The sequence below is a fragment of the Geotrypetes seraphini genome, chromosome 2, assembly GCF_902459505.1.
Source record: "Geotrypetes seraphini chromosome 2, aGeoSer1.1, whole genome shotgun sequence".
NCBI classification, from domain to species: Eukaryota; Metazoa; Chordata; class Amphibia; order Gymnophiona; family Dermophiidae; genus Geotrypetes; species Geotrypetes seraphini.
Genome location: NC_047085.1, coordinates 506,327,837 through 506,399,706, shown reverse-complemented (window position 1 = coordinate 506,399,706; position 71,870 = coordinate 506,327,837). Strand labels below are relative to the sequence as shown.

The following is a 71,870-nucleotide window of genomic DNA, read 5'->3' as shown; positions in this document are numbered from 1 at the left end:
TTTATAATGAAAGATAAGTTATACAGGACCAGAATTGTCAGTTTCCTATTTGCAAAACATTTTTGAGCATTTATCTTTAGACAGTGCAAGTTTGTGAGCTGTTCCTTGGAAATGGCAGTGAGTAGAGTTAAGGGAGTCAAGGGACGATGGGACAGACAGGTGAGGTCGCTCCAGAGGAATTCTTAAAACATGGATTCTCGAGGGTTCTTGAGTGGGCAGACTTGGGCTATCGGCCCTTTTCTGCAGTCATACTCTATGTTTCTATGTTTATAACGGTGACAAAAATCTGAGTGCTCCAACAGTAATCTACAGCTTTGTAAGTATAGGAATCACCCATAACTCACTCATTCCCCGCCTATTTGCACACCACCCCTTGCACTTATACACAATAGCTCTTAGGTACTTGGATAAGGTATACTACCAGATCGACAAAACTTAAAAGTGACAAATCCCCTGGACCGGATGGAATTCACCCGAGAGTCTTAAAAGAATTGAAGGTTGAAATCGGAGAGTTATTGCAAAAACTTGCCAATTAGAACTGGACAGATACCGGACGACTGGAAGCTAGCGAACGTCACGCCAATTTTCAAAAAAGGATCGAGAGGAGAATCGGGCAACTACAGATCTGTGAGCCTTACGTCTGTCTCTGGAAAGATGGTTGAAGCACTGATTAAAGATAGCATAGTCTGGCATTTAGATACACATGACCCGATGAAAGCAAGTCAACATGGCTTCAGGAAAGGGAAATCATGTTTAACGAATTTACTTCAATTTTTTGAGACCATGAATGAACAAATTAATAGTGGAGAACCGGTGGACATAATATACTTAGACTTCCAGAAAGCGTTCGACAAAGTTTCACACAAAAAGACTTCTCAGGAAACTACAAAGCCATGGAACAGAGGGGGATATACAAAGATGGATAGGCAAATTGCTGGAGAACAGAAAACATAGAGTGGGCATAAATGGGAAGTTCTCCGACTGGGAGAAAGTGACTAGCGGTGTACCCCAGGGCTCTTTACTTGGGTCGATCTTATTTAATATCTATATGAATGTCCTAGAAGAAGGAACATCCAGCGAGATCATCAAGTTCGAAGATGACACAAAGCTATGCCGGGCAATCAGATCGCAAAAGGATAGCGAGGAACTCCAGAGAGATTTGTGTCAGTTAGAGAAATGGGCGGAGAAATGGCAGATGAAGTTTAAAGTGGAGAAATGCAAAGTGATGCATTTAGGCAGTAAGAATAAGGAACACGAGTATAGAATGTCAGGTGCAACTCTGGGTAAGAGCGAACAAGAAAAAGACCTGGGTGTACTGATAGATAGGACCCTGAAACTGTCAGCACATAGAAAGCAAATAGGATGTTGGGCATGATAAAGAAGGGAATCACAAGTAGATCGGAGAAAGTTATAATGCCACTTTATAGAGCAATGGTCAGAGCCCACTTGGAATACTGTGTCCAACATTGGTCTCCCAACCTAAAACTGCTGGAGAGGGTGCAGAGACGAGCAACAAAACTAGTAAAAGATATGGAGAAACTGGAATATGAGGATCGACTTAAGAGACTGGGATTGTTTTCCCTTAAGAAAAGAAGACTACGAGGGGATATGATCGAGACCTTCAAAATACTGAAAGGAATCGACAAAATAGAGCTGAAAAAACTATTTACATTGTCAAATTTGACACAGACAAGAGGACACGGAATGAAGCTAAGGGGGGGCAAGTTCAGGACTAATATCAGGAAGTTCTGCTTCACTCAGAGAGTGGTTGACACCTGGAATGCTCTTCCAGAGGAGATTATTGCGGAATCAACCGTCCTAGGATTCAAAATCAAACTAGATGCACATCTCCTTACGAGAGGCATAGAAGAATATGGGTGTACACCTGACAGGGCCTCCTCGTGTGCGGAACACTGGACTTGATGGACCGAAGGTCTGATCCGGAGATGGCAGTTCTTATGTTCTTATTAAGGACCCATGCCATTGAAGGTTTCATAGGCGGCTTGATATTGTACAGACCCTTTCATTAATCTAGAAATCAGAGGATGTACTGCTACAGGCTTGTGTGTGGAAAACAATTATAGCACCGAGATGAATCCTCATTGAATTAGTCTTTAATACAGAATTAGAGAGGTGTAGGAGATAATCCGGAACAGAACAGGTCACTGGATCCAGATATTTGGCATTACACCACATGGAATAGTGAGTCCACTTGAAATGGTAGTGCTGTATTGATGGCTTTCTGGAGGCTTCAATAATAGCCGACACTGGTGCAGAGAGCAAAAGGGTATCTACTGGTTGGGAGAGAGATACCATGCTGTGAGAGCTAAAGAAAGTAGACTGGGATGCAGTAGAAAGCCCTAGTTCTGTGACAGTGGTGTTGGAAAGACTTGCAGAGTGATTGACTTCTGTTTGCTCATTTGTAGGCCACTGAGGTGCGATGAGTATCATGGTGGCTGTTTCCTGGTAAAATTTGAGAAGTGCTGCCTTGATTAAAGGAATTGAAGGAAATGCATAGAACATTGCCATTTCTAAGGAACAACTCTCAACCTTACACTGCCTAGAGATGAATGCTTAAAAAATGTTTTGCAAATAGGACACTGACAATTCTAAAGTCATCCTCTCCTCATTGAACAGCTCTCTGAAATTGGCATGTACTTCAAAGGAGTTTCTCCACGCACATTCAGAGACTGGTAAATTGCATGGTATAACCCCCTAGTAACTTCACAAAAGCAGTTTTCCCCCTAAGGAGGTCCTGTACTTAAGAACATAAGAAGAGCCTTACTGGCTCAGACCAATGGTCCATCAAGCCCAGTAGCCCGTTCTCACGGTGGCCAATCCAGGTCAGTTGTATCTGGCCAAACCCCATATTCAGTTTTAGATAGCAGTGAGATATCCAGGCATCAATCTCAGATAAGACTTGCTGAGACTAGGATCTGGATTCCTGTAGAAATATCTGGTGTGGAGAGGTAGATCTGGATCTGGGAGTCTTCCCAGTGATAATTCTCTTCTCCTTTGGTATATCATAGCATTCCTATTGCACTGGAAGTAAATTTATCTCTTACCCAGAGAGATCAGCATCTGATAATTATCCTTCATCACCTCCCTGTAGAGCTTCTTCTGCTCTTCATCTAAATACGCCCACTCCTCCTGGGTGAAAGAGACAGTGATGTCCTCAAATGTCACCTGCTTCTAAAATATAAACCAGAATCACACTCAGCATCTTCTGCAGCAACACTTCCATAAAGAAGCCTCCCAGGGTTGGTGCTCATTGGGGAGAAGGAAATTGTACTGGTGTACATAATTTACAATGACATAACACACTACCCAGGGCCAGATTACCCAATGGGCCAAGTAGACAGTTGCTTAGGGCCCAAAATGGTCAGGGGGGCCCACAAAAAGAGACCTCTCAAAAAAAAACATTTTTCAAACAGCGACAGCCCAGCGTCCCCCCCCCAGCAGCAATCGGCAACACCGGGCCCCCCCCCTCGATCGGCAACACTGGGCCCCCCCTCTATTGGCAACACCGGGCCCCCCCCTTGATCGGAAAAACAGAGCCGGCGACTGCTTTCTCTCTTTCTCCCGCTGCTGGCGAAGCCTGTAAACAACTTGAAACACACACTGCAGGGCTCTAACAGTGCTTCCCTCCTCCTCCATCAACCAAATGGGAAGTTATGTCATGAGGGCGGAGGAAGGAAGCCGTCAGCGGCACGCACACTATTAGAGCCCTGCGGCGTGTGTTCAAGTTGTTTACAGTCTTCGGCAGGGGCGGCAGAAAGCAGTACATCAGTGGAAGTCATCAGGCCTGGGAGGGGAAGATGGAAGGGCAGTCGAAATACGGTATGTTGGAGCAGGGGATGAGAGGGAGGGAGAGAAGGGGAAATGTTGGACAACGGCAGGAGGGGCGCTAGATCATATGCTGACGAGGGAGAGAACAGCAGGAAAGAGAGCGGAAGCAATCTTCGACCCTGAGGGGGAGGGAAGAGAGGTGGTGAGATGATTGATTATGGGGAGTGGGACAGGAGGGAAGAGAGATGGGATAGGAAGATAGTGAAGGAAAAAGGACAGGGAGATGTCAGGAGAGGAGATGCTGTGCTACAAGAATGGAGGGAGGGGAATATGCTGGAAATTGTGGGACCGACCAAGGGATGGAGGGTGGCAAGGACTTGAATGAGAGGAAGATAACCTCTAGCCCCTCATTGCTGCTTTCCCGCATGCGCCCGACGCTGACGGCACAAGTTCTTCCCACTTCCATCATCTGCCCTCTTCTCTCCCTCCCTCCACCCCAGGCAATTCACTGAGGGGGGCAGGATAACTGATGGAATTGCCTGAGGTGGAGAGAGAGAGAGAGAGAGAGAGAAGGGGGCAGATGATGGATGTAGAGAGAACTTGTGCCGTCAGCTTCAGGAGCCCTCACCTCATCACCACTGCTGCTGCTTTCCCATATGCTAGATGGAAGAAGATAGTTAGTGAGATAGAGGAGGGATGAAGGAAAGGGGTGGCAAGCTGTGAGTAGACACAGTAAAAAGAAGGAAACTGAGGATTGAATAGTAAGAAAGAATTTAATTTAGACGGAGGCAGGAAATAGAGAAGGAAGAACAGAGAAGGGAAGAGAGAGGAGAATTCCCAGAAACGGGGGAGACAGATATCAGATCTGAGTGGAGTAAATGAGAAGAGAGAGACGCTAAAAACCACAGGGGGAGAGAAGGAGAGATGGAATGAGAGATCCCAGACCATGGGGGGGAACAGAGGGAAGATGATGGATGCTAGACCAATAGGGGGCGCGGGGGAGCAGGAGGAGAGATGGCAGAGGGAGGTAGATATTTTCTGGAAGGAGCAGACACTGGATAGAAAGAAGCGAATGACAAGAAGATGAGGAAAGCAGAAACCACATGACAAAGGTAGAAAAAAAAATCTATTTTATTGCTTTAGGATAAAGTAATATTGTAGCTGTGTTGATAAATGTTTAGAAATAGAAATGGTGATCCTTGTATTGGACTAATTTTAATATATTTTTGGCTAACTTTCAGAGACAAAATTCTCCTTCCTCAGGTCAGGACAGGATACTGACCTAAGGAAAGAGGGTTTGACCTCTGAAAGCTAATTTAAAAACGTATTAGTCCAATAAAATGGTATCTTATTTTCCATTTTTTATTTTATTTTTGTTAATTTGTAACGTGATTTGTTATTTCTCTTTTTTTCAAATTTACATCTGCTATCTTTATATTTTGTTCAGTATTGGGGGATATGCACCATTGTTTCTTCACCCCTAAACTGTACCGTTCCTTCAGTTTATAACACAAGGCAGCATGCTGAATGCTTTGCACTGCTCCGATGGTCATAGAATTCCTATGATTGTCAGAACAGCACAGAACATTCAGCCCGCCAGCCAGCGCTAAAAACCTCTTCCGTGCTTTTGTAAAAAGGGGGTGGGGAGTTTAGTTTGTGATTACTTATTCTATACTGGGTGAGGGTGGTTCTGTGTCCTGTGTGTATGAAAGATATGGTTTTCTGTTAGCGTTGACCAGCCTTGTTTGGCGAAATGCATCAGGCATGGTTCCTGGGAGCACCTTGAATATACCTGATTTGAATCTCTTTATTGGCTGCCGATCTTTTGTTCCACATTGGATTCTTTGGTGGACCGCTTGCCTTGTTTTTTGTTACAAATTAACATACATGGAGTGGAACATACTAGAGGAGTTACCCATATGTACGTATTTTTATACATACATATGGATTACAGTTTGACAAGAGTGAGGCAGTTGAGAGAAGTTGCAAACTTGGTTATTAATATAGACTTATGTTTCAGATAGTATTACTGCTTTACAATGCATTTGAACACTTTTATATATGTATGGAAAGGGTTTAAAGTTAAAGTCCTGGGCAAAAGGGGGGTTTTGTTCAGAGATGTTTGGGGCTTGCATAGAACTAAAACTGTACACTGGTACTGGTATGGTAATCTTTGTTTTGAATTTTATAATAAAAGAAAAAAAGAAATACAAGTGGAAATAAAGAAGTAAATAAGAAAACAGGTAAATAAATGTGGGAGGGGCAGGGTATGGGTAGGATGTGGGTAGGACAGGGCTAGGGGGGCTCTCAATGAATTAATCCTGCCCTGCACTATCCCAGAACAGAGTTATATTTCAGGAGACCTCCCAGTGCTGGGATTCATGAGGTAAAGAGAATTGCTTTTTGGTGTATATCATTCACAACCACATAACACTCAGTCCCAGAGCACTTCTCAGCGCTGGGCTCAGCAGGGCAGAGGGAAAGATTTCTGTGTGTATATAATTTGCAGACACATAATTCACAGTCCCAGAGCAGGACTATAGCAAAAGGAAGCAGTCACATCCCACAATCTCCTCTTGTGAGACTCTGATCTCTCTCCTTCCCCTCAGGAGGGTCCCAAAGTGTCTTTCCTCAGTCCAGGTCTGCTCAGGGTCCTGACTCTGCACTATCCCAGGTCAGAAAGCTGCAGCAGTGTTGTAACAAGAAGGAAGAAGCTGGGGGACTCTCCTACCTGGGCAGAAGCTCCCTCGGGCATTTTCCTCTCTGCTTTTGTACTTTCCAGGATTAGAAATGAATCTGGGGCTCTTTCTCCGGTGAGGGTTTCTCTCCTGTCGTGTGGCAGAAGGAACAAAGAGACAGGAAGTAAGATTTGGAGCTCTAAGGCTCGTTTCCTGTTGGGCACAGGCTGATGACATCACAAAGGGGAGGCGGTGCTTCACACTGATTGAGAGACGCAGACTTGTCTTCTCGGTTCTGCTCCTTTCAGTGCTGATTGGTCAGAAAATTGATCCACTATCACTGAGAGGGAGAGGAGGAGGAGGAGTTTCAGCTCCTACTGGCACTCATTGGTCAGAATGATCCTGGCGCGGGGAGAGAGGGAGGGAAGGAGGAGCAAGGTTGGAAGCAGGCAGGATTATTTGTTTGGTGGGCCCTAGAGACATAAATCCATTGTGCCCCCTGTTCCTGTCCCCCACCTCTATTTATTTATTTATTTCCTTGTTTAGTTACTTCTATTTGATTTCTTTTTTTTTCTCTTTACAGTAAAACTTTGGTTTGGGAGCAAAATTCATTCCGGAAGCATGCTTGTAATCCAAAGCACTCGTATATCAAAGCAAATTTCCCCATAGGAAATAATGTAAACTCACACGATTCGTTCAATTATCCACAAACTTTAATACAAAATACTGTACTGTATAAAATAAAAATATATACAGTAAAGCCAATAACCTGCACTTTAGTTTTGAATAGAATCTTGGCTGGTGTGAGGGAGACGAGAGAGAGGAGAGGGTGAGGGTTATTGTGTAGGACTTTCACTAGAACTAACAGAATCGTTGTTCACTGGAATCTGTTTCTTTCTGTGTGACTTTAACAAGGAACCTTTCCGATGACAGTTGCTTCTGCCTCCTTTTGAGGATTTTGTGGAAATGTGACATTGCATTGTCGTTAAACAGATTCATCACTCACACTGCTACAGCCTTCTTCGGGTGATGTCAGCAGTCGACGAAGCAGTCACAACAAGCATGTTGCAGTTGCTCACGGCGAGCAACTAGAGATATGGGGAAAGGGATAGGGACGTGCAAGTACGGCGTGCGTTTTAACAACTTTGAACAGTTTAGTGTCATCTGCAAATTTAATCACCTCACTCGTCATTCTAATTTCCAGATCATTTAGAAATAAGTTAAAGAGCACCAGTCCCAGTCCAGACCCCTGCAGCACTCCACTGTTTACTCTCCTCCATTGAAAAAAAATTACCATTTAACCAATTCGTAATCAACTGAACCAACTGAACTTTGCCACCTATCCCATGACCCTTTAATTTTCTCATGAGGAACTTTATCAAAAGCGTTCTGAAAATCTAGATATACTATTATCAACCAGCTCACCTTTATCCACATGTCCCCCTGCTTCCCCCTAATCCCCAGTCTTTAGTTTCTGCCCGTTCCCATCGGTCGGATTTTCTACAGCTCTCCATTACAACTTTTCTACTCATCACCTTGAAGATGCCTGAATCATCTAAAGAAACGACTGGGATGCAGGAGAAAGATGAACACACTGGATCCTCATGAATTGTGCGCCCACTGATTGTATCTGGCGCTCGAGGTTTCCGTGTTGCTTGCATTGTGCGTACATGTCATCACGTGCACGCAAGCTAAGGAAGAAGGCACTGAGAGACTTCATGAAGAGAAGTGAGGCCCAAGAATCTTCCTCCAGCAGCCATCCTCATCGGAATGCAGCAGCGGAGGATCCACAAGCTACAGCGGCAAGGAGCCTCCAGAATGCCCTGGCTCAGCTAATCCCCCCGCCTGCACTCGGCCCGGTAGAGAAATATCTCCCGGAGTCACTGCATGTTGCCGCTTACAGCCAGCCTCTGCAGGGCAGCCGATAAGAGTCTCACCAGACCGAGAGATCTCTCCAGGAGTCACTGCATGCTGCCGCGTAAAGCCAGCCTCTGCAGGGAGCCGAATGGGGTTCCCTCTCCAGCCCCAAAGGTAAGTCCTATTTGGTGGACAAGTACCCAAGACAGAGTACTACAAGGCCTGAACTACCAGTACCAGTACTTCACGCAGGCAGTGGCGATTCCAGTCCACAAGAACCTCCTGGACTGCAGAGACAAGATTTGGCTGACTCCCTCTTCAGGGCAACCAACATCAAGGAGACTGGTATTGAAGTACCAGATCTTTCCAGCCCAGAGATTCAACAACCCGCAGCAGCCATACATGGACATTGCAGTAGCCTTGGCGCTTAAGAGAAACAGGGCAGCACGACCCCCCCCCCCTCCAACGCCCCGTCAGGGAAGGACCTGAAAAACCCTGGATTCCACGGGGAAAAAGACCTTCGAGAGCGCAATGCTGAGCGCACTAATTGCTGCGCTCCAGTTCCAGATGCGGCTTTATCAGGAGAGAAAATAAATAAATAAAATAAAATAGGGACTCCAGCTCACTACCGAGCCAGTCCACACTGGCAGCAGTCTGTGCCCCAGCGCTCACAACAGTAACATAACTGCTACGCAAACAAGCACCGCCAAAGGGGCAGGGGCATCCAAGGGCAGCCCTCTCCCCAAGACAAAAACAGAACCTTGACCACCCTCCGGCCCAGCAGGATCAGATTGTCTGCGAAGGCTTGGCCCAGGATCACCATCGACCAGTGGGCCCTCAGCATCATCAAGAAGGGATTCCGAATTCGTCTCCACTCCCGCCCCCCCCCCCCGAGTGGGCGGGGCACCCTCCATCTGAGGACCCAATTTTCCTGCAGCAAAGAGAGGACCTGCTTTGGCAGAGTCAATAGAGGCGGTGACGAACAGAGAAGATCACCAAGGGGTTTCTACTCCAGGAACCCCCACGTCCCCATGGACAAGGACAATGCTCGATCCTGGATCTCTGCAAGCTCAACAGGTGCATACACAAGGTCCAGAGGCACTCTTTGGGTACAGTCTTGGCTCTGTTACAGCCCGAGTATTGGCTAGTATCCCTGGACTTACATGATGCATACACTCGCGTGCCCATGCACCCAGCCCACAGGAGGCATCGTCGCTTCTAAAGCCAAAACAGACGCCTCCAGTACAAGGTCCTACCCTTTGGACTCTCAACGGCTCCAAGAGCGTTCACAAAGTGCGTGGCAGTGGCACATCCCCGCCTTCAAGGGGTTTGCGTCCTATCTTATCTCGACAGCTGGCAGCCCCGACAACCACCATAACCCTCCTCCAAGAACTGGGGTTCCTCATCAACTACATGAAATCCCACCTGATACCCCCCCAGGGGATATCGTTCATCTGGGCAGTCATCGACAGAACACAGACCAAGGCCGTCCTACGGGACTACAAGATCGACGCCATGACATCCCTGGCCCAGTGCATCCCTGCCAGCAGCTCATCGTCAGCACGCTCCCTCCTGTGTCTCAGCTGCGGACTTTGTTGTCCAGCACACCAGACTACACATGAGATCCCTGAAAGGGCACCTCAGACGTCACTGGGACCACTGTACCCAAACTCTTACCACCCAGATACCCATTCGCCAGCCCATACACAAGACGCTTCACTGATGCACTGCCCGAGTTAACTTAGCAAAAGGGAAACCAGACCACCACCTCACCAGCTGGTGGCCACCATGGATTCCTCCAAACATGGAGGGGGGACACACCTTCTCGATCCTCGCACAGGCGTCCTCACTCCATATCTACCTACTGGAGCTCAGGGCCATAGGGAATGCCCTTGAAACCTTCAAACAATGGGTGACAGGCAGGGCAGTCCTCACCCAAACAGAAAACCAGGTGGCCGTGCACTATATCAACAAGCAGGGAGGGACAGGGTCAGCCTCGTTATGCAAGGAAGCTTGCCGCATGTGGGAGTTCACCAACCCCATTCAATGCCCCATCCAGGCAACTTACCTCCCGGGGGAGCAGGACGACCTGGCAGAAAGCCTCAGCCACCAGCTGGATCCCGATGAGTGGTGTCTCAACCCAGCGGCGACGAAGAAGATCTTCAGCACCTGGGGCACACCGAGCATCGACCTGTTTGCAACCGAACTCAAAATACTCGACCTTCTGCGCAGAGATCAACCCATCGCCGTCTCAGCCCCGACGGTCTGTCTGTGAGTTGGAACCACGGACTCTTATACGCCTATCCGCCATACCCTAAGTCCTGCAGAAGATCCTTCAGGACAGAGCAACGGTGATCATGATTGCCTTGTCCGGGCCCCTGCAACCATGGTTCCCGTTCCGGCAAGTGATAGCGGTTCACCCACCTCTCCCCCCTCCCGATCAGTGCAGTTCTCATAACACAACGCGGGAACCTTACCCACCACCACGACCTGCGTTCCTTAGCCCTGACCGCATGGATGATCAGAGGATGAACCTACCACAAGACGTGGAGCACACACTTATGGCAGCCAGAAGACCTTCAACCAGAAAATGCTATGGGATTGAAATGGAGAAGATTCCGCTACCGGTGCACAGACACGCAGCGAGACCCCTACAACTGCCCCATACCGGACATCCTGCAGTACATAATGAGCTTATCTCAGTGGGACCTAAAACCCACTTCCATCAAGGTCCACCTAAGTGCAATCGCAGCATACCACACTGGCCTAGACAACAAACCAGTGTCGAGGCTTTCCTTTTCTGTTTTTTTTTCTTTTGTTCGTTTCCAGGCGGGGAGGCGGAGGAGAGATAAGCCGGGGACACAGAAGGGAAAAGGCAGGCAGGCAAACCGGGGTCGCGGTGAGAGATAGCTCCGCCCACCCCCACCGCGTCACAGGTCACTTCGGCCCGGGCTCCCATTTAAGAGGAAGGGAGCCGGGACACGAGGGAACTGCGGCGGCACTTCGTTTTGGCTTTCCTTTTCTGTTTTTTTTTTCTTTTGTTCGTTTCCAGGCGGGGAGGCGGAGGAGAGATAAGCCGGGGACACAGAAGGGAAAAGGCAGGCAGGCAAACCGGGGTCGCGGCGAGAGATAGCTCCGCCCACCCCCACCGCGTCACAGGTCACTTCGGCCCGGGCTCCCATTTAAGAGGAAGGGAGCCAACGGCGCCCAGCCGTTCGGCGCACGGCGAAGGCGAGCGGCAAAGGCGCTCGCCTTAGCGAGAGCGCCTTTGCGAAGGGCCTCAAGAAGGGCCTCTAAACATAGCCCTACCACTTTGAACCAGATACACTCCACTCTTCCCACACAAAAACAGATACTCCCCTTTATCACACGCAAGCAAGCACACAGGCAAACACACTCTTTCCTTGACTCACATTTGTTTTCTCTTTTCTTTTCCTTGTAGAAATGGCAGGGAGAACAAGGAGCGCCAAGACTACTATCAAGCTCAACAATCCAGCATCTGAAGACACCCGGGGGATGGCCAAGGACTCTACACAGAAGGCAGAGAGTGCCACTGAGCAGGGAACAGATGTCTCAGTGCTGACCGAGGTCACCCCCCTCCCATGGTATGCCTCGATCACTACGCAGACAGACGAGATGAAACAGGTAGAAGCGGACGAGGACGTTATGCAGGAACTGCGGAGCCTCAGGGAGGAGGTGAAACGCCTGAGGTGCATCAGGGAGGATGAGGCCTTCATCGACGAAGCCATCCAGGAATTGTCTCACACCGCAGAACGAAGCCTCGACAAGACCATCCTTGGCACTCCCAAACCTACAGCTCTAAACTCAACGATCGGAATACAGGAAATGATTGGAGATGCCGGTCCCTGGCAGCTGGTAACCTCTTCTACTGGCAAGCAAAGAAATCCCCCCCCCATTCTCACCTTCTTCTTCTTTTTCTCTCAAACAGGGCAGTTCAACACCAACGCCACAACTTTCCCTGAAAAACAGATTTCACGTCCTTCAAGAAGGAACTGACGAGGATGAAGCAGAGGAGGATTCCGAACACAGAACACCGGCTGCGATTCTCGCTGCTCGATCCACCCCCCCTCGGAAGGAGTGTAGAGTGATGGTCATCGGAGACTCCATGCTAAGAGGCACCGAAGGACCAATTTGCAGACCAGATTTGCAGTCGAGGGAGGTCTGCTGTCTCCCTGGAGCCAGGATCCGCGACATCACCACCAGTATAGACAAACTTCTAAAACCTACTGACCATTTCCCTATGTTTCTCATTCATGTAGGTACTAACGATACTGCCAGAAGCACATCAGACAGCATCCCTAAAGACTTCGAGGCCCTGGGAAGGAAGCTAAAGCAGACAGGAGCACAGGTGGTCTTCTCATCAATCCTCCCGGTAAGAGACAAAGGCAGAGACAGGGAAGAGCGCATCCATAGGACCAACGAGTGGCTTCGCGAATGGTGTTTAGAGACGAACTTTGGATTCCTAGACCACGGAGTAGCGCTACAAGGACTACAGGGACCTGATGGACTTCACCTAACAAAGAGAGGCAAGAAAGTTTTTGGACATCGACTAGCACATCTACTTCGGAAGGCTTTAAACTAGGTAAGTTGGGGGAGGGTTCACACATACATACCAGAGCAGTAAGGATCCATCCTGGAGAAGCAAGTAAAACCCACACTTCTGAGCCTAAGGTAAGTACCCATAGTATACACACTTCTGAACCTAAGGCAAGTACACTAACGGGGATAGGCATATCATCACAAATTTGGAGAGCAATGTATGTTAATGCACACAGCTTGGGCAACAAAATCCTGGAACTAGAAACAGAAATAAGTAATGCAGACCTTGACATAGTAGCGATATCCGAGACCTGGTTCACAGACTCGCATGGGTGGGATATGGTTATACCAGGCTACAATCTACTTCGTCGGGACAGAGAAGGCAAATTAGGAGGGGGGGTAGCACTATACACTAAGGATAATATCAAAACTACCAGGATCACAGAGGTTAGATACACAGGGGAATCACTTTGGGTAAACCTGACCAGAGGGAACGAAAAATGCCTTTACCTCGGTGTGGTATACAGGCCTCCGAGACAAAAGGAAGACAAAGACAAAGAATTGATTGAGGACATAGAGAACATCACTTTGCGTGGTGACACAGTACTGTTAGGCGACTTCAACATGCCAGATGCAGACTGGAACACCCTCTCAGCAACTACGAGCGGTAGCAAAAGAATAATAACCTCCATTAAGGGTGCACAACTAAAACAAATGGTATTAGAGCCCACCAGGGAAAAAGCAATACTGGACCTGGTACTCACAAATGGAGACAGTGTCTCGGAAGTATCAGTGGGAGACACGCTGGCCTCCAGTGACCACAACATGGTATGGCTCAACCTCAGGAAAGGCTTCTCTAAATCAAACACAGCAACGAGGGTCCTCAACTTTAGGGAGGCAGATTTCGACCACATGAGAGACTTTGTCCATCAAAAGCTGCAAAACCATGCAGAAACTGACAATCCGGAAACTATGTGGTCAAACCTAAAATCCATCCTGAACGAAGCATCTAGCCGCTACGTAAAAACAGTAAGCAAACGCCGGAGAAACAAAAAACCACAATGGTTCAACAAGGAAATTTCGGACCTCATTAAAATGAAAAAAGAAACATTTATTACCTACAAACATCTTGGGAAAAGGGAGGCAAAAGAAGACTATCTGGCCAGATCTAAGGCTGTCAAAAAGGCAGTCAGGGAAGCCAAACTTCAAACAGAGGAAGATCTAGCACGGAACATTAAAAAAGGGGACAAATCCTTCTTCAGGTACATTAGCGACAGGAAGAGAAACAAAAATGGAATAGAACGCCTTAGGAAATCAGATGGAAACTACGCAGAATCTGATACTACCAAAGCAGAACTGCTAAACGAATACTTCTGCTCAGTATTCACCTGTGAAGCACCGGGAGATGGTCCGCAACTACAAATAAGAAACAGCCAAAATGACCTGTTTCGTGATTACGAGTTTACACCTAGTAATGTCTACCACGAACTTTCAAGACTCAAAGTAGACAAAGCTATGGGGCCAGACAATCTACACCCCAGGGTACTCAGAGAGCTGAGTGAAGTTCTGGCTAAACCACTATCCGTACTCTTCAATCTTTCCATGCGCACGGGAATAGTACCCCTAGACTGGAAAACAGCTAACGTAATTCCACTCCACAAAAAGGGCTGCAGAACGGAGACAGGAAATTACAGACCAGTGAGTCTTACATCCATAGTGTGCAAACTCATGGAAACACTGATCAAACAGGAACTTGACAAAATTCTAGATGAAGAAAATCTACGTGATCCACATCAACACGGATTCACCAGGGGAAGGTCCTGCCAATCTAATCTGATTGACTTCTTTGATTGGGTGACCAGTCATCTGGATGCCGGTGAGTCCCTTGACGTGATATACTTGGACTTCAGCAAAGCTTTTGATAGCGTTCCACACCGCAGGCTGTTGAACAAACTAAAATCGATGGGATTAGGGGATACATTCACAACATGGGTAAGGGATTGGCTAGATGGTAGGCTTCAAAGGGTGATGGTAAACGGTACCCCCTCCAAAACGTCAGCAGTGATGAGTGGAGTACCTCAGGGCTCCGTCTTAGGGCCGATTCTATTCAATTTATTCATAGGAGATTTGACCCAAGGACTTAGAGGAAAAGTATCACTGTTTGCTGATGATGCCAAACTATGCAACATAGTTGGCAAAAGCAGTGTGCCTGACTTTATGACGCAGGACCTAAGACAGCTTGAACAGTGGTCATCAACTTGGCAGCTGGGCTTCAATGCTAAAAAATGTAAAGTAATGCACCTAGGCAAAAAAAATCCACACAGAACTTACACACTAAATGGTGAAACCTTGTCCAGGACCACGGTGGAACGTGACTTAGGAGTGATCATTAGCGACGATATGAAGGCTGCCAATCAAGTAGAGAAGGCATCGTCCAAGGCAAGACAAATGATGGGCTGTATCCGTAGGGGTTTTGTCAGCAGAAAACCTGAAGTCATAATGCCGCTGTACAGATCCATGGTGAGACCTCATCTCGAGTATTGTGTTCAATTCTGGAGACCACACTACCGAAAAGATGTGTTGAGAATTGGTCGGTTCAGCGAATGGCTACCAGGATGGTTTTGGGGCTCAGGGAACTCACGTATGAAGAAAGGTTAAAAAAACTGCGGATGTACTCACTGGAGGAGCGAAGAGAGAGAGGGGACATGATTGAGACCTTTAAGTATATTACTGGGCGTATTGAGGTGAAAGATGATATCTTCAGTCTTACAGGGCCCTCAGTAACCAGAGGACACTCGCTGAAAATCAGGGGAGGGAAATTTCAGGGTGATGCGAGGAAGTACTTCTTCACTGAAAGGGTGGTAGATCATTGGAACGAGCTGCCTCAGAGGGTGATTGAGGCCAGCAGCGTGTTAGAGTTCAAGAGAAAATGGGATATTCATGTGGGATCTCTAGGAGAGTAAGAATCAGGGAGTGGGTCATTGGTATGGGCAGACTCGATGGGCTATAGCCCTTTTCTGCCGTCAATTTCTATGTTTCTATGAGGCATTCAGTAATCACAGAATTTCATGAAGGGGCTGTCCAATCTGCACCCACAGGTCAGACCACCACCGCCCAGATGGGACCTCAACTTGGTGCCGCATCAGTTCACCTCGACCCCTTCAAACCTTTGGGGGAGGCAGATCCCGTATTCCTGGCTGGGAAAACCCTGACCATCGTGTCGGCCGACACACTCCTCCATGAGAACAGGGTGGTACCCAGAACCCACCCCCAATTCTTGCCGAAGGTGGCTTCAGCGTGCCTCCCAGCACTCTACATCTCCCCACAGGGAGGCACACAGCCACCTCAGAAACCTCCTGGACTGTGTGCGGGCCCTGACTATGCAGCAGATTAGACAAGCATCAATTGTTCGTCTCCTACGACCAAAACAGACCAGGACTTCTGGCCACCAAACGCAGGCACTCGCGCTGGATATACAAGTGCATCCCCTTCACTTATATAAAAGCGCAGCTCAACCGCAGGTGGGAGCCCAAGCCCACCAGCGCAGAGCCATAGCCACCACAACGGCTCATCTGCACCACACACCAATAGGGGACATCTGCGATGCAGCCACTTGGTCCTCCATGCCTACCTTCACCAAGCACTACTGCCTCGACATAGCATTCCACGCTCCAAATGCATTCGGCCGAGCAGTCTCGGAAGTGGCTCTTCCCTCCCGGAACCACTAGCACAGCCTTGATGAACACTGATCAAGTAGGGTGTTATAAATATCGACAAACACTGATCAAGTAAGGTGTTATAGATATTGATTAAGTAGGTCTTCCAGCACTCCTGTCTAGACTGAATGTGAAAGTATGAATTCTCACATGCAAGTACGAATTGTCAGTGTTGACCAGTTGGTTTCTCACTGTTCATTGATTGTCATTGACCAGTTCACTGTTCTGTGAGTATTATTGCTCAGTTAACACAGCACTTTATTTAAAACCTTGTTTCCTCAACTTCACCTGCTTTGCCTGATTACCCTGCCCGGCTCGGCCTCCACAGCCAGGCAAGGGATGCACAGAGCGCTAAGGCGCAGGCCAGTCGGTACATCCCTTGGCTAGGGAGTCACCCATATGTGGCTGACTCATCCTGCTTGTCCTAGGAGAAAGTGTAGTTACTTACCTGTAACGTAGGTTCTCCGTGTACAGCAGGATAGTCAGCCACACAACCCACCCGCCTCCCCATACGGCTGACCCGGCCACAGCTAGGAACATCCTGGGGATTAGGGGGAAGCCTTAGCGCTTTGTGCATCCCTCGCCTGGCTGTGGAGGCCGAGCCGGGCAGGGTAATCAGGCCTTTTTGCAGATGATACCAAGATTTGTAACAGAGTAGACATCGAAGAGGGAGTGGAAAATATGAAAAAGGATCTGCAAAAGTTAGAGGAATGGTCTAATGCCTGGCAACTAAAATTCAATGCAAAGAAATGCAGAGTAATGCATTTGGAGATTAATAGGAAGGTACTGTATATGCTGGGAGGAGAGAAGCTGATATGCACGGACGGGGAGAGGGACCTTGGGGTTATAGTGTCCGAAGATCTAAAGGCGAAAAAACAGTGCGACAAGGCAGTGGCTGCTGCCAGAAGGATGCTGGGCTGTATAAAGAGAGGCGTAGTCAGTAGAAGGAAGAAGGTGTTGATTCCCATGTACAGGTCATTGGTGAGGCCCGACTTGGAGTATTGTGTTCAGTTTTGGAGACCGTATCTGGCGAAAGACGTAAGAAGCCTTGAGGCGGTCCAGAGGAGGGCAACGGAAATTATAGGAGGCTTGCGCCAGAAGATGTATGAGGAGAGACTGGAAGCCCTGAATATGTATACCCTAGAGGAAAGGAGAGACAGGGGAGATATGATTCAGACGTTCAAATACTTAAAGGGTATTAACGTAGAACAAAATCTTTTCCAGAGAAAGGAAAATGGTAAAACCAGAGGACATAATTTCAGGTTGAGGGGTGGTAGATTCAGGGGCAATGTTAGGAAATTCTACTTTACGGAGAGGGTAGTGGATGCCTGGAATGTGCTCCCGAGAGAGGTGGTGGAGAGTAAAAGTGTGACTGAGTTCAAAGAAGCGTGGGATGAACACAGAAATTTAGAATCAGAAAATAATATTAAATATTAAACTAGGCCAGTTACTGGGCAGACTTGCATGGTCTGTGTCTGTGTATGGCCGTTTGGTGGAGGATGGGCAGGGGAGGGCTTCAATGGCTGGGAGGGTGTAGATGGGCTGGAGTAAGTCTTAACAGAGATTTCAGCAGTTGGAACCCAAGCACAGTACCGGGTAAAGCTTTGGATTCTTGCCCAGAAATAGCTAAGAAGAAATTTTTTTTTTTTTTTAATTTAAATTGAATCAGGTTGGGCAGACTGGATGGACCATTCGGGTCTTTATCTGCCGTCATCTACTATGTTACTATGTAGAAATAGACTCAAAAGGTCTTGGCCATAATAATGAAAACAAAATAATATTGTGTTTACCAGCCTGATCTGGTTAATTCTCCCAAAGTTTTATTAATTCAAAACTAACTAACATCCATTTCGCACTCCAATCCATTGCTTCATGTTCCGGGTTTACCAGGGTTGTTCCTTCTGACTCTGTGTCCAGCATTTCCACATCCTTTGGCTCTGGAGGAATTGGAGGCTCCTTCCACCTGAGAGCTTCTCCTGTTTCTCCCCTCCTCCTGGACAGCCAGCTTTCCAAATGCTGCCAAGCTGCTGTACCACGCCCAGTCCTACTCAGGGGCCGGACTTCTTTCAGCTGAGGCTGCCTTCTACCCTGTTTAGCCAGCCTCTTACAAAATGGAGGATTTAAATGGGCCCTACCAGTTTTCACCAGGCTGTGTTCTAAAGCAGGTCTGAACACAGCCTGTGCTTCCTGGTCCTGTTCCTGCCTAACAGGGACAACGTGGTTAGCCCGGACTAGTTTCAGGGGATGTTTTTTTATGACTCTTCCCTGGCACAAGGCTGGCATTGGGCTCGGGTTTGTGACACTGTGGATGTTATGAGCTGGACTATTTTTCAGCATTTACACATAAACAGCTTTTGTAGGAGTGGAGTTTTTTTGGCCAGATGAAGCTGAACTGAGGCCTTTTTCTCCACTTCTTTTCTTTTTCCTTTTTCCCTTTCTCTTTGGGGAGTGTGAATGTTGTTGGTTGTAAGCAAGGCCTTGTTGTTAGATGTGTGTATCATTTGTCCATGTAGGGCTTGTTTTGACTGAATAGGGGATAAACACCCCCATTAAGCACTCAAAAATTTTACAAATTACAGCGCCAAAGGATGTGGCCTTTCTCCAGGAGACCCATTTGACAGATCTTGAACATACTAAGTTGAAACAATGGTGGGTGGGGGAGTGGGTTGCGGCTTCTGCAAAGGGGAAACACAGGGGGGTAGCGATTTTGTTCCATAAGGGCCTCCTAGACAATTTACAAATTTTGGCTAAGGATGGGGAGGGAAGATATGTGCTCTGTCGAGGGGTGATCGTGCAGCAGGACCTGGTATTTTGCTGTGTCTATGCTCCTAATGAAAGTGACCTGGCATTCTATGCTAAATTGACCCGCTTGTTGTTGCCCTTCACACAGGTCTCCCTGATTGTTGGGGGAGACTTTAATGCTGTTCGTGATTCGAGTTTGGATTGCACGGGGCCGGGAGGAGCTCTCCGTCAGACAGGGGAATGGGAGCTCCAAAAATTTAGTGATAATCTGGAATTAATCGACCCCTGGAGGGTGCTGCATGGAACCGAGAGGGATTACACCAATATGTCCCAGGCACACGGTACTCAGTCCCGCATAGATTATATGTGGGTAACTGAACCGGTGTTTCGGAACCTGGAGTGGGCGGACATTGGACCACGCCTGAGTTTATGTGAGGTGGGGGTAAGGAAGGGGGCCCCAGGGGTGTGGCGCTGGGTGTTACCGCTTGCATTGTATGGGGATCCGAACTATAGTGGGCGGTTGCTGGGTGCGTGGAAAGACTATAAATGGCATAATGCTCACACGGAAGGAGACCCCCATCTTATTCTGGGAAACTGCGAAGGCGGTGTTGAGGGGGGATACCCTTAGTTATAGTAGTTACATAAAAAAAGATCGAGACAGGAAAATTTTACGTCTAGAGAGGGACATAGCCAGAGCCCGGAGGAGGTATGGCCTGTCTGGTGATCCCTACCACAGAGTGGAGTTAATGGAATATCAAGTGGCCCTCAATTCCCTACTGCATCAGCAGGTGTGCAAATCCCTCGCCTACTATAAGTACAGGCTTATAGATATGGGAATAAGGGGGAGGGGAAACTATTGGTCCGCCTGGAGGGAATAAGGAAAGAGCAGGAAGCTAGGGGCAGCGGCGGGAGTAAGCTCCGCCCAACCCCACCGCGTCAGCAGAGACATCAACCGAACTCCCCTTTAAAAGGGGAGGAGCCAATGGCGCGCAGCCGTTTGGCACGCAGCGAAGGCACTCGCCTTAGCGAGAGCTCCTTTGCGAAGGGCCTCCAGAAGGGCCAAATAGCACAGTTACTTAACGTAACAGGTGTTATCCAGGGACAGCAGGCAGATATTCTTTACGCATGGGTGACGTCACCGACAGAGCCCTCGGTACGGACCTTTTTAACTAGAAAGTTCTAGTTGGCCGCACCGTGCATGCGCGAGTGCCTTCCCGCCCGACGGAGGAGTGCGTGGTCCCCAGTTAGGATAAGCCAGCTAAGAAGCCAACCCGGGGAGGAGGGAGGGACGTAAGAATATCTGCCTGCTGTCCCTGGATAACACCTGTTACGGTAAGTAACTGTGCTTTATCCCAGGACAAGCAGGCAGCATATTCTTTACGCATGGGTGACCTCCAAGCTAACAGAGAGGGAGGAGGGATGGTTGGCCATTAGGAAAATACATTTTGTAACACAGATTGGCCGAAGTGTCCATCCCGCCTGGAGAAGGCATCCAGACAGTAGTGAGTAGTGAACGTGTGGACTGAGGACCAAGTGGCCGCCTTGCAGATTTCCTCGATGGGCGTGGAACGGAGGAAAGCCACAGAAGCAGCCATAGCTCTGACCCTGTGGGCCGTGACTGCACCTTCCAGTGAGAGACCGGCCCGAGCATAACAGAACGCAATACAGGCAGCAAGCCAGTTGGAAAGCGTCCGTTTGGAGACAGGACGACCTAGACGGTTAGGCTCGAAGGACAAAAAGAGCTGAGGAGATGAGCGTTGAGCCCTGGTACGGTCAAGGTAGTATGCCAGGGCACGCTTACAATCCAGCGTGTGCAACGCCTGTTCCCCAGGATAAGAATGGGGTTTAGGGAAAAAGACAGGTAACACAATGGACTGGTTGAGGTGAAAAGCCGAGACCACCTTGGGGAGGAATTTAGGATGGGTACGCAGAACCACCTTGTCATGGTGAAAAACAGTGAACGGTGGATCGGCGACCAGTGCATGTAGCTCACTAACCCTCCTGGCAGAGGTGATGGCAATGAGGAAAAGCACCTTCCAAGTTAGAAGTTTGAGCGAAGTTGTGGCAAGAGGCTCAAAGGGGGGTTTCATGAGGGCTGATAAAACCACATTCAGGTCCCAGACGACAGGAGGAGGCTTCAGAGGCGGTTTGACATTGAAGAGGCCTCTCATGAACCGGGAAACCAGTGGATGGGCCGTGAGAGGTTTTCCGAGGATAGGCTCATGAAACGCAGTGATGGCACTGAGGTGGACTCTGATGGAGGTAGATTTGAGGCCAGCATTGGACAGAGAGAGCAGATATTCCAGTACAGTTTCCACCGCTAAAGAGGAGGGATCGTGATGACGCCGTAGACACCAAGAGGAGAACCTGGTCCACTTCTGATGGTAACATTGGAGGATGGCCGGTTTCCTGGAGGCGTCTAAAATGAGACGGACAAGCTGAGACAGATTCTCTGGAGAGGTCAGCCCGAGAGAAACCAAGCTGTCAGGTGGAGCGAAGACAGATTGGGCTGTAGTAGAGACTGATGCTGCTGCGTAAGCAGAGTAGGAAACACAGGAAGAGGAATGGGCTCCCTGGAGCTGAGCTGGAGCAGAAGGGAGAACCAGTGTTGGCGAGGCCACCGAGGAGCGATGAGAATCATGGTGGCCCTGTCCCTGCGGAGTTTGGATAAGGTCCGCAACATCAGAGGAAGTGGAGGAAAGGCATAAAGGAACCGATCTCTCCAGTCGAGCAGGAATGCATCTGGGGCCAGACGATGAGGAGAGAAGAGTCTGGAACAGAACTGGGGCAGCTGATGGTTGTGAGGTGCTGCAAAGAGGTCCACCTGCGGAGTGCCCCAGCGAGCAAAGATGGAGCGGAGTGTTGGAGGGTCCAGAGTCCACTCGTGAGGTTGAAGGATGCGGCTGAGATTGTCGGCCAGGGAGTTTTGTTCGCCCTGGATATAGACAGCCTTGAGGAAGAGATTGCGGGCCGTGGCCCAAGTCCAGATGCTGAGAGCCTCCTGACAAAGGAGGCGCGATCCGGTGCCGCCCTGCTTGTTTATGTAGTACATGGCAACTTGGTTGTCTGTGCACAGGAGAAGAACCTGAGGGTAGAGAAGATGCTGGAAGGCCTTGAGGGCATAGAACATGGCTCTGAGTTCCAGGAAATTGATGTGATGTAGGCGCTCCTGCGGGGTCCAAAGTCCCTGGGTGCGCAGATCTCCCAGGTGAGCTCCCCATGCATAGGGGGAGGCATCCGTGGTGATGGTCAAGGAGTGAGGGGGCGGATGAAAAAGAAGACCCCTGGAAAGATTTGAAGAGTTCAACCACCATTGCAGAGATTGCTGAAGAGACGATGTCACAGAGATGGGTTGAGAAAGCAGATCCGTAGTCTGTGACCATTGGTTGGCTAGCGTCCATTGAGGTGTCCTGAGGTGGAGTCGCGCCAGAGGAAGTACATGGACCGTCGAGGCCATGTGGCCGAGGAGGACCATCATCTGTCGGGCCGGAATGGATTGATGAAGGAGTACCTGACGACAGAGGTGGAGCAGTGTCCGTTGGCGGTCGGAGGGGAGAAACGTCCTCATTAGTGTGGTGTCGAGAACTCCAATGAATTGAAGTCGCTGTGTGGGAAGCAGATGCGACTTGGGGTAGTTGATCTCGAACCCCAGGAGATGGAGGAGAGAGATGGTGTGATGAGTGGCTTGTAGCACAAGTGGAGACGTAGGTGCTTTCACCAACCAATCGTCCAAGTAGGGGAACACCTGGAGGTTGTGAGACCGGAGGAAGGCCGCCACCACAATAAGGCACTTGATGAATACCCTGGGCGATGAAGCGAGGCCAAAGGGTAGCACTTTGTACTGATAGTGGCGGTGTTGCACCTGGAACCGCAGGTAGCGACGTGAATTCGGATTGATTGGGATGTGAGTGTAGGCCTCCTTGAGGTCCAGGGAACATAGCTAGTCGTGTTGAGAAAGAAGAGGGTAAAGCGTGGCAAGGGAGAGCATTCTGAATTTCTCCTTGACGAGATACTTGTTGAGGTCCCTGAGATCGAGAATGGGACGGAGGTCTCCCGTCTTCTTGGGAACCAGGAAGTAGCGGGAGTAGAATCCCAGACCCCTTTGTTCCGGGGACACTTCTTCGATGGCATTGAGAAGAAGGAGGGACTGGACCTCCCGCAGGAGGAGGGGGGTTTGGGAGGAGTGAAAAGCAGACTCTACGGGAGGGTTGTCCGGTGGAAGAGTCTGGAAGTTGAGAGAGTAGCCATGGCGGATGATGTTGAGGACCCACTGGTCCGATGTGATGACCTCCCAACGGCTGAAGAATATGTGGAGACGGCCTCCGATTGGTTGTGGAAGAGGCAATGAAGGTGGAAGACTGGCTATGCCCTGGAGAGAAGAGTCAAAAGGGCTGAGAAGGCTTTGCAGGTTGAAGAGGCTTGTTGGGTTGATTGGATTGAGAACGAGCCTGGGCATGGTGTTGTTGCTGACGGGGCCGCCGAGGTTGTTGAGAAGGCGGATTGAGTGGCCTGGCTGAGAACCTGCGCTGATAGGAGGATTGAGGTCTGTAAGGTCGGGCAGGTGGAGCCTTTTTCTTTGGTTTAATCAGGGTGTCCCACCTGATTTCATGTGCCGAGATTTTCTGGGTGGTGGAATCCAGGGACTCTCCAAAAAGTTCATCCCCGAGACAGGGGGCGTTGGCCAGACGATCTTGGTGGTTAATGTCCAAATCTGATACTCTCAGCCAGGCCAGGCGGCGCATGGCGACAGCCATGGCAGAGGCACGGGAGGTCAGCTCGAAGGAATCGTAGATAGAGCGGACCATAAATTTTCTCAGCTGAAGGAGACCAGAGATATGTTGTTGGAAAAGTGGAATCTTCCTCTCCGGAAGATACTTTTGGAGGGCGGACAGCTGTTGGACCAAGTGTTTCATGTAAAATGAAAAATGGAAGGAATAATTGTTCGCCCTGTTGGCCAGCATGGCATTCTGATAGAGTCTCTTGCCAAACTTGTCCATGGTTTTGCCCTCTCTGCCAGGAGGGGTGGAGGCATAGACACTGGAGCCCTGAGTTTTCTTCAAGGTGGATTCAACTAGAAGAGACTCATGGGGCAATTGGGACTTATCGAACCCCGGAATTGGGATAACTCGGTAGAGGTTATCCAACTTGCGGGGGGCCCCAGGTACAGTAAGAGGGTTCTCCCAATTTTTGTAAAACGTCTCCCGTAGGATGTCGTGTACGGGCAATTTGAGAAACTCCTTAGGTGGTTGCTCAAAATCCAGAGCTTCCAGAAAAGCTTGGGATTTTTTGGAGTCTGACTCCAGAGGGAGAGATAAAGCTGCTGACATCTCCCTGAGGAACTTTGAGAAGGAGGATTGTTCCAGCTTGGAGGTGGTATCGGGTGCTGAGGGGTCCTCATCGGATGAGGAGAGATCCTCCTCGGTACCGGGGGGGGACTCTTCCCATAAGTCCGGGTCCCGAACCTCTGGGTGCGCATGCCGAGACACCGGGGTGGAAGGCTCGGTATGGTGGGTCTTAGATAAAGATTTTCCAGAGCGCACCGAAACGGTACCGGGAGAGGAAGACCGGCGTCGATCACGGTCCCGGGAAGAATGGAGCCCCGCCCGGTCCCGAGGCGGATCCGCAGTGGTATGGGAATGAACCACAGGATGGGCGTGAAGTTGCTCAGCCGAAAGAATCGGCATGGAGGTATTGATTGGTACCGAAGGGGTGGATACCGGGTGCTCGGTACGGGGCTTGGGCCGGTCTGGTACCGAAAGGAGCGGTGCCAGGATAGTAGGCAACAGGTGCTGGAGTTGATGCTGCAGCTGTTCCTGGAGTTGAGTTTGGAGGATGGCCGCAATGCGGTCATCCAGGGGTGGCACCGGAACCGCTTTCTTTATTTTCGGTTCCTTAGGTGCCGCTCCACGCCCCGGCGATGAGGAGGCCGATGACGAGGCACTCACCGAAATCGGGGCGGAGCGTTTTCGGGGTCGGCGTGAAGCCAGCAAGGTCGGTGCCGCCACTGTGGCTTGCGGGCGCTCGAGGGAAGAGGAAGGCTTCTTAGCCGGCTTACCTGGCGCCAGCGGCGCCAATGTCGGGTCGGGCGGTGTCGAAGTAGGCGGTGCCGATTTCGATGGTACCGCTGTCGATGTCGAGGAATCCATCGTTGACCCGGTGCCGAACAAAATGTTTTGTTGAATTTGGCGATTCTTGAGTGTCCGCTTTTTAAGAGTGGCACAGTGGGTGCAGGAGTCCGCCCGATGCTCCGGACCCAAACACTGCAAACACCAATTGTGTGGGTCAGTGAGGGAGATCGGGCGTGCACACCGCTGGCACTTCTTAAAACCGGGCTGCGGGGGCATGAATGGGAATACGGCCTCCGCAAAATCAAACCCCGAGGCCTGTATAATGGCAACAGGCCCCGCCGGGGCAAAGACGAAAAAAGGAAGAAATTAAAGATTTTTTTTTTTTTTGACAAATCAAAGAAAAGGTAACCCGAAGGTAAAATGAAAACAAAAGGAGAAAAATTTTGCGAGCGGGAAGGCAGAAAAGTTAGTTTCAACGGCCGTTGAAAAAACACGCGTCTTCTTCGCTCCGCGGAAACGAAGAAACTGGGGACCACGCACTCCTCCGTTGGGCGGGAAGGCACTCGCGCACGCGCGGTGCGGCCATTTAGAACTTTCTAGTTAAAAAGGTCCGTACCGAGGGCTCCGTCGGTGACATCAACCATGCGTAAAGAATATGCTGCCTGCTTGTCCTGGGATAATAATCAATACACCTGAAGACACCAGAGAAGGACAGAAGGGGGAAGGACGTGGCAAGCACAAAAGAGCACACACACACACACAAGTAAAGGTAAGGTAAGGACAGCACACAAAGGCACAAGATAGCTAGATCAGGAAGTGGCAGCCACAGAAGGTAAGGAAGAAGCACACAAAGACACAAGACAGCACACAAAGGCACACAAAGGCTCAAGACAGCTAGGTCAGGAAGCGGCAGCCACAGAAGGTAAGGAAGAGGCAGGCACAGAAGAGAACACACACACTAGCAAATAGATACCAGTACAATAAAGAGTACTCCAAAAAAACCAGGACAACATTGGAGGCAGAGGGATTCCAGAGGATGGTTTTCCCAGTGTACTGCACAGACTGTCATATGTACGACTACCTCCCCTCGGGGAGGCAGTCGTATGTATGCAGTCGGTGTCAGGAGCTGAAAAGCTTGAAGAAGGAAGTCAGTCGACTGAAGTACAGGATTCAGGAACTAGAGGGACTTTACATCACAGAAGACCCGATCAGGAAAGCTGAAGACCCTTTGAGAGAGAGGCACATCGAGGAACAAGTCAGAGAGCTCGAGGAGGCCTACAGGAGGGTGGAAGAATAAGAACACGAACGTCGTAGGAAGGACGAAGATACACCCACATGGAATGGAGGACAAGAACAACCTGACTCCAAAGAAGAAAAAGACCACAGAGGAATCCCGCAGGAAGTGGAAGCAGTAAAGCACACCGAGGACACAGACCTCCGACCAGAACGAAAACTGAAAAAGGGAAAGTCTACAATCCTAGTGGGAGATTCAATCCTAAGGCAAGTGGATAACCACGTAGCAAGAGGGAGAGAGGATCGGCTAGTGACCTGCCTCCCAGGAGCAAGAACAAAAGACATCGTTGACAGAATTGAAAGGATCCTAGAAGGAGCAGAGACGGAAGAGACTGCAGTGATGATCCATATCGGGACAAATTATGTTAGCAGGAGAACTTACAGCAAGAACGAACTGATCGAACAGTTCAAGATTCTGGGAAGGAAGTTGAAGATGAGGACTCAGAGGATAGCATTTTCAGAGATCCTACCAGTACCAAGGGCAGATGTGAAGAGGCAGACGGGATCCCCGTCAACATGGATTTACTAAGGGAAGATCCTGCCAATCCAACCTGATCAGCTTCTTTGACTGGGTGACGGGGAAGCTAGATGTTGGAGAGTCCCTGGACATCGTATACCTGGACTTTAGCAAAGCATTCGATAGCGTGCCTCATCGCAGGTTACTAAGCAAGATGAGTTCCATAGGATTGGGCGACACATTGATGAAGTGGGTTGGGAACTGGCTTGGAGGTAGGGTTCAAAGGGTAATGGTGAATGGAACCCCCTCTGAAATGACGGAGGTGATCAGTGGAGTACCCCAGGGCTCTGTCTTGGGCCCGATACTGTTCAATATCTTTATAATGGACTTGGCAGAAGGGCTCCGAGGTAAGATAACATTATTTGCCGATGACGCCAAACTAAGCAATGTAGTGGGCAAAAGCACAATAGATAAAAATTCAATGCCCGACAATATGATGCATGATCTACTCTTACTAGAGAGCTGGTCTAAGACATGGCAGCTCAGCTTCAATGCCAAAAAATGTAAAGTTATGCACCTGGGTACCCAGAATCCATGCAGGACTTATACCCTTAATGGCGAGATCCTAACAAGAACAGTTGCAGAACGAGACTTAGGGGTGGTCGTCAGTGAGGACATGAAGGCTGCCAATCAAGTGGAGCAAGCTTCTTCCAAGGCAAGACAAATCATAGGTTGAATACACAGGGGTTTCGTCAGCCGTAAGCCTGAAGTCATTATGCCTTTGTATGGTGAGACCGCACCTGGAATACTGTGTGCAATTCTGGAGGCCACATTACCATAAGGATGTGCTGAGGCTGGAATTGGTCCAGAGAATGGCCACCCGGATGGTCTCAGGACTGAAGGATCTCCCGTACGAAGAACGGTTAGATAAATTACAGCTATACTCGCTCGAGGAGCGCAGGGAGAGGGGAGACATGATCGAGACATTCAAGTATCTCACGGGCTGCATCGAGGTAGAAGAAGATATCTTCTTTTTCAGGGGTCCCACGGCAACAAGAGGACACCCGTGGAAAATCAGAGGCGGGAAACTGCACGGTGACACCAGGAAATTCTTTTTCACCGAAAGGGTGGTGGATCGCTGGAATGGTCTTCCACTTCAGGTGATTGAGGCCAACAGCGTGCCTGATTTTAAGGCCAAATGGGATCGACACGTGGGTTCTATTCGCAAAGTAAAAGCAGGAGAGGGTCATTAGGGTGGGCAGACTGGATGGGCCTTGGCCCTTATCTGCCGTCGATTTCTATGTTTCTATGTATTTCTATGAACTACAGTCAATAAATGCATGGATGAGGAGATGGTGTGAGGAAGAGGGGTTCCACTTCGTGAGAAACTGGACAACGTTTTGGTGCAAGAACAAGTTCTTCAGGAGGGATGGACTATACCTGAGCAAGGCAGGAACTAGACTTCTAGCAAACATCAGGAGAGGAATAGAGCTGGCTTTAAACTAAGAAGAAGGGGAAAGCCGACAGTCAACCAGATGTCGATGATTCGGAAGAAGGTATCCCGAGAAGATACTGAGTGTGAAAAATGCTGGGAAGACACAACGGGCAGACAATAAGAGTTGACAGAACAGGAAGATGAACAGAAGAACGCAGCACAGGGGGAAGACAAAATGGGCAATAAACAAGAGTTGGGAGGACAGGATAAAAATCTAAATAAATAAATATGGTGACTATGCAGGTTTCCGCTTAAATTTGGACAAATCAGAGGTGTTAGCATCTTCTGTGGCGGTACAGGCCTTATGGGGGAATGGGTTTCCATTAACATGTGTGCCTGGCCAGTTTGTGTACTTGGGGACTTTGATGACCATGATGGTTCCCCTATTATATCATCTTAATGTGGACAAGCTTCAGCAACAGACAGAGCTCTTATTGGATACCTGGCGGGCACTGCCCCTTTCGCTGATGGGCGCATTTGCTTGGTTAAGATGTTTATCTTTCCCAAATGGCTGTATGTTTTGCAGACTCTGCCATTGTGTTTGATGAAGAAGGATTTGCGCATTTTCTATAAAGGGGTTACTCTGTTGGGCGGCCAAGAAACTGAAATTCCAGAATTGGCATCAGGGGGGGTTAGGATTACCGGATGTGCGGGTCTATAATTACACGTGTTTGTTTCGTCATTTGGGAGATTGGGTGAACATGTCAAGCGGCTATACCGCTCTTCAGATGGAACGTGAGTTTTTTTGCTCTCAATGATGTGTTTGCGTTACTACATAGTCACCGGAGGGCATTGCCCTCTTCCATCCAACCTAGTGTATTATTCAGCACACTTCAAGCGGCCTGGCATTGGCTTGTGCAAGCCCTGGGAGGGGTTCTGTTGGTTACTGATCTCTTGCCATTGCGGGGTAATCCGGCCTTTCCTCCGGGTAGGGAATCCAGGGAGTACTTGTCTTGGGGACTGATGGGGAGCTGTTGACCCATGCAAACTTGCTGGCTAAGGTGGGGGAGACCTGGGGAGCACAGTTTGCGTGTCATCAAGTGGAGCATTATGTGAGATCCCTCGACAGAGCACAATTGCGCATGCATTTGGAGGCTAGGCTGCGGGAATTTTTGCCCGGGAGGAGGGGGTGTCCCTCCTGGTGTCTAGCATTCATGCTAGTTTGCAAGAATAACAACCTGCTAGGGACTACCAACGCATCCAGGGTAAATGGGAGGGAGAATTGCAGATTAATTTGGGCCTCTGGGATGTAGCCTATAACTTGAAGGTGACACCTGGGGTGACCCCGTGTGCTTGGTTGCGAGAAACATATTATAGGGTGACCTTACGCGCTTATTATACTCGTACATAGTTGTATTACAGTGGAGGTCTGCCTACACCACTGTGTCATAAATGTGGGACGGGGGGACACACTTTGGGACATGCCTTTTGGTCCTGCCCCATTATCCAGTGCTTCTGGAGGTGTCTAATCTCTTACATGTCAGGGTTAATTGGTAGAGTCTTACGCAGTACTCCGGCCCACTTCGTACTAGATTTGCCAGAGGCTTTTGTCCATTTGCCTAGGGGAAACCGGGCTCTCTGAAGGAAGATGAGCTTACTGGCCAGGAAATGTATTCTTCAGTGATGGATGGTCTCGGACCCTCCGATGTTTTGGCATTGGCGGAACCAGTTGCATCAGCTGGCCACCTGGGAGGCAAGAGATGCGGGAGGGTCTCGGAAGCGGAAGATGCTGTTCTTGAATACCTGGGAGCCATATTTACAGTCATTGCATCCAAAGGGATGTAGTGAGGTTTTAGGTTGGGTGTCCTAATCTGGGTGCTCAGTTTAATGGGAGGAGAGAGCAAGGGTGAGTAATGGTGGGATGGTGTGGAGAGTACCATCGGGGGAAGAGGGGATGGGAAGACTTGGGAAGGGGTGTATGATGTAAGGTTCTGGCACATAGTTACGGGTCTGTTTTTTGGGGAAAGGTGGGGGCAGGGGTGGTGGGCTTCTTCGGGGCTCATAAGAGTCCAGGGCTTCGGAGTGCCTTTCCGTCACCTCTGGCCTCGCTTGTCTAGAGTAGATTAGAGGGGGGGTTGTTAGCTGTTACTCATTTCCTGTACCTGCTTGCTATAATGTTGTATATGATGCAAAGTAAAGTACAAATAAATAAAATATTGTCTTTAATTCCTAAGCCGATTTAATAATTTTATTTGGAATAATAAGCCAAATACATCATCTCCGGTAGAAGCAAATCGTCTTTAAAAGCAGAATGACTAGGATTTATATCTATTTGCGATTCCAGCGGTTTTAGTAATGGTAAAGAATGCCAAGGCGCAGTAAGAGGTAGGCAACCTTATTCATTCATTAATCCGTTGTATAATACGGCTTTAGATATTTAAGTTTTAGAGTAGTTAGAAAAATCGTTTAAACTTAATGTGATTTTTTCAGATTCGTTAGGAAAAGTAATATCATTAAGATCAGAGTACAACTATAAACCTAGAAGGAGGTTCTAGAGTAGTTTTCTTTAATTGCTACATTGTTAAATTAAAGAAAAATTAGGTAAAACATAAATGCATTGGTAAGAAAAACATTGGCAGGGCCGGATTAACCAATAGGCCCAGTAGGCACGTGCCTAGGGCCCAAAATAGTCAGATGGCAATGGACCTCCCCTCTTCTTTCCCTCCATGGCAACGGGTCTCCACCTGACAACGACAACAACGGCCCCCCTCCCTGGGTATCGACGGACGAGAATGCAGCCAACCGCCGGCATCAACGGCCAACGCAGCGCCAAGAAGGTCCCACGATGAATGCGTCTGCTGGAAGAAGTGATGTCGGAGGGGGATGGACCGGCAGATGCTTTCATCACGGGATCTTCATGGAGCTAAGCCAGCTGCTTTAACATTGATGCTGGGGGGAGGCCGCATTGCTGTCCATCCATCGATGGGGACAGGACATTGTTGTTGTCATCGTCGATGCCGGGTGAGGGCCCGTTGCTGGGGGAGTGCACTTCCATTGTTGTGTGGAAAGGATGGTGGAAGGAGAGAAAGGGGGCAGATGCTGATGGAATTGGTGTGCAGGAGAAGGATACTGGATGGAATTGGGTTGGAGGGAAAGAAATGGAGCTGATACTGATGGAATTAGTGTGCAGGGAAAGGGGGAAGGATACTGGATGGATTTAGGTTGTAGGGAAAGAAAGGGGGCAGATGCTGATGGAAGTGGGGGGAAGAGAGGAGAGAGTGAAATGCCAAACCATGGGGGTGTGGGAGAGGGAAGAAGAGTAGAGGAGAGAGATGGCAGATCAGAGGAGGAGGGAATGGAAGAAGATGGATGCCAGACCAATGGGGGGAAAGATGGAAGGGGGAGGAATACAGTTTCTGGAAGTGGCATACATGGACAGATGAAAGGAAGAGAGTGACAAGAAGATGAGGAGAGCAGAAACCAGAGAATACAAAGTAAGATAAAAAATTATATTTATTTTTTTTTTTCTTTAGGGGAGATTCATTACTGTTTCTTTGGTGTTGCATTGTATGCAGAGTCCAGCTTTTTGGTGGTTCAATTTAACCTTTGTCTACGTATTTCTATTTTACAAAATTGTAGAGCATTTTCTAGCACCGGCCGTGGTGGTAACAGCTCTGATGCTCAGAATTCTATGAGCATCTGAGCTGTTACCACCATGGGTAAAAACCATGCTACAGTTTTATAAAAGGGGGAGAGGTTAGTTTGTGAATACATCATATTCCATACCAGGCGAAGGTGTTTTCTGTGTTCTGTTTGTATGAAAGACATGGTTTTTTGTTAGCCTTGACTAGCCTTGTTTGGCGAAATGCATCAGTCATGGTTCTTGGGAGCAGCTTGAATAAACCTGATTTGAATCTCCTCATTTTCTGCCAATCTTCTTTTGTTTCACGTTGGATTCTTTGGTGGACTGCTTTCCTTGTTGTTTGTTGCAAGTTAACATACATGGAGTGGAACATATTAGAGGATTTACAGATTTGGTTGTTTATACATACTTATGGGTTACAGTTGGTTGATGTAGAGTGAGGCAGTTAGGGGTTGTAAACTTGGTTATTAATATAGATTTATATTTTGGATAATATTACTGCTTTACAATATATTTGTTATATATCAAAAGTGTGCCTAGATTGTGTTCTATTTGTCAATTCTTCAAAACCTGACGCCTCAGCCCCACCACTCCACCGCAATGTTCGATTCAAAAAAAGCGGGAAGTTTGATGTGGGAGCCTCATCATTGGCTGTCGGGTTTATGATAGTTTTTACTTTTTATTTTTTTGATTCTACTAAATTTTAAGAACCTTTAAAGAATAAATATTATAAGACTCTTCAATTTTTAAACGTCATAGTATAAACGCTAAAAGTTGTTTATATACTCATCTCAGCATAAACCCAGGGAGTCAGACCCGACATGTTTCACAAAGATGTGTTTTATCAAGGGTCTCCCTGTCGAATATAAAAGAGAAAGTTGTCACATACAGTTGTATAACTTCTCCCTCCAATCTATAATTAATTTAAGATTAGTAATATTCTCACTTTGATGGTGTACTCACCAAAGGCGCCGCTGTCATCCGACTCCACATTATTCATGAGAAAAGATGGCGGCGGCGTCCTTGGAGTGAAATTTAAATCCCCTCGCGTTAGCATCCAAGTCTCCACCCCCTACATCCTATTGGTCCTGCCTGGATTATACCGTACCCCATTCAATCTCGATGTTTAATCCGTGGGGTTCAACCGTATCCAAAGAAAAAATAAATCTTTGTTCTAGTTCATTAAGTTTCAACGAGTCCCCCCGTCCATCCCACCCGACTACTGTCTTGATGACCCGCCATCGCAACTCCGCCACTGTGTGGTTTAATCTTACCCAGTGTTCAACCAAAGGAGCTTGTATGATCTTGTTTATAATTCGCGATTTGTGTTCCGTTAACCTGGTCTTTATCTTCCTACTAGTGCGTCCCACATATATGAGATCGCACGGGCATACTATGACGTAAATCACTCCCTGGGAGTCACAATTAGTGATGTTTCGAGCTCTCAAAATGACTGGGCGCCCCGGAACCTGCCAGGACTCACCCTGGATGGCTGAAGGGCACCACTGACATCTTCCACATGTGTCGTGGTGTCCTTCCCCTCCTTCCTCTTCCGGGCGAATGCCATATTTCTGGAAATTACACTGTTGGCCTAATGTGCTCCCTCGGGTGTAGGCTATTCGAGGGAAGGAACTTAGCGCTGTGTGAGATTGAACTATGAACCAGTATTTTCTAAATATTTTTACTACCGTTTTTGCTATTCTAGAGAACGGAAGAACACAGGTAAGATTATCTTCTTCGTCTTGGATGGTAGGCGATTCCTGTAATAAAAGCTCTCTCTGAGCGTATTTTCCCCTATAGAAGGCCTGTTTAATAGATCGTAATGGGTAGCCCCTATTTAGGAGGCGCTTTTTCAATTCACTGGCTTGTTGTTTGTATTCTTCTACAGTGGAAGAAACCCTGCGTAACCGTAGGAACTGTCCTACAGGCAAATTAAAACGAAGTTTAAATGGGTGAAAGCTACTAAAATGTAGAATTGTGTTGCGGGTGACTGGTTTGCAATATAGGGACGTGTGAATTTTGTCCCCACATGTTCGTATCGTAATATCTAGGAAATCAATTTTTGTCCTATGGCAGGTCATCGTGAATTTTATATTTGGATCCACCGAATTCAAAAATTCTACAAATGCATGTAAATCTTGAATGGTACTGTGCCAGATGAAAAAAATGTCATCTAAAAATCTGCCCCAGGACTCTATATAAGGCATCCATGATGATGTGTAGACCCAAGTTTCCTCGAATCTGGCCATGTAAAGGGCAGCCACAGAGGGGGCGAGGGTTGCGCCCATAGCCACCCCCTGTACTTGTTGGTAAAATAAGTCTTGATGTTGAAAATAGTTATTCTTGATAACCCACGTGGCTAGCTGCATCAAGAATTCAGTTGGAATACGGTGGGTCTCTCGTTTTTGAAGGGACTCTCTTATAACGGTCAGAGCTTCCTCTTGGGGGATCTGTGTGTATAGTGACACAACATCTAGAGTCACCAGCCATATGTCTGTTACATTGTTTTGAAGTCTGTCCAACCTTCTCAAAAAATGAGAGGAATCCTTGATATAGGATTTTATCTTGGGTACTTCCTCCCTAAGGAAAAAATCTACTACTTTGGAAAGAGGTTCAAGGATAGAGGACCGGGTGTTAACAATAGGTCTCCCCGGTGGGCTGTCAAGAGTCTTATGGATTTTCGGTACAAATGAGATCCTCGGAATCCTCGGATTTTTTTCAAACAAAAAGGTATACTCTTTTTTAGTAATTATACCTCGCTCACGATAATCGTTCAAGAGTTCAAGAATTTCTTCCCCTAATGATGTAGTAGGGTCCTTCTGCAAAAGTTTATAAGCTCGAGTGTCTGCTAGTTGACGCGCTGCTTCTTGTTCGTAGTTTGTTCTATCCAGAATGACCGTGGCACCCCCTTTATCGGCCTTAATAATGATAATATCTTTATTGGTCAATAATTCTTGAAAGCCCCTATTTTGGGCTCTTGTGGTGTTATAGGGTCCCTCATTGTGCCAGGCCTTTTGAAGGTCCTTAAGTTCTATATTAACCAGCTCGCGAAAAGTATGAATCAAAGGATCCATAGGACCAGGGGGAACCCAATGGGATTTAATCTTACATATTGGAATAGAATCCCTATCCAGTAGTAATTGATCTTCTGTTGATTCTTCCTCCATGGGTTGAGATGCTTGCTCGTGTTTATCCCCAAAAAAGACTTTTAATTGCATCTTCCTAATGAACGTGTGGAATGCTACGTGTAGTTTGAAAAAATCCGGGGGATGAGTTTTATTATTATTATTATTATTATTAGGTTCTTATATCCCGCCATACCCAAAGAGTTCTAGGCGGTTTACATCCGTTACATTAGGATCCGGTCTGAACCCGGATTTACAAAAATTTTGTCGGAATTGCAGGTAGCGCGGAAGGAGGCACAGGTTTATCATAGTTGGGTTAGAGGATAAAATGGAGGGAGTGGGAAACCAGAAGAGGGGGGGGGGGGAGAGGGAGGTGGGGGTGGGGGGGGGTTGGAGTGTATGCGGGGAGTAAGGACTAAGGGTTTTGTTCGCGGAAGAGGTGTGTTTTGAGAAGTTTTCTGAAGTCTAGGTAGGTCGGGGCCTCTAGCTTCATTTGGGCTAGCCAAGGGTTCAGCTTGGCCGCCTGGAAGGCGAAGGTTTTGTCGATGAATCTTTTGAGCTGGCATGATTTTATGGAGGGGAAGGTAAACAACTGGATTCTGCGGGATTTCTTGTTGGTGCAATACATATTGAAATGTGGGGAGAGGTATTTTGGTGAGAGACCAAATACTGTCTTGTAACAGATGCAGGCGAACTTGAAGAGGACTCGGGATTCGAAGGGTAGCCAGTGCAGTTGGTGGTAGAAGGGGGTGATGTGTTCCCATTTGTTCAGGCCGAAAATGAGGCGGACAGCTGTGTTTTGAATCAGTTTTAGTCTTCTGGTGATTTTCTTTGTGGAGCTTAGGTAAATGATATTGCAATAATCCAGTATGCTGAGGATAGAGGATTGAACTAATAGTCGAAATGCAGTGTCATCGAAGTATTTCTTTATGGTACGGAGTTTCCAGAGTGCTGAAAGGCCTTTCTTGACAATGAGGTCGGTGTGATTTTCTAGGGATAGATGTTTGTCAAGCGTGACTCCTAGTATTTTTAATGTTTGTTCGAGTGGGAAAACCAATCCTTTCACCTGGATTGTGGTGTCTTTGATTTTGTCTTTGGGGGTGGCTAGAAAGAATTTTGTTTTGTCTGGGTTGAGCTTTAGTTTGAAGGAGAGCATCCAGAGTTCTATCTGGCTGAGTATGCTAGTTATGTAGTTGAGAAGATCCTGGGATAGACTGGTTAGAGGGATGACAATTGTGATGTCATCTGCATAGATGAAGAATTTGAGCTTAAGTTTGTGAAGGAGGTTACTGAGGGAGGCGAGGTAGATATTGAACAGGGTGGGGGATAAGGAGGAGCCTTGTGGTACACCGCAGGAGTTCACCCAGCTGTAGGAGAAGTTGTCATTTTTGTGTACCCTGTAGGATCTGTTTCGTAGGAACCCTTGGAACCAGCTGAGTACCCGGTCGGAGATTCCAATGTGGGCCAGGCATTCCAGGAGAATAGTGTGGTCAACTAGGTCAAACGCACTGCTTAGATCAAATTGTAAGATCAGGGTGCTGGAGCCCCGACTGAAGAGTATGTGCAGGTGGTCTAGTAAGGAGGCGATGATGGTCTCTGTGCTGTGGTCCGTGCGGAAGCCCGATTGATTGTCGCTTAGGATATTGAATTTTTCCAGGTATGCGGAGAGTTCTGCTTTTACTGCCCCTTCCGCGATTTTGGTGAATAGTGGTATGTTAGCTATTGGTCTGTAATTGGAAGGTGCGTTGGAAGAGTCCTTTATGCTTTTTATGATTGGGGTTATTAAGATATGTCCTTGTTCTGGAGGGAAGTTTCCTGCGGATAGTAGGGAGTTGACCCATAGTAGCATGTTTGCTTTGAAGTAGATCGGAGCCGTTTTCATCACATTTGGGGGGCAAGTATCTAGTTTGCAGAAGGATTTGGTGTATTTGTTATAATATTTGTTGAAGGTTTTCCAGTCGATTGTGGTAAATTGGTTCCAGTTTAGGTCGGATCTAGACCCTTGGTCTGGTTTAGCTATGTCGATGTCAGGGAGGATGGGAAAGAGCTCCAGTGGATTGGTCTTGGTGGGTAGTGCTGATCTTAGTTTTAGGATCTTGGAGTTGAAGAAATCCGCTAGGGTGTTGGCGGTTAGTGTTGAGTCTTCCTGGTTGTTAGTGAGTGTTTCAATGTTGTAAAGGTTATTGACGAGTTTGAAGAGGTTGCTGCTGTTGGATGTGATGTTTCCAATTAAGTGTGAGTAGAATTTTTTCCGTTTTTCCTTGGTAAGGTTTTTGTAGGTTTTTAGTTTGAGTCTCCAGGCAGTTCTGAGTTCCTGGGTTCCTGACTTTATCCATAGTCTTTCTGACTTTCTGAGGTCCCTCTTTAACAGTAACAGCTCTGTGTCGAACCATCCCTCCTGATTTGTGGTTCTGATGTGGCGGGTTTTTGAAGGGGCTATTTCATTTAAAATGTTAGTGCTGTCAATGATCCAGGCGGACATGAGTTGATCTATTTCTTCGTCTTGTTTTATGTGGGTGTCATAGCGAGACCAGAATTCCTCTGGGTCTATCTTTCCTCTAGTAGTGTGGGTTGTGATGTTTCTTGTTTTGTTGTTTCTTGAATGTTTTTGTTGGCAGCCCAAGGAAAAGTCGCATAGTCTGTGGTCAGACCATAGGGAGTCTGTCCAGTTGGCTTGTTTCCAGTATATTTTTGGGTCGGTCGGCTCGTTGGAGGAGAATGTGACCAGGTCTAGCTGATGGCCCTTTTGGTGAGTTTTGGTTGGGGGGGGTTTGTAGAAGCCTAGTTGGGAGGTGAGTGACCAGAAGTCGGCAACTTCTGGTTGGTCCGCTTGCTCAAGGTGGATGTTGATGTCTCCGCATAGAAGGTTGTAAGGACTTGTTAGATAATTAGTTAATAAGGAGTCAGCGAGGTCCTCTTTGGCTAGGGACCATTTTTGGGGTGGGATGTAGAATAGAGTGATAGTTAGCGAGGAGGCAAGGGATTTAGAGGTGAGTGAGATGGCTAATATTTCTGCGTTGGGAGAGGATTTGGTGTTGAGTGCCGTACAATTAAGCTGATCTCTGAAGATTATTGCTAGGCCTCCTCCTCTTCCCCGAGTTCTGGCCAGGGATAGGATCTTGTATCCTGCGGGTAGGCAATCTTTGATTATAATATCCTTGTCTGATAGTAGCCAGGTTTCGGTGAGTAGGATGAAGTCGGGGTTGGTATCCGTCAGCCAGTCTCTGATTAGAATGGCTTTGTTCCTCATGGATCGAATGTTTAGGTAAAAGCCTAGTAGGTTCTGGTGGTTTGGGTGGTTGGCTGGGGCATAGTGGGAGTAGGCCAGTTTTTTTAGTGTTCTAGGTTTTTTTTGAGCCGGGTTTGGTGGGTTTGCGGGGGGGTGGAGGATTTGGGAGCCGTATTAGGTGAGAATGTGGGGTGTGGGGTGTGAGCGAGGGTACTTTGGGTTTTGAAGGGTGATATAGGGAGAAGTGGACAGGGATGGTGGTTGTGTGTGATGGGTCAGCAGAGCAGATCCTGAGGGTGATGAGATATAGTAGGAGTAGTGCTACGCATTGAGGGGTGTTTGGCCTTGCCATGGTGACACGCTCGTGGGGGGGAAGAGCGTGGGGTATGGTAGTAGTCGGAGGGGGGCAGAGGGGAGGGGTGTGATGCAAAGTTTGGCAGGTTTCAGCGGCGCAGTGGACGATATAAAGCTGAGCCGGTTACAGCGGTGCAAAAGGCAGTACAGAGTTGTGCAGGTTACAGCGGTGCGTTAGGCAGTACAAAGTTAAGTAGGTTGCAGCAATGCAATAGATCGATGTAAAGTTAAACAGGCTGAACAATTTAAGCGTGTGCGCGCGGTGCAGTAGGCAGTACAGTACAATGTAAACAATGTAAACAGTAGGTAATACAGTAAACAATAAGGCAGTGCAGTACAGTGTTAACTTTTCTGAGTTCTAACGGATGAGGCGGTGCTATGTAAATAACACTATGTGTTGCTGTGATCCAGTTGGGGGGGTCGGACTGACTGGCGTCGCTCCTTCGACGGCACGCCGAACGGCTGCACGCCGTTGGTGCGGCGGCTTTATTCTTCAGGTTCGGGAGAGGGGCGGAGCTGGGCTCGCACGCTCCTCTCCTGCAGGCTCTCGCTGCCTCGGCTCCCCGCTGGCAACAGTGCGGGGGCCAAGTGAAGAAGGCCGCTCTCCGGGGGGTGCGGCGGCTTTATTCGGGTTCGGGAGAGGGGCGGAGCTGGGCTCGCACGCTCCTCTCCTGCAGGCTCTCGCTGCCTCGGCTCCCCGCTGGCAACAGTGCGGGGGCCAAGTGAAGAAGGCCGCTCTCCGGGGGGTGCGGCGGCTTTATTCGGGTTCGGGAGAGGGGCAGAGCTGGGCTCGCACGCTCCTCTCCTGCAGGCTCTCGCTGCCTCGGCTCCCCGCTGATCCCAGTCCTTTCTCTAGGATTTCCATTTGTGGAGTTGTAAGAGTTGCAGTTGAAAGGTTTATTACTGTCGAGAGGGCAATGTCTGAGCTTTGCCCCTCGCCCGTTGTCGTCTCGTCCGTCCTTGTCCACGAGAGTCTATGTTGGTAGACTCCCCTGGTTTCTCTGTAGTTGTCTCCACCGAGCCCTCGCTCGAAATATCCGACTCTCCAGAGGTACTGTCAAACGTAACTTTCTTCTTATATGTGGTTGTAGGAATTTTCCTCTGCCACGAATATACTCGGTCCTGTAAATAATCTCGTTGGTCTCTTTTCCATTTTTTTATTTTGTTGGTCCTAATTTCCTCCCTAAAGGTCTTCATGGAGGTTTTCAACTCCTTCAGTTTTTTATCAAATTTGCTGGTGTCTGGTGCTTGTTGTAATTCGTTCTCAATAATGCTAACCTTGTTGCATAGTTCCTTTTCTGTGGTTTCAGTGGTTTCCACCAAGAGGATCATAAGATCTCGTGAGCATTTGTTTAGAATTGCTGTCCAACGTTCCGCAAATGATTTATCTGTTGTAATCATTTTAGGTTCTTTTAAAATGCGTAGACCCCTGGGGATCATTGCATTTTTTAGATATTGAACTAGTGTGCTACAATGTAGCTCTGCTCTAATGGCTCTTTTCATGGTACTCTCCAGTTCGAACCAAGAAGATTCCGCAGGGGGTGCCTCTTCATTGTCCAGAAGAGCAGGTCTTAAAAGTGTTTTCTTAAACTGCTCTTCATTGTATCCATCAAATTGTGCTTGTTCTAATGCCATATCGATTATAACTTACAGTTTGCAAACCTTGTGGCAAAAAATTTTTTTATATTTGTTTGATGTAATCCAGACTGATAGTATACAATATATCAAAAGTGTGCCTAGATTGTGTTCTATTTGTCAATTCTTCAAAACCTGACGCCTCAGCCCCACCACTCCACCGCAATGTTCGATTCAAAAAAAGCGGGAAGTTTGATGTGGGAGCCTCATCATTGACTGTCGGGTTTATGATAGTTTTTACTTTTTATTTTTTTGATTCTACTAAATTTTAAGAACCTTTAAAGAATAAATATTATAAGACTCTTCAATTTTTAAACGTCATAGTATAAACGCTAATATTTATTCTTTAAAGGTTCTTAAAATTTAGTAGAATCAAAAAAATAAAAAGTAAAAACTATCATAAACCCGACAGCCAATGATGAGGCTCCCACATCAAACTTCCCGCTTTTTTTGAATCGAACATTGCGGTGGAGTGGTGGGGCTGAGGCGTCAGGTTTTGAAGAATTGACAAATAGAACACAATCTAGGCACACTTTTGATATATTGTATACTATCAGTCTGGATTACATCAAACAAATATAAAAAATTTTTTTGCCACAAGGTTTGCTTACAATATATTTGAACACTTTTATATATGCATGGAAAGGGTTCAGAGTTAAAGTTCTGGGTAAGTAGGTGGGAAGGAAGGGAGATTTGTTCAGAGATGTTTGGGGATTGCATAGAAGAAAAACTGTGCACTGGTATGCTAATCTTTGTTTGTTTTGAATTTAAAAAAGAAATATAAGTGGAAAATAAAGAAGTAAAGAAGAAAACAGATAAATAGGAGCGGGGTGCGGATGGGGCATGAGCAGGGTGTGGGCGGGGCAGGCCCAGAGGGGCCCAGTGTACTTGTGTGCCCAGGGGCCCTCGAAGAATTAATCCTGCCCTGAACATTGGTTTCCCTCTTTTATGTTCACAGCGACTACTATTACAAAATATTCAATTCCTGAAGAAGCTCTAGTCAATCCAGTTAGAGCGAAACGGAGATCCTTCGTCGTAACATTACTTTTGGGCAGCTGAGTAAAAGTTTACACCCAAACTAAGTAACATTACCTTATATTATTGACTTAAAAGGAAAACAAGTTACATATGTTTTAGATAAAACTTCAAAGAAAAATGGGGAGACCCAATGATCCACAGTGAAAACAATCCACCAATGAAAACAAAAACAAAAACTGTGGATACAGATGTTCTGGGGATAATTTATTAAACACTGACCATGAAAATTCAATTAAAAAAGTACACTGATAAAAAATACTGTGATAAAAATCCAACCGGACCCTACAAGGTCCGTGTTTCGGGAACAGGCCTTCCTCAGGGGTCCAATGGTTTGCAACCTCACATATAAAGAATTGGACTGAAAACAGTCTATTGTCTTTTAACATGTGAGCAAAGAACACCGCAGACAAGCTGAAGTTGCAAAAAAAAAACAAAACATTTTTTTTGCTACTTCAGTTTGACGAAACATGGACTGTGTAGGGTCCGGTTGGATGTTTTCACAGTATTTTTTATCATTGTAGTTTTTTAATTGAATTTTCATGGCTTTATATGTCAGTGTTTAATAAACTATATCCAGAACATCTGTATCCACAGTTTTGTTTTCATAGTTAGATAAAACTTCACCAATACGTGTATAGTAACAACAGCACTTTACGTATTTATATATAAAAAAGAAAAATAAAAAAATTTTCATAAAATTAGAAAATAGACAATTGGATCAATGATAGTCTGCATTAAGGTTATTTACCAAGACTAGTTCTGATGGTGATACCAGCAGACACTTGAGTTCCAAAGTCTATATATGCAGTAAATTTCCTCAATTTGGCAACAGCTTGTGAGTTTTAGGAGTTATTGTGTGTAACACTTGAATAATTGAAGGTATTAATTATATCTTAATGGTTGCCAGCTCTCTTTTCTCCATGAAGTATGAGATAATTTGAATCTTAAATTAATTAAAAATATAAATTATTATAAAAATATTGATTTCAAACAGAGGTTTTGACCTATGATAATACCCCAAACCTTAAATTGGTGTCTTGACTGGACTCTGAGGGTTCTTTGATGTCTTTTCTCCTCTGTTTGGATATCATTGTCAGTTTGTTAGTGGCCCATCCCCAATATTAGGTGGTAGGGGTTAAGTGAAAGGCGTCCTGACAAACACCTGGTCCCAGGTTCAGTTCCCTCACTGAAGTTTCACCAGGAAGTAGAATCAAATAATAGGCACAGCCAGAGGTGGTTGCATAAAGAATATATTATAGAAATAGTCTTACAGAAAAGCAATATTTATAAGCATTACAATGAAGCATTACAATTAAGTAGAGAGCAAAGCAGTTTCCTTGCCTTACAGAGTCCAGAAACAAAGAGACAGAGAGTCAGAAGTTCTAGGAAGAGCCAGAGAGAGAGAGCCAAGACCCCTCTCCTCCAGAGATAGAAAGAGAGATTGATAGATAGATTAATAGATAGATGTGTGTTGCAGAGAGGAGGCTTTTATATCTTGGAATCTTATTCTGAATAGAAAACTATTGAGCTTCAATAGAAGTTAAATCTTCCCCTCCTTAGTAAACAGCCGAAGAGCATATATGTATTTCCAGTCTGTTTCTGACAATAGTTTCTGATTAAGTTATCTGTGCACCTGGACCCATTGTCCTAAGCACCCTCTTAATCAGACATTAACACCTTTTAGCTAGTCATGATTCAATCAGGGCTACTTAAAACAATTTCCCTGCCCTCAGGGTCTATCTGCATTCCCATGCCAGAGTCAGATTGATATAATTTCCCATAGGCCTTCGCTGACATAAGTAATGCCAACTAAAAATCCTGACAATCATAGTGCACCATCTAGAATAATAAAATGCTAGCCGCGCATGCACACTCGCGCCACGTGTTCCCTGATCTGTTGGGGTGTGGCGGCCAGAGAGCACATGCGCGTACTACATCACCAGCCAACGATCGCCTCTACAAGCCTGCTCCCAGCCAGTCGACGATTGGCTCAAGCCAGGACTGGGGCACAAAGAGCGCCTCCTGCCCCCCCTCTCCGGGACGAAACAAGAAATGGAGCCGGGCTGCCCTCCGCAACAGACCAGAGGAGTCCGAGTCCTTTGCCGCCCCCCTTCCCTTCCCTGCCGCGTCTCTGATGATGTCATCAGGGATATGCCAGAGTAAATCAGGGCTGTAGAAGGACCCGAAGCAGCATGTGAAGACTGCTGCACACGCTGCTGCAATCACCAGGTTCGTAGTCGGGCCCGCGGGAAGTGAAGGGGGGGGGGCAAGGACTCTATATCCGAGTAAATAAAAAACTCCGGGGAGAACGGCAGAGACCGGGCCTGTACTAACTCCCATGGACAGGGGGAGCAGGAAGAGGTGCTGATGGATGGGGGGAGAAATGAAGGGAGCCCTACTGCTGGACAGAGGGAGCAGGAAGAGGTGCTGATGGACAGAGGGGGAAAAAAGGAAGGGTGGCCTATTGCTGGACAGGGGGAGCAGGAAGAGATGCTGATGGACAGGGGGGGAAAAATGAAGGGAGGTCTACTGCTGGACAGGGGGAGCAGGAAGAGGTGCTGATGGACAGGGGGGAGGTAAAACAAAGGGAGAAGGGCAACTGCTGGATAAGGGGAGCAGTGAAGGGGTGCTGTTGGACATAGGGGAGATAAAAAGAAGGGAGAATGGACTGGGGGAGCACGCAAGAGGTGGTGGTGGACAGCCGAAAGAAAGACAGAAATACAGAAAGCGGCTAAGGAGACAGAGAGAGAAAGAAAGAAAGACAGACACACACACACATATTCTAGCACCCATAAATGTAACGGGCTATAAAGCTAGTAGTGTTATATTGTTCTATATTATTTGTTTATCTTGAAATATAAGTACACACAGTATACACACATCGCAACTGAGCCAATGCTTCTTCTCTCTCGGACACTGCAGGAGTATAGTGACTGTTCTAAATGAGCGAGGTTTTGCAATACAAATACGTATAATATTTTGTATCAGGGCAGTACTACCACTCCTGCATTCAGAGGCCCGGGCTTCCCCAGGGTCCTAGCGCAGTGTTCCCTCTAAGGTGAGCGCATGAGCGATCGCTCACTATTTTCAGTGGCATCGCTCATACGCTTTCCTCTGTCGCTCACTCGAGGGCGGGAGGTGAGAGGAAGCGGCGGCGGCCTGTATTTTAAAGTTAAAAGATGTAGCGGCAGCTCCTCTCAAGATCCCCGACTGCATCGGACTTCCGATGCAGGTGGGGATTCGTGAGAGGAGCCACTGCCACGTCTTCAGTGTCCTACCAAGGGGGGAGGGCGGTCCGCCCCAGCTGTGCACATGCCCTAAGGCTGCAGTCGGAGAGGAAGTTCGGGCCAGCCAATCGCTGCCTGGCTGGGCGGAACTTGATTTCCGTGTTCTGTGTGTTCGAAAGACATGGTTTTCTGTTAGGATTGATGGTGTAGGATTGATCTGTGCTGGTCTGGCTTGTTTAGTTTTACAATGGGTGTATTGTTGTACTGCTCACTGCAATATGTAAGATGCCGCCTTTTCCTAGGTACTCATGTGTGACTTGTGGTTTGTTACTAAAAATCATGTTTTTCTTACAGATGGGGGGGGTGCCAAAAAATGATGGGCCCCGGGTGTTACATATGCTAGGTACGCCACTGTATGTAAAGATACCAGAAAGCTGGCGTAGCAAAAACTTTAAGTAAATTGTTATTCTTCTAAGCTTTGAGTATTTAACCCTCCCACAATCTCACAGGCACTCGTTTCAAGTTTATTGAGATTTTGATTTAAACGCAATATCAAATATTTTCAATGCGTATAACAAAAATAAATTTGGGGAAATAAATAAAACCATTTGAACAATAAACATACAAACATATCCATAGATGATTAAAATTACATAAGGAGTACAAGGATAAACTACATTTGTTTAAAAATGCATCCTCCGCGCCTGCTCATAAATTTGTGGAGTATGTAACTTGTCGCTCATGCATATTTTTTTTTGCACACACCTCATCAATCCTTAGAGGGAACATTGGTCCTAGGCCACCATAGCACAAATTCCTGTATTATGCTTCTGCTGTGCACAACATTAAAGAATAAACACTGCTATCATACTTTTTTTTGTCTCCTGCTGATTTCCTGATAGCACCCCCCCCCCGGACAAAAGTGGGGGGAAGGGGTGCGTGGGGGGCCCAATAGGATTGCTCAGTAAGGGGCCCAGAAATTTCTGATGGTGGCCCTGTTTTGTATTAAAGGTTTTGGGTTGTGAAACGAATCGTCTGAGTTTCCGTTATTTCTTATGGGGAAATTGGCTTTGATATACGAGTATTTGGATTACAGGCAAGCTTCTGGAATGAATTATGCTCGCAAACCAAGGTTTTACTGTATTTCATTTGGTTTTTATTACCACTCATTCATTTATCCTTATTTGCATAATGTTACCTCCACAGGATATTTATTATATGACACTCTAACCTATTACAATTATATGTATATATTTTCTTTTTTATTTAACCACACTTGATTAGATGTATTATATGTAAATGTTATGTTCTTTTATGTTTAAATATATTTATTACATTTTTCAAAGATGTGCCAGCAAATCAGACAAAAAGTGATAACAGTATTCTCCCCTTCCTCCAGACATCCCCCATGTTAGGTTCTTTTATGTATTATTTTGCAACAATTAACATCATTGTTAAAGGTATTAATATTTTAATTTCTCACATCTATAAAACTCTCCCAAAACCGCTTGCAGAATTTTGGTCAAGTACCCAAATTACGTGATCCAGACTAGCAATGGAAAACCAGATTATACCCAAATTACATGAGCAATTGAATTGTTTGGATCTGCACCTAAAAACTTACTTGCAAACCAAAAAAGGGGCGGGTCATGGGAGTGTAACAGGCTGGACAGGATTAGCAGGAGAGGTCGGCATAGAAACACCCAGAAGATTCATTTTCACTTTGGCCTGATCCTGTTAACTCACAGAATCAGAGAGCAAACTATTTATTAGGAATAAAGCAAACTTCAGTATTTCCACACTTGTCCTTCTTGGTTCACAGTTGCCTCACACGCTGTTTATTCATTTAATTTGGTTTCTATCCCGTTTTCCCCAAAGAGCGCAGAGCGGGTTACAGGATAGACGTACATACTATACAGTTAACAGGTTATGATTTGCCATAATTACAGCACATGTTTACAATACAAGATTTTACCATAACTTGACACATAGTAGGGGTCTAATACCAATATACAGTCTACAGGTCACAATTTGCCATAGTGCAAAACTGATCAATACAAGATTTTTCCTAATGTGACACATACTGGAATCTGGTCCCAATATACATTTCTTTGTAATCCATGGGTCACAGGCAGGAGAGTTAGGTGAAGAGGTATGTTTTTATTGCTTTCCTAAAGCTGAGGAGTCCTTCAAGGAATCTGATCTGTGGGGGCAGTTGGTTCCAGTGGCTCGGTATGAAGTGGGAGTAGAAATGTCATCTGGTGGAGTGCGGTTGAAGGGCATGACCAGGGCGTTTAAGGCGTATTTCAGCGAGGGAGCTGTTTGGTACATATGGAGGAAGCTTGGTTGTTATGTAGCCCGGCGCCATGTCATGTAAGGATTTGAATGCTTGCATCGGGCCCTTGAAGACACAATGTTTGGCTACGGACAGCCAGTGAGCCAACGATAGAGCCTGGGAAACAAAGTCAAGGGCACTCTGATTGCTGCATTTTGAGCACGCTGGTGACGTCGTACGTTCTTCGCCGTTAGACCGCAGAATAGTGCATTGCAGTAATCTATGAGGGAGAGTACTAAGGCATAGAGTAGTTGGGTGAAGTCAGACTCAGAAAAATAATTATTAATTTGTCGCAGGTAGAAAAATGAGGAAGTATTCCTAGGCTGCATGCTTAGTCTTTTGCAGTTACGGTAGTTGAGTCCTAGTGCAGTGAGGGATGGGTACAGTTGCAGTGTTCTTTGTGGATCCAAAGGAGTCCCGTCTTGGAGGCATTTAGTTGTGATTTGATGAGAGACATTAACTTTTTGATTTCTGAGAGTTAGTTTAGTATTTTTGTGATCTAGGTGTCACGGGTTGCTCCTAGCAGTAGGTACAATTGGATCTTATCTGCGAAGGAGTGAATTTGTATTTGATATTTGCGGGATATGTCTAGGACAGGCCTACCGTAGAGCTTCAATAACAGCAGGGACAGAAGAACCCAGTGCTTTGGATGCTAGTCAGGAAAGAGGTGAATGTAGTGAGGTGTCTTGGATTCCAATTTCAGAGAGCTGTTCAGTTAGGAAAGGATGACTTGACAATTGTCAGTGTCCTAGTTGCATTCATCTCTAGACAGTTTGAGAGTTGTTCCTTGGAAATAGCAATGTGTCGAGTTAAGGGAGTCAATTTTATCTTGTGTGGATCACTTGGTGTTTTTTTAGACCTGAAAGTCGAATGAAGCTTTTATTACACTCAGTACACGTAAATGGTTTGTACCGTGTGTGGGTCATTTTGTGTTGTTTTAGATATGAAAAGCGAATGAAGCTTTTATTACACTCAGTACACGTATATGGTTTGCACCCTGTGTGGATTACTTGGTGTTTTTTTAGACCTGAAAGGAGAGTGAAGCTTTTATTACACTCAGTACACGTATATGGTTTGTACTCTGTGTGGATCATTTTGTGCATTCTTAGATTTGAAAGTTGAGTGAAGCTTTTATTACACTCAATACACTTATATGGTTTGCATCATGTGTGGATCACTTGGTGTTTTTTTAGACTTGAAAGTTGAGTGAAGCTTTTATTACATTCGGTACACATATGTGGTTTGTACCCTGTGTGGATCACTTGGTGTTTTTTTAGATCTGAAAGTTGAGTGAAGCTTTTATTACACTCAGTACACGTAAATGGTTTGTACCGTTTGTGGGTCATTTTGTGTTGTTTTAGATATGAAAAGAGAATGAAGCTTTTATTACACTCAGTACACTAAAGTATCCAGACAACTGATCCTCTCTTCTCTCTCCCCTCTATAGTGATTAACTTGTTCTATTGATCACTCTCTCCTCAAAAATGGATTTCCTGTCCTATTAACCCTCTTTCTTCCTCCCCTCTTAAAGTCAATCAATTTGTACCTTTGTTTAATCTTTGTAATCCGCATAGAACTTCAAGGTATTGCGGTATATAAGCTGTTATTATTATTATTATTACATGTATATGGTTTGTAGCCTATGTGGATCATTTTGTGACTTTTTAGATGTGAAACGCGATTGAAGCTCTTATTACACTCAGTACACGTATGTGGTTTGTACTCTGTGTGGATCATTTTGTGCGTTCTTAGATTTGAAAGTTGAGTGAAGCTTTTATTACACTCAGTACACGTATGTGGTTTGCACCCTGTGTGGATCACTTGGTGTTTTTTTAGATCTGAAAGTTGAGTGAAGCTTTTATTACACTCAGTACACGTATATGGTTTGCACCCTGAGTGGATCATTCTGTGGCTTTTTAGATTAGAAATGTGAGTGAAGCTTTTAACACTCAATACACTTATATGGTTTGCACCGTCTGTGGATCACTTGGTGTTTTTTTAGACTTGAAAGTTGAGTGAAGCTTTTATTACACTCAATACACGAATGTGGTTTGTACCCTGTGTGGATCACTTGGTGTTGTTTTAGACCTGAAAGTTGAGAGAAGCTTTTATTACACTCAGTACACGAATGTGGTTTGTACCCTGTGTGGATCACTTGGTGGTTTTTTAGACTTGAAAGTTGAGTGAAGTTTTTATTACACTCGGTACACGTATGTGGTTTGTACCCTGTGTGGATCACTTGGTGTTGTTTTAGACCTGAAAGGCGTATGAAGCTTTTATTACACTCGGTACACGTATGTGGTTTGTACCCTGTGTGGATCACTTGGTGTTGTTTTAGACCTGAAAGGCGAATGAAGCTTTTATTACACTCGGTACACTTATGTGGTTTGTACCCTGTGTGGATCACTTGGTGTTTTTTTAGACCTGAAAGGCGAGTGAAGCTTTTATTACACTCAGTACACGTATGTGGTTTGTACCCTGTGTGGATCATTTTGTGACTTTTTAGACTTGAAAGTTGAGTGAAGCTTTTATTACACTCAATACACTTATATGGTTTGCACCGTGTGTGGATCACTTGGTGTTTTTTTAGACCTGAAATGAGAGTGAAGCTTTTATTACACTCAGTACACGTATGTGGTTTGTACCCTGTGTGGATCACTTGGTGTTGTTTTAGACCTGAAAGGCGAATGAAGCTTTTATTACATTCGGTACACGTATGTGGTTTGTACCCTGTGTGGATCACTTGGTGTTTTTTTAGATCTGAAAGGAGAGTGAAGCTTTTATTACATTCGGTACAAGTATGTGGCTTGTACCCTGTGTGCATCACTTGGTGTATTTTTAGACCTGAAAGGAGAGTGAAGCTTTTATTACACTCGGTACACGTATGTGGTTTGTACCCTGTGTGGATCATTTTGTGACGATTTAGACTTGAAAGTTGAGTGAAGCTTTTATTACACTCGGTACACGTATATGGTTTGCACCCTGTGTGGATCACTTGGTGTTTTTTTAGATCTGAAAGGAGAGTGAAGCATTTATTACACTCAGTACACGTATATGGTTTGTATTCTGTGTGGATCATTTTGTGCGTTCTTAGATTTGAAAGTTGAGTGAAGCTTTTATTACACTCGGTACACGTATGTGGTTTGTACCCTGTGTGGATCACTTGGTGGTTTTTTAGACTTGAAAGTTGAGTGAAGCTTTTATTACACTCGGTACACGTATGTGGTTTGTACCCTGTGTGGATCACTTGGTGTTGTTTTAGACCTGAAAGGCGAATGAAGCTTTTATTACACTCGGTACACGTATGTGGTTTGTACCCTGTGTGGATCACTTGGTGTTTTTTTAGACCTGAAAGGCGAGTGAAGCTTTTATTACACTCGGTACACGTATGTGGTTTGTACCCTGTGTGGATCATTTTGTGACTTTTTAGACTTGAAAGTTGAGTGAAGCTTTTATTACACTCAATACACTTATATGGTTTGCACCGTGTGTGGATCACTTGGTGTTTTTTTTAGACCTGAAAGGAGAGTGAAGCTTTTATTACACTCAGCAGATGTAAATAGTTTATCATTTTTATGATCACTTTTATGCAGTTGGAGTTCTTTCTGGTGTTTTTTTCCTTTCTTCTTGCCATGGAGGAATTCAGAAGTCATTTTACCACAATTATGAATTTGGAAGGGTCTCTCTGCTAGGTGTCTCTTGTCCTCAGGGATGTTACCATCATTTCTCTCACACTTAGTGACTCCCTCCTTTGTGGCTCCTGCAGGGTTTCTCTGTTCCTTTGATCCCTGCTTAGAATTATTTGTGCTAATGTTGTCAGGTCTCAGGGAAATATTCTCATAGATATTTTCTGACTGTGTTTGGATTTGGTCCATTTCTACCGGATCTTCTCTTTGACTCTTTATTCTCTGCCATTCAGGTCGGATCTGATGATCTGCTGGATATAAACAGAAGTTATTTGTCATGAGTTAGAAAACAGCAGTGGTTTCTAAGATAAGACTTATTTATAATGAAAGATAAGTTATACAGGACCAGAATTGTCAGTTTCCTATTTGCAAAACATTTTTGAGCATTTATCTTTAGACAGTGCAAGTTTGTGAGCTGTTCCTTGGAAATGGCAGTGAGTAGAGTTAAGGGAGTCAAGGGACGATGGGACAGACAGGTGAGGTCGCTCCAGAGGAATTCTTAAAACATGGATTCTTGAGTGGGCAGACTTGGGCTATCGGCCCTTTTCTGCCGTCATACTCTATGTTTCTATGTTTATAAAGGTGACAAAAATCTGAGTGCTCCAACAGTAATCTACAGCTTTGTAAGTATAGGAATCACCCATAACCCACTCATTCCCCGCCTATTTGCACACCACCCCTTGCACTTATACACAATAGCTCTTAGGTACTTGGATAAGGTATACTACCAGATCGACAAACTTAAAAGTGACAAATCCCCTGGCCCGGATGGAATTCACCCGAGAGTCTTAAAAGAATTGAAGGTTGAAATCGGAGAGTTATTGCAAAAACTTGCCAATTAGAACTGGACAGATACCGGACGACTGGAAGCTAGCGAACGTCACGCCAATTTTCAAAAAAGGATCGAGAGGAGAATCGGGCAACTACAGATCTGTGAGCCTTACGTCTGTCCCTGGAAAGATGGTTGAAGCACTGATTAAAGATAGCATAGTCTGGCATTTAGATACACACAACCCGATGAAAGCAAGTCAACATGGCTTCAGGAAAGGGAAATCATGTTTAACGAATTTACTTCAATTTTTTGAGACCATGAATGAACAAATTGATAGTGGAGAACCGGTGGACATAATATACTTAGACTTCCAGAAAGCGTTTGACAAAGTTTCACACAAAAAGACTTCTCAGGAAACTACAAAGCCATGGAACAGAGGGGGATATACAAAGATGGATAGGCAAATGGCTGGAGAACAGAAAACAGAGAGTAGGCATAAATGGGAAGTTCTCCGACTGGGAGAAAGTGACTAGCGGTGTACCCCAGGGCTCTAGGCAACAGTGATCACAACGCGATCTGATTCACATTAGAAAGGGGGACACCCATAGTAAGGAGGACCGCAACAACTGTGCTCAACTTCAAGAAAGGGAACTATGTTGCTATGAGGGAAATGGTGGGGAGGAAGCTCAGAAACATCTTTAGGATGGAGACTGTGGAAAGCGCCTGGACCCTATTCAGGGACACCCTGCAGGAAGCACAAAGAATGTACGTCCCCAGTTTCAGGAAAGGCTGCAAGAACAAACGATCAAAGGACCCAGTTTGGATGTCAACTGAAGTAAAGAGGGCAATAAATGACAAAAAAGTATCCTTCCGGAGATGGAAAAAGGACCCAACGGAGGAAAATCACCAGGCGCACAGGAAATGCCAAAAGGAATGCCACCAAGAGGTTAGAAAAGCGAAAGGGGAATACGAAGAGGGGCTGGCCAGGGAGGCGAAAAACTTCAAGGCATTCTTCAGTTACGTAAAGGGGAAGCGACCAGCGACAGAGGAGGTGGGGCCGTTGGACGATGGGGATAGGAAGGGAGTGATTAAGGAGGATAAAGAGGTAGCTGAGAGGTTGAACACGTTCTTCTCGTCGGTTTTCACGAGCGAAGACACATCTAATATACTGGACTCAGAGGAGCTCATGAGTGGGGAACAGGCCGAAAAATTGGAGCACATAGAGGTAAGTAAGGAGGATGTCCTCAAACAGATAGACAGGTTAAAATGCGGTAAATCACCGGGCCCGGACGGGATCCACCCAAGGGTTCTGAAGGAACTAAGACAAGAAACAGCGGGCACAATCCAGCATGTTTGCAACCTATCCTTGAAAACTGGTGAGGTACCAGAGGACTGGAAATTGGCGAATGTCACACCTATCTTCAAGAAGGGATCGAGGGGTGACCCCGGGAACTACAGGCCGGTGAGCCTGACTTCAATTATAGGGAAGATGGTGGAAGCTATGATCAAGGACGGCATTTGCGAGCACATCGAGAGGAATGGCCTACTGAGAACAAGCCAGCACGGATTCTGTAAGGGAAGGTCGTGCCTAACGAACCTTCTGTACTTCTTTGAGGGAATAAGCAGTCGGGTGGACAATGGGGAACCCATAGACATCATTTACCTCGATTTTCAAAAGGCTTTCGACAAGGTGCCACATGAAAGGCTGCTTAGGAAGCTGTGGAACCACGGGGTGGGAGGGGATGTGCACAGATGGATCAAGCACTGGTTGTCGGGTAGACTGTAGAGGGTCGGAGTGAAGGGCCAATATTCTGACTGGCGGGGAGTCACGAGCGGTGTGCCAAAGGGATCGGTGCTGGGGCCGTTATTCTTCAACATATTTATCAATGACCTGGAAAAGGAGGCAAAGTGCGAGGTTATAAAATTTGCTGACGATACCAAACTGTGCGGTAGAGTTAGGTCCAGGGAGGAGTGTGAGGACCTGCAAAGGGACCTGGACAAGCTGGAAGACTGGGCAAACAAATGGCAAATGCGCTTTAACGTGGAAAAATGCAAGGTCATGCATATAGGGAAAAAGAACCCGTTGTTCAACTACAAATTGGGGGGGGCATTGTTGGGAGACAGCAGACTTGAGAGAGACTTGGGTGTGCTGGTGGATGCATCACTGAAGCCATCTGCACAGTGCGCAGCAGCCTCGAAAAAAGCCAACAGGATGCTGGGCATCATAAAGAGGGGCATAACAACCAGGACGCGGGAAGTCATCATGCCATTGTATCGAGCGATGGTGCATCCACATCTGGAATACTGCGTTCAGTATTGGTCGCCACACCTCAAGAAGGACATGGCGGTACTTGAGAGAGTCCAAAGGAGAGCAACGAAACTGGTAAAAGGGCTGGAACACTGCCCATACGCCGAGAGGTTGGATAGGCTGGGGCTCTTCTCTCTGGAAAAAAGGAGGCTCAAGGGAGATATGATAGAGACCTTCAAGATCATGAGGGGCAAAGAGAGGGTGGATAGGGACAGATTCTTCAGACTGAAGGGGACAACAAGTACGAGGGGGCATTCGGAGAAACTGAAGGGAGATAGGTTCAAAACAAATGCAAGGAAGTTTTTTTTCACCCAAAGGGTCGTGGACACTTGGAATGCGCTACCGGAGGAAATGATCAGGCAGAGTACGGTACAGGGATTCAAACAGGGATTGGACGGATTCCTGAGGGATAAAGGGATCGTGGGATACTGAGAGAGGTGCTGGGATGTAACACAGGTATAGAAAGCTAACCAGGTAATAAGTATAGAAACCCAACAGGTCGTGCATGTGCAAGACCGGAGGGTTAGGACTACGATGGGAAGATAGGACTTCAATGAGAAACCAAGGTGGCAAGGGAGCCCCTTCTGGTGATTCAGACAGGTCGTGACCTGTTTGGGCCGCCGCGGGAGCGGACTGCCGGGCAGGATGGACCTATGGTCTGACCCGGCGGAGGCACTGCTTATGTTCTTATGTTCTTTACTTGGGTCGATCTTATTTAATATCTATATGAATGTCCTAGAAGAAGGAACATCCAGCGAGATCATCAAGTTCGCAGATGACACAAAGCTATGCCGGGCAATCAGATTGCAAAAGGATAGCGAGGAACTCCAGAGAGATTTGTGTCAGTTAGAGAAATGGGCGGAGAAATGGCAGATGAAGTTTAAAGTGGAGAAATGCAAAGTGATGCATTTAGGCAGTAAGAATAAGGAACACGAGTATAGAATGTCAGGTGCAACTCTGGGTAAGAGCGAACAAGAAAAAGACCTGGGTGTACTGATAGATAGGACCCTGAAACTGTCAGCACAAAGAAAGCAAATAGAATGTTGGGCATGATAAAGAAGGGAATCACAAGTAGATCGGAGAAAGTTATAATGCCACTTTATAGAGCAATGGTCAGAGCCCACTTGGAATACTGTGTCCAACATTGGTCTCCCAACCTAAAACTGCTGGAGAGGGTGCAGAGACGAGCAACAAAACTAGTAAAAGGTATGGAGAAACTGGAATATGACTGGAATCCCAGACTTAAGAGACTGGGATTGTTCTCCCTTGAGAAAAGGATACTGCGAGGGGATATGATCGAGACCTTCAAAATACTGAAAGGAATCAACAAAATAGAGCTGAAAAAACTATTTACATTGTCAAATTTGACACAGACAAGAGGACACGGAATGAAGCTAAGGGAGGGCAAGTTCAGGACTAATATCAGGAAGTTCTGCTTCACTCAGAGAGTGGTTGACACCTGGAATGCTCTCCCAGAGGAGATTATTGCGGAATCAACCGTCCAAGGATTCAAAATCAAACTAGATGCACATCTCCTTACGAGAGGCATAGAAGAATATGGGTGTACACCTGACAGGGCCTCCACGTGTGCGGAACACTGGACTTGATGGACCGAAGGTCTGATCCGGAGATGGCAGTTCTTATGTTCTTATTAAGGACCCAAGCCATTGAAGGTTTCATAGGCGGTTTGATATTGTACAGACCCTTTCATTAATCTAGAAATCAGAGGATGTACTGCTACAGTCTTGTGTGTGGAAAACAATTATAGCACCGAGATGAATCCTCACTGAATTAGTCTTTAATACTGAATTAGTCTTTAATTCAGAATTAGAGAGGTGTAGGAGATAATCCAGAACAGAACAGGTCACTGGATCCAGATATTTGGCATTACACCACATGGAATAGCGAGTCCACTTGAAATGGTAGTGCTGTATTGATGGCTTTCTGGAGGCTTCAATAATAGCCGACACTGGTGCAGAGAGCAAAAGGGTATCTACTGGTTGGGAGAGACATACCATGCTGTGAGAGCTAAAGAAAGTAGACTGGGATGCAGTAGAAAGCCCTCGTTCTGTGACAGTGGTGTTGGAAAGACTTGCAGAGTGATTGACTTCTGTTTGCTCATTTGTAGGCCACTGAGGTGCGATGAGTATCATGGTGGCTGTTTCCTGGTAAAATTTGAGAAGTGCTGCCTTGATTAAAGGAATTGAAGGAAATGCATAGAACATTGCCATTTCTAAGGAACAACTCTCAACCTTACACTGCCTAGAGATGAATGCTTAAAAAATGTTTTGCAAATAGGACACTGACAATTCTCAAGTCATCCTCTCCTCATTGAACAGCTCTCTGAAATTGGCATGTACTTCAAAGGAGTTTCTCCACGCACATTCAGAGACTGATAAAATGCATGATATAACCCCCTTTTGAACAAGCAGCCCTAGTAACTTCACAAAAGCAGTTTTCCCCCTAAGGAGGTTCTGTACTTAAGAACATAAGAAGAGCCTTACTGGTTTAGACCAATGGTCCATCAAGCCCAGTAGCCCGTTCTCACGGTGGCCAGTCCAGGTCAGTTGTATCTGGCCAAACCCCATATTCAGTTTTAGATAGCAGTGAGATATCCAGGCATCAATCTCAGATAAGACTTGCTGAGACTAGGATCTGGATTCCTGTAGAAATATCTGGTGTGGAGAGGTAGATCTGGATCTGGGAGTCTTCCCAGTGATAATTCTCTTCTCCTTTGGTATATCATAGCATTCCTTTTGCACTGGAAGTAAATTTATCTCTTACCCAGAGAGATCAGCATCTGATAATTATCCTTCATCACCTCCCTGTAGAGCTTCTTCTGCTCTTCATCTAAATACGCCCACTCCTCCTGGGTGAAAGAGACAGTGATGTCCTCAAATGTCACCTGCTTCTAAAATATAAACCAGAATCACACTCAGCATCTTCTGCAGCAACACTTCCATAAAGAAGCCTCCTAGGGTTGGTGCTCATTGGGGAGAAGGAAAATGTACTGGTGTACATAATTTACAATGACATAACACACTACCCAGGGCCAGATTACCCAATGGGCCAAGTAGACAGTTGCTTAGGGCCCAAAATGGTCAGGGGGGCCCACAAAAAGAGACCTCTCAAAAAAAAAACATTTTTCAAACAGCGACAGCCCAGCCCCCCCAGCAGCAATCGGCAACACCGGGCCCCCCCCTCGATCAGCAACACTGGGCCCCCCCTCTATTGGCAACACCGGGCTCCCCCCCTTGATCGGAGAAACAGAGCCGGCGACTGCTTTCGCTCTTTCTCCCGCTGCTGGCGAAACCTGTAATCAACTTGAACACACACCGCGGGGCTCTAACACTGCTTCCCTCCTCTTCCATCAACCAAATGGGAAGTTATGTCATGAGGGCGGAGGAAGGAAGCCGTCAGCGGCACGCACACTGTTATAGCCCTGCGGCGTGTGTTCAAGTTGTTTACAGTCTTCGGCAGGGGCGGCAGAAAGCAGTAAATCAGTGGAAGTCGGCAGCCCTGGGAGGGGAAGATGGAAGGGCAGTCGAAATACGGTATGTTGGAGCAGGGGATGAGAGGGAGGGAGAGAAGGGGAAATGTTGGACAACGGCAGGAGGGGCGCTAGATCATAGGGTGACGGGGGGAGAGAACAGTAGGAAAGAGAGCGGAAGCAATCTTCGACCCTGAAGGGGAGGGAAGAGAGGTGGTGAGATGATTGATTATGGGGAGAGGGACAGGAGGGAAGAGAGATGGGATAGGAAGATAGTGAAGGAAAAAGGACAGGGAGATGTCAAGAGAGGAGATGCTGGGCTACAAGAATGGAGGGAGGGGAATATGCTGGAAATTGTGGGACCGACCAAGGGACGGGGGGTGGCAAGGACTTGAATGAGAGGAAGATAACCTCTAGCCCCTCACTGCTGCTTTCCCGCATGCGCTCGACGCTGACGGCACAAGTTCTTCCCACTTCCATCATCTGCCCTCTTCTCTCCCTCCCTCCACCCCAGGCAATTCACTGAGGGGGGCAGGATAACTGATGGAATTGCCTGAGGTGGAGAGAGAGAAGGGGGCAGATAATAGAAGTAGAGAGAATTTGTGCCGTCAGCTTCAGGAGCCCTCACCTCATCACCACTGCTGCTGCTTTCCCATATGCTGGATGGGGGGAAAAAGATAGAGTTAGTGAGATAGAGGAGGGATGAAGGAAAGGGGTGGCAAGCTGTGAGTAGAAACAGTAAAATGAAGGAAACTGAGGATTGAATAGTAAGAAAGAATTTAATTTAGACCGAGGCAGGAAATAGAGAAGGAAGAACAGAGAAGGGAAGAGAGAAGAGAATTCCCAGAAACGGGGGAGACAGATATCAGATCTGAGTGGAGTAAATGAGAAGAGAGAGACACTAAAAATCACAGGGGGAGAGAAGGACAGATGGAATGAGAGATCCCAGACCATGGGGGGGAACAGCGGGAAGATGATGGATGCTAGACCAATAGGGGGCGCGGGGGAGCAGGAGGAGAGATGGCAGAGGGAGGTAGATATTTTCTGGAAGGGGCAGACACTGGATAGAAAGAAGCGAATGACAAGAAGATGAGGAAAGCAGAAACCACATGACAAAGGTAGAAAAAAAATCTATTTTATTGCTTTAGGATAAAGTAATATTGTAGCTGTGTTGATAAATGTTTAGAAATAGAAATGGTGATCCTTGTATTGGACTAATTTTAATATATTTTTGGCTAACTTTCAGAGACAAAATTCTCCTTCCTCAGGTCAGGACAGGATACTGACCTAAGGAAAGAGGGTTTGACCTCTGAAAGCTAATTTAAAAATGTATTAGTCCAATAAAATGGTATCTTATTTTCCATTTTTATTTTATTTTTGTTAATTTGTAACGTGATTTGTTATTTCTCTTTTTTTCAAATCTGCTATCTTTATATTTTGTTCAGTATTGGGGGTTATGCACCACTGTTTCTTCACCCCTAAACTGTACCGTTCCTTCAGTTTATAACACAAGGCAACATGCTGAATGCTTTGCACTGCTCCAATGGTCACAGAATTCCTATGATTGTCTGAACATCACAGAACATTCAGCCCGCCAGCCAGCGCTAAAAACCTCTTCCGTGCTTTTGTAAAAAGGGGGTGGGGAGTTTAGTTTGTGATTACTTATTCCATACTGGGTGAGGATGGTTCTGTGTCCTGTGTGTGTGAAAGATATGGTTTTCTGTTAGCGTTGACCAGCCTTGTTTGGCGAAATGCATCAGGCATGGTTCCTGGGAGCACCTTGAATATACCTGATTTGAATCTCTTTATTGGCTGCCGATCTTTTGTTCCACTTTGGATTCTTTGGTGGACCGCTTGCCTTGTTGTTTTGTTACAAATTAACATACATGGAGTGGAACATACTAGAGGAGTTACGTATGTACGTATTTTTATACATACATATGGGTTACAGTTTGACAACAGAGTGAGGCAGTTGAGAGAAGTTGCAAACTTGGTTATTAATATAGACTTATGTTTCGGATAGTATTACTGCTTTACAATGCATTTGAACACTTTTATATAAGTATGGAAAGGGTTTAAAGTTAAAGTCCTGGGCAAAAGGGGGGTTTTGTTCAGAGATGTTTGGGGCTTGCATAGAACTAAAACTGTACACTGGTACTGGTATGGTAATCTTTGTTTTGAATTTTATAATAAAAGAAAAAAAGAAATACAAGTGGAAATAAAGAAGTAAATAAGAAAACAGGTAAATAAATGTGGGGGGGGGCAGGGTATGGGTAGGATGTGGGCAGGACAGGGCTAGGGGGGCCCTCAATTAATTAATCCTGCCCTGCACTATCCCAGAACAGTTATATTTCAGGAGACCTCCCAGTGCTGGGATTCATGAGGTAAAGAGAATTGCTTTTGGGTGTATATAATTCACCACATAACACTCAGTCCCAGAGCACTTCTCAGTGCTGGGCTCAGCAGGGCAGAGGGAAAGATTTCTGTGTGTATATAATTTGCAGACCCAGAGCAGGACTATAGCAAAAGGAAGCAGTCACATCCCACAATCTCCCCTTGTGAGACTCTGATCTCTCTCCTTCCCCTCAGGAGGGTCCCAAAGTGTCTTTCCTCAGTCCAGGTCTGCTCAGGGTCCTGACTCTGCACTATCCCAGGTCAGAAAGCTGCAGCAGTGTTGTAACAAGAAGGAAGAAGCTGGGGGACTCTCCTACCTGGGCAGAAGCTCCCTCGGGCATTTTCCTCTCTGCTTTTGTACTTTCCAGGATTAGAAATGAATCTGGGGCTCTTTCTCCGGCTGAGGGTTTCTCTCCTGTCGTGTGGCAGAAGGAACAAAGAGACAGGAAGTGAGATTTGGAGCTCTAAGGCTCGTTTCCTGTTGGGTACAGGCTGATGACATCACAAAGGAGAGGCGGTGCTTCACATTGATTGAGAGGGGCAGGCTTGTCTTCTCGGTTCTGCTCCTTTCAGTGCTGATTGGTCAGAAAATTGATCCACTATCACTGAGAGGGAGAGGAGGAGGAGGAGTTTCAGCTCCTACTGGCACTCATTGGTCAGAATGATCCTGGCGCGGGGAGAGAGGGAGGGAAGGAGGAGCAAGGTTGGAAGCAGGCAGGATTATTTGTTTGGTGGGCCCTAGAGACATAAATACATTGTTCCCCCTGTTCCTGTCCCCCCCCCCTCCATTTATTTATTTATTTCCTTGTTTATTTACTTCTATTTGATTTCTTTTTTTTTTCTCTTTACAGTAAAACTTTGGTTTGGGAGAAAAAATTCATTCAGGAAGCATGCTTGTAATCCAAAGCACTTCATATATCAAAGCGAATTTCCCCATAGGAAATAATGGAAACTCAGACGATTCGTTCAATTATCCACAAACTTTAATACAAAATACTGTAAAATAAAAATATATACAGTAAAGCCAATAACCTGCACTTTAGTTTTGGAATAGAATCTTGGCTGGTGTGAGGGAGACGAGAGAGAGGAGAGGGTGAGGGTTATTGTGTAGGACTTTCACTAGAACTAACAGAATCGTTGTTCACTGGAATCTGTTTCTTCCTGTGTGACTTTAACAAGGAACCCTCCCGATGACAGTTGCTTCTGCCTCCTTTTGAGGATTTTGTGGAAATGTGACATTGCATTGTCGTTAAACAGATTCATCACTCACACTGCTACAGCCTTCTTCGGGTGATGTCAGCAGTCGATGAAGCAGTCACAACAAGCATGTTGCAGTTGCTCACGGCGAGCAACTAGAGATATGGGGAAAGGGAAGGGGACGTGCAAGTACGGCATGCGTTTTAACAGCTTTGAACAGTTTAGTGTCATCTGCAAATTTAATCACCTCACTCGTCATTCTAATTTCCAGATCATTTAGAAATAAGTTAAAGAGCACCAGTCCCAGTCCAGACCCCTGCAGCACTCCACTGTTTACTCTCCTCCATTGAAAAAAAATTACCATTTAACCAATTCGTAATCAACTGAACCAACTGAACTTTGCCACCTATCCCATGACCCTTTAATTTTCTCATGAGGAACTTTATCAAAAGCGTTCTGAAAATCTAGGTATACTATTATCAACCAGCTCACCTTTATCCACATGTCCCCCTGCTTCCCCCTAATCCCCAGTCTTTATTTTCCGCCCGTTCCCATCGGTCGGATTTTCTACAGCTCTCCATTACAACTTTTCTACTCATCACCTTGAAGATGCCTGAATCATCTAAAGAAACGATTGGATCCGGCGCTCGAGGTTTCCGTGTTACATGTCACCACGTGCACGCAAGCTAAGGAAGAAGGCACTGAGAGACTTCATGAAGAGAAGTGAGGCCCGAGAATCTTCCTCCAGCAGCCATCCTCATCGGAATGCAGCAGCGGAGGATCCACAAGCTACAGCGGCAAGGAGCCTCCAGAATGCCCTGGCTCAGCTAATCACCCCGCCTGCACTCGGCCCGGTAGAGAAATATCCCTGCATGTTGCCGCTTACAGCCAGCCTCTGCAGGGCAGCCGATAGGAGTCTCACCAGACCAAGAGATCTCTCCAGGAGTCACTGCATGCTGCCGTGTAAAGCTAGCCTCTGCGGTCAGCAGATCGGGGTTTTCGCCCTCCAGACTGAGAGATCTCCCCCGGAGTTTTTTCATGCTGCCGCTTAAAGCTAGCCTCTGCAATCAGCAGATTGGGGTTTTCGCCCTCCAGACTGCATGCTGCCGCGTATAGCCAGCCTCTGCAGGGAGCCGATCGGGGTTCCCTCTCCAGCCCCAAAGGTAAGTCCTATCTGCTTGTTTTTGGGAAAACCTCTGATAATTTTTTGCAGCCCCGAGGGCTCTGCCCCACCCTCCTCCCAATCTGAATTTAAGGAGAAAGAAACTCCCATGCTTCTTTCCCTCGAAGGGGACCTGCAGACCTCTCCTACCAGCAGGAGACATGCTGCCCAAGAGTTCAGCTTGTAAAGGACATGCTGAAAAAAATAAATAAATAAAAAAACCAACTCGATGCTTCTTTCCCTCTTGGGGTCCTGCAGAGTCTGCAGTTCACACCTCCCCCACCCCGCTCCCCTCCCCCTCTCATGTCGGGAACGAGGAGTCTGTTTTTCACAGCAGGGTGTTGATATCATCAGTGATGCGGCATGTCAGACCACGCCTCTCCAAAGGTGGGGTTTGAAACTCCTCAGCCTAAGAGCTGTTTACACTTCAGATACCTAGCCAGAGTGCTTTCCCAGCCAGCATGAGGCATATGCAGCACTGTACAGTTTAATATACAATAGGCAGTACAGCAGGGGAAGCTCACTCAAGAGGTATTATCACTCCTCTTTCTCTGCCTCCAGGCACAGTGGGAAAAGCAGCCAGGAGCACTGGCACAGTTGAAGGGGTGCATCCTGCCCCCTCTCTGCAGGCTCTCCCCTCCTCTCAAGAAGGACAGAGAATGTCGGTGGGGTACATGGAGCCACCCAACCAGTCAAGTTTCGCTGTTTAAGTAGGCTTCCAGTACTCCTGTCTTGACTGAATGTGGGATAGGCAAGTATGAATTCTCACATGCAAGTACGAATTGTCACTGTTGACCAGTTGGTTTCTCACTGTTCATTGATTGTCATTGACCAGTTTCGCTGTTTAAGTAGGCTTCCAGTACTCCTGTCTAGACTGAATGTGGAATAGGCAAGTATGAATTCTCACATGCAAGTACGAATTGTCACTGTTGACCAGTTGGTTTCTCACTGTTCATTGATTGTCATTGACCAGTTCACTGTTCTGTGAGTATTATTGCTCAGTTAACACAGCACTTTATCTAAAACCTTGTTTCCTCAACTTCACCTGCTTCGCCTGATTACTCTGCCAGGCGAGGGATGCACAGAGCGCTAAGGCGCAGGTCCAGTCGATACATCCCTCGGCTAGGGAGTCACCCATATGTGGCTGACTCATCCTGCTTGACCTAGGAGAAAGTGTAGTTACTTACCTGTAACATAGGCTTTCCGTGTACAGCAGGATAGTCAGCCACACAACCCACCCGCTTCCCCATACGGCCGACCCGGCCACAACTAGGAACATCCTGGGGATTAGGGGGAAGCAGGGGGAAATGGGTAGGGCTCGGGCATGCCCAGTGGGGCCCGGGCACTGCACTTGCTCAGAGAAAAAAAAAAATCTCTCTGAGCTATTGGAGAGCTTATCCGCAAATTGGGAGCTGTTGGGACAACACCCATATGTGGCTGACTATCCTGCTGTCCACGGAGAACCTACGTTACAGGTAAATAACTACACTTTATAATGAAAGATAAGTTATATAGGACAAAAATTGTCAGTTTCCTATTTTCAAAACATTTTTAAGCATTTATCTTTAGAGAATGCAAGTTTGTGAGCTGTTCCTTGGATATGGCAGTGAGTAGAATTAAGGGAGTCAATTTTATAAAGGAGCCAAAAATTTGAGTGGTCCGACAGTAATCTATAGGTTTTGTGTGTAAGTATAGGAATCACCCATAGCCCACTCATGCCCGACCTATTTGCACACCACCCCTTGCACTTATACACAATAGCTCTTAGGTACTATCTTATGGAATAGCAAATCAATGAATTTGAGCACTCCTGCCACGTCAGCTCTGTTGTGGTACGTAAAATACCGTTACTTATCTGTGACAGGTGTTGTCCAAAGAGAGCAGACAAATATTCTCACTTGAGTAATATCATCCACGGAACCTGGCACAAACCATCCAAAGTGAACTGTCACTTTAAGAAATCAAAAGACTGTCCGTACACGCATGTGGTGGTGCCTTCCCACCCACTGCCAACTCTTGGGACTATCAGTTTAGTAAGAAAGCTAAGAAGCCAAGAAGGGGAGGTGGTGGGATGTGAGAATATCTGCCTTGGATAACACTTGTTACAGGTAAATAACTGTGCTTTATCACAGGACAAGCAGGATAGATAGATTGTGAGCCCACCGGGACAGATAGGGAAAATGCTTGAGTACCTGATTGTAAAACCGCTTAGATAACCTTGATAGGCGGTACATAAAATCCTAATAAAACTAATAATAAAACTTGAAGCATATTCTCACATGTGAGGACTCCCTAGCTAATGAATAGGGCTGGAGGGAAATTGGCTTCTTTTTAAATATCTTTATTAATTTTAAAGCCAAAAACAAGTGCAACATATTATACAGACATTTTACATTTTAACAACACTTAAATTCTATCAAATTATATTTTATGACAAATACATATATCATCCCTCCCTTTCTACATATCCAACAATTGCACTCTAATTAAAAGTATTTCCCCAAACCCCTCCCATACACCCACCCAGGACGTTTATGATCAAAGGGCAAAATCAACAGTCATTCCTTACAGAATGTTGTCAATGGCTCCCAAATATCCATAAACTTTCTATAATGTCCCTGCTGTATAGCAATCATACGTTCCATTTTAAACATGTGGCATAGAGATTCCCACCAGAAAGTATTATTTAACTGATCCCAACTTTTGCAGTTTCTCATAAGTTGTATGGCAACCCCTGTCATAATAAAGAGAAGTTTATTATTCTGGGAAGATATTTGGCATTTCCAATATTTTATTCACTTGACCCCAAATGGATCTCCAAAACCCAAGTATCAAGGGACAATAGTACAGTAAATGATCCTAAGTCCCTACCTGAAGATAACAGTGCCAGCATCTATTAGACTTGGAACTATCTAATTTCTGTAAACGAACAGGGGTCCAAAAAGATCTATGTAACAAAAAAAAACTCTTGTTTGTCTCATAGATGCAGACGCCATACATCTCATCCTCCAAGTCCATGGCCATTGAGACGCAGAAATCTGCTGCTTTATCTCAATGCTCCAAATGTCACGAAGACCAGTCTTTAGTTTCTTATTCAAAAATTCAGATGGTCTGATGGTGGAGTATGTGGAGTGGTTAGTGACAGTGGATCCTGGTTAACTTTGTCATTTGGAATGTGGGGGGGATAAACACCAGAAATAAATACTCAAGCAGTAGCATACTAATAGGGGGGGGGGGGCGTTCCGCCCCGGGTGCAGTCTTAGGAGGGGTGCATAGCCGGCCCAGTCCCTTTCGCACTCCCACCCTCCCAGCGAGAGCAGCAAACCTCCCTATAGTAGCGTCGGCTGCTTCGCGGCTTTCTCCTCCCTCTGCCGCGTCACTGTTGATGTCAGCAGTGACGCTTCACCGGCAGGAGAAAGCCGTGAAGCAACCAAAAATACTGGAGGGAGATTTGCTGCTGTCGCTGGGAGGGTCGGAAAGGTTCACTTGGGGGTGGGGGGCTGGGGAGAGATAGGAGGGTCAGTGGCGGTTCGGCTGGGAGGGGGGATAAGCAGTCTGCCTCGGTGCTCCAAAGCCTGGCGCCATTACCTTCTTCGGGCAGCAGCAGCTTTTACAATTCGATGCTGTTGCCGGCTTCAGGCCTTCCTCTCTGCCGGGTCCTGCCTACTTCCTGTTTTCATGGAGACAGGACCCGACAGAGAGGAAAGCCTGAAGCCAGCAACAGCAATGAATTGTGAATGCTGCTGCTGCCCGATGAAGTTCAGGACACCAGGCCTTGGGTGACAGAAGGAGGAAAGGGAGCAGAGAGGGAGAGAATTGGGGAGAGTGTTGCTATACCCAACTGGAGGGAATGAAAGGAGATGCCAGGGCTTGGAGGGAAGAAGAGACGCAAGGGCATGGAGGGAAGAAGGAAGGTATGCCAGATCATGGGAAAAGGAAGGGGGAAAGGAAGGAGGAGATTCAGAGCATGGACAGGGAGAGAGAGATGGAAGAAAAGGAAAGGAGAGAGATGCCGGGAATCAGGGAAGGGATGATGCCAGACCGTGTGGTGGGAAGGAAAAAAAGGAGAAGAGGGAGATGCCAGAGCATAGGGGAGGGGTTGGTGACAGAGAGAGAAAAACGGAGAGGTGACAGAGTTGAAATCAATCATGTACAAAGGAAAGAAGGGACACAGGATAGATAGTTTATGGAAGAAGCATAGAAAGAGGGACGATGCCATATGGAAGAGAGAGAGAGAGGGTGCACACTGGATAAAAAGAGCACAGAGGGCAGTGTATGGAAGAGGCGAGAGAGGGTGAGCAGTAGATGGAAGGGGTAGAGAGAGGGAAACAGACACTGAACGGAAGTGTGGGGGAGAGGAAGGACAGCTGCTGAATAGAAGTGTGAGGGAAAGGGGGAGCAGATGCTGGAAGGAAGTGGGGAGGAGAAAGAAAAAAAAGGGCACATGCAGTATTGAGGGAAGAGGATAGAGTTAGTTACTGGAAGGGGTGAGGGAAAGAGGTGGCAAGCTATAGGTAGACACAGTGAAAGAAGGAAATTGAGGACTGAATAGTAAAAAAGAATTTATACAGAAGCAGAAAATAAATTGAGAAGGAAGACCAGGGAAGAACAGGAGGAAGGGAGCGGAGAGAGAGATGCCAGAGCAGGGGGGAAGGAGAGGAGACAGATACCAGATCAATGGGGGTGAAAGGAGAGATGGAAGGAAGAGGCATACAGTTTCTGGAAGGGACATAGAAGGAGAGAAGATGCCATATAGGGGAAGAGAGATGGCAGAGAGTGGATGGAAGGAAGAGAGTAACAAGAAGATGAGGAAAGCAGAAACCACAGAAGACAAAGGTAGAACAAAAATTTTCTATTTATTTATTGCTTTAGGAGACATGTGTCACTGTTTCTGTGGTGTTGCATTGTATGCAGAGTCCAGCTTCTTGCTGGTTCAATTTAATCTTTGTCTATGTATTTCTATTTTATCCCCCCTTTTACAAAACTGTGGAGCATTTTTTAGCACCAGCCGTGGTGGTAGCAGCTCTGATGCTCAGAATTCTATGAACGTCAGAGCTGATACCATCGTGGTTAAAATCCACACTACAGTTTTGTAAAAGGTGGAGGGATAAGTTTGTGATGACATTCCATACTAGGCGAAGGTGTTTTCTGTGAAAGACATGGTTTTCTGTTAGGATTGACTATAGGATTGATCTGTACTAGTCTGGCTTTGCTGGCAGTGCTCTTCAATCTCTCACTAAGTACGGGGAAAGTTCCGTTGGACTGGAAAACAGCCAACGTCGTTCCTTTACATAAAAAGGGTTGCAAGGCTGAGGCTGCGAACTATAGACCGGTAAGCCTCACCTCAATAGTGTGTAAACTCATGGAAACACTAATTAAGTATAAATTAGATACAATCCTGAACGAGGAAGATCTCCGGGATCCCAGCCAACATGGATTCACCAAGGGTAGGTCATGCCAGTCCAATCTAATCAGCTTCTTTGACTGGGTAAGAAGAAGACTGGACTCAGGAGAGTCCTTGGACGTCGTGTACCTGGACTTCAGCAAAGCGTTTGACAGCGTCCCACACCGCTGGCTGCTGAACAAGATGAAATTGATGGGATTAGGAGAGACTCTAACTGCATGGGTTAAAGATTGGCTTAGTGGCAGACTTCAGAGGGTGGTGGTTAACGGTACCCTCTCTAAAATGTCGGAGGTGACTAGCGGAGTGCCACAGGGTTCAGTCCTGGGCCCACTCCTCTTCAACATATTCATAGGGGATCTGACTCAAGGGCTTCAAGGCAAGGTAACCTTATTCGCTGATGATGCCAAACTATGCAATATAGTAAACGGCTATAATCTACAGGATGCTATGGAGCAAGACCTGCATACTTTAGAAAGTTGGTCCTTGATCTGGCAGCTGGGCTTCAACGCCAAGAAATGTAAGGTCATGCATCTCGGTAACGGAAATCCTTGCAGAACTTACACCCTGAATGGAGAAACTTTAACCAGGACTACGGCAGAACGAGACTTAGGAGTAATCATTAGTGCTGACATGAAAGCAGCCACTCAAGTGGAGAAGGCTTCATCTAAAGCACGGCAGATGATAGGTTGTATCAAGAGAAGCTTCGTCAACAGGAAACCTGAAGTCCTGATGCCATTGTACAGAGCCATGGTGAGACCTCATCTGGAATACTGTGTGCAATTCTGGAGGCCACATTACCGTAAGGATGTGCTCAGAATTGAATCGGTTCAGCAGATGGCCATCAGGATGGTCTCGGGGCTAAAGGGTCTCCCGTACGAAGAAAGACTGAGCAAATTGCAGCTCTACACTCTCGAAGAGCGTAGGGAGAGGGGAGACATGATTGAGACATTTAAGTACATCATGGGACGGGTCGAGATGGAAGATGATATCTTTCTTCTCAAGGGACCCTCGACCACAAGAGGACATCCGCTCAAGCTCAGGGGAGGGAAGTTTCGTGGAGACGCCAGGAAGTACTTCTTCACAGAGAGAGTGATTGAGCAATGGAACAAGCTTCCAGTGCAGGTGGTCGAGGCACGCAGCATCCCAGACTTCAAGAACAAATGGGATACCTATGTGGGATCCCTACGAGGTCATGCCAAGGGATAGGGTCACTAGGACTTGAATGAGCGGTTCAGTAGAGTGACAGTATAATTACAATTATACTTCAGGGGGTCAGTAGACTTAAGAGGGTGGGTAAATAGTGTGGGCAGACTTGATGGGCTATAGCCCTTTTCTGCCGTCATCTTTCTATGTTTCTATGGCTTTAGTTTTACAATGGGTGTATTGCTGTTGTACTTCTCACTGCAGTATGTAAGATGCTGCCTTTTCCTAGGTACTCATGTGTGACATGTTACTAAAAATCATGTTTTTCGTACAGATGGGGGAGTGCCAAAAAATGATGGGCCCCGGGTGTCACACATGCTAGGTACGCCACTGTACTCAAGGATCAGGGCCCGATACATCCTTGTTTTCAACAGCTCAATATTTTGTTCTCTTATGTGCGTAACCGAAATTTGGGCAATGTTTTAAGCCCCAATGTTTTGAGAGCCCCATCTGACACATATGCAGCCATAATACCGGGACATCGGATGTATGGTCATTGTTCTGTCTGTTCTCTAATGATCGAATCTGATGTGTTTCAACATCCTAAGACTGGTTTTGTCTATAAGTTGAGGTGTTCCTGTTCATGCTCCACTGAGGGAATGATTTATGTGATTCTTTGCCCCTGCTTGAAAATTTATGTTGGGCATACTTACCGTCAGTTCAAGACAAGACTTATTGAACATAGATCATGTTTGAATACCCGGCGTTTGGAGGAACCGCTGGTGATGCATTGTTTAGAAGCACATCATGAGTTTGGAGCCCTACGATGTATTATGATTGAACATATTGCGCTTCCGGTTCGACGGGGGGATTGGAGACGGTTCCTGTGTCAAAAAGAGCAAAGATGGATTTATCAGCTACAATCAGTTCATCCTGAGGGTTTAAATGCCCGAATAGAATGGTCCGCCTTCTTTTGAGTTTGAGTGTTTTTTGATTGGTGGCTGCATGTGGAGGGGCAGAGCTTTAAGCCTTTTTAAGTGCCGGGGTGAAGAGTCTCTCTGCGCCAGTTTTGAGCGATGAAGTGGTTAGGATGTTTGAGGAGTATGGTGGGTCTGGAATATCTGGATTTGAAGCAATGATATGAACACCCCTGACGCAACTATTTGATGCGAAACGGAGGGTTCCCCGTTGAGTGTAAGGACTGCCTGGCCTGGATTTGTAGGCCATTAGCAGCTAAGTTATTTTTCTTGCTTTTGCTGTGGATGTTATGAGCTGGACTATTTTTCAGCATTTACACATAAACAGCTTTTGTAGGAGTGGAGTTTTTTTTGGCCAGATGAAGCTGAACTGAGGCCTTTTTCTCCACTTCTTTTCTTTTTCCCTTTCTCTTTGGGGAATGTGAATGTTGTTGGTTGTAAGCAAGGCCTTGTTGTTGGATGTGTGTATCGTTTGTCCGTGTTGTCACCAACCCTCCGCAGAGTAGGGCTGCCGGGTGACAAACACAGGGATTCTGGCGTGTCCCCTCCAACCAGGGGTACCTTCAGGACTTTTTCAGGTGGCCCTAGGCAACTGCCTGGGCCTAAGAGATGCAAGGTAAGTAAAAAGGTTTCACCATATCACCAGCCAAAACAAGTTCTTTAGGAAAGAATAAGTTGTTTATTCTGACCCACAGGTCAAAAGTATGCAACAGAAAACAAACATCACTTTTGCAGGTCATTCAACAAAAATAGTAGATTTGCAAAAATAAAGCTTTACTGCAAATTCAAAATAAATCAAAACTCCTTAGGCAAACATAGCCACAGCAAACTCTGGTAACAGTTCAGCTTTTCTCTCAGCTCACACATGCAGGCAAAATCACACAGCTGAGACAGATAATCTAATTAGCTTTTAGAACGGGAGTCACAGCAGGATTTCTAAAGTTCCAAAAACTACAACTTAAATATTTCAGCTTGAGCTTCTGGTTCACAAACTTGCTTTTAAATCCATTCCTTAGTTTGGGCTTCAGGCAGGTATTATTCTTACACTCAAAATACTTATAAAGTTCAAACATAACTCAACTTCTTCAGGCATAGTTTGCACAGCAGAAACAAACCAAAATATCAGCAAAAGAAAGAAAAAAACACAAACCACTAATGGTTTCTCAGTGGCTGCATTCTTTCATTCAAACTCCATACCTTCTGTCTGGCTTTCCAACATAGGGCCAGCCAGTTCTATCTCCATGCCTTCCACACGATCTAGAACTTGGTAGTTTGAAGTAGGCAGGATTTCCTCCAAATCCTGCATGGAATAATCCAGCACGTTTTCATCTCCTGCTCTGTTCCACAGCTCTTCACCTGCCTTGAGCTGTGGGAGTGACTCGCCCTGGTCACTCGCTCCTCCTCCCTCTGCTTGACTCAGCCTGCTTTTAAACAGATCAGAGCCAATCCCCTTCAGCCTGTAGCGGGGGGATGGGTCTTGGCTCTACAGCAGCTTTTCTCTGCCTAGATTTTTCTACTGCAGGTATGGCCTGTCTGGTGACCCCTCCCACAGAGTGGAGTTAATGGAATATCAAGTGGCCCTCAATTCCCTACTGCATCAGCAGGTGCGCAAATCCCTCGCCTACTATAAGTACAGGCTTATAGATATGGGAATAAGGGGGGGGGGGGAAACTATCAGTCCGCCTGGAGGTAGTAAGGAAAGAGCAGGAAGCTAGAGGCAGCGGCGAGAGTAAGCTCCGCCCAACCCCACCGCGTCAGCAGAGACAACCAAACTCCCCTTTAAAAGGGGAGGAGCCAACGGCGTGCAGCGAAGGCACTCGCATTAGCGAGAGTGCCTTTGCGAAGGGCCTCGAGAAGGGCCAAATCAATCAATACACCTGAAGACACCAGAGAAGGACAGAAGGGGGAAGGACGTGGCAAGCACAAAAGAGCACACACACACACACACAAGTAAAGGTAAGGTAAGGACAGCACACAAAGGCACAAGATAGCTAGATCAGGAAGTGGCAGCCACAGAAGGTAAGGAAGAAGCACACAAAGACACAAGACAGCACACAAAGGCACACAAAGGCTCAAGACAGCTAGGTCAGGAAGCGGCAGCCACAGAAGGTAAGGAAGAGGCACACAAAGACACAAGACAGCACACAAAGGCACAC

The 71,870-nt window shown here is 46.5% G+C and overlaps 1 protein-coding gene across 2 annotated transcripts; it reads right to left on the bottom strand.

The window, feature by feature from the left end:
* Nucleotides 1–48,940: 48,940 nt before the first annotated feature.
* On the bottom strand, nucleotides 48,941–60,341 carry LOC117354582 (gastrula zinc finger protein XlCGF52.1-like). Of its 2 annotated transcripts, none has more exons than XM_033932348.1 (4): nucleotides 60,149–60,341; nucleotides 56,732–56,858; nucleotides 50,699–51,118; nucleotides 48,941–49,773 (listed from the first exon to the last, which is right to left on the bottom strand). In XM_033932348.1, exons 1-4 carry the CDS (start codon nucleotides 60,170–60,172, stop codon nucleotides 49,124–49,126), a joined length of 1,221 nt encoding a protein of 406 aa, XP_033788239.1. In that variant the 5' UTR covers nucleotides 60,173–60,341; the 3' UTR covers nucleotides 48,941–49,123. The 2 variants fall into 2 exon arrangements, with proteins under 2 accessions (XP_033788239.1, XP_033788240.1); XM_033932349.1 differs by having other exon boundaries at nucleotides 50,699–51,115.
* Between the last annotated feature and the right edge of the window lie 11,529 nt (nucleotides 60,342–71,870).

What these genes read in the sequence shown, in the direction of transcription:
- LOC117354582 (XM_033932348.1), bottom strand. Translation starts at nt 60,172, where the DNA reads ATGCCCGAGGGAGCTTCTGCCCAG. An exon ending in CCGAGGGAGCTTCTGCCCAG is followed by an intron (nt 56,859 to 60,148) that starts GTAGGAGAGTCC and finishes TTTATATTTTAG; the next exon opens with AAGCAGGTGACATTTGAGGA. An exon ending in AAGCTTCACTCTCCTTTCAG is followed by an intron (nt 49,774 to 50,698) that starts GTCTAAAAAAAA and finishes CTCTCATTTCAG; the next exon opens with GTCTAAAAAAACACCAAGTG.